The following is a 72,089-nucleotide window of genomic DNA, read 5'->3' as shown; positions in this document are numbered from 1 at the left end:
GTGCCATGATCTTAGATCTGAACATGTTATCAATTCATGATGATATTCATTGCTTTATGATCTTACCTGCAAGTTGTATACACGTATTGTTGTCCGGAACCCGAGGCCCCAAAGTGACAGAAATTGGGACAACCGAAGGGGAAGGCGATGATATGAGGATCACATGTGTTCACGGAGTGTTAATGCTTTGCTCCGGTGCTCTATTAAAAGGAGTGCCTTAATTTCCAGTAGATTCCCTAGAGGCCCGGCTGCCACCGGCTGGTAGGACAAAAGATGTTGTGCAAGTTTCTCATTGCGAGCACGTACGACTAAATATGGAACACATGCCTATGGATTGTTTAGTACTTGGATACTGTTTTATTATTATCTGCAAATGCCCTACCTTGATTGTTACATGAGTTTCTCTCATCCATGCAACGCCCGTTCATCCATCCCTATGCCTACAGTATTTTAATCCTGCTGTTTACTATAATTACTACTGCTGTCTTTGTTACACTGCTGCTTATATTTCACTACTGCTACTGCTATAAAAGTGTTACTACTGATAAACTCTTGCGAGCAAGTCTGTTTCCAGGTGCAGCTGAATTGACAACTCCGCTGTTAAGGCTTACAAATATTCTTTGGCTCCCCTTGTGTCGAATCAATAAATTGGGTTTTACTTCCCTCGAAGACTGTTGCGATCCCCTATACTTGTGGGCCATCAGTGGCTCGACTTCTTCTTGTCATCTTTAGAATCGATATATGCGTGCAGGTAACTGGGAGCGTTCAACTGCTCGGCGAAAGATTGTTCTGGGTTCCTTGAGGGTCGTGATTTGTAGTTGCCACGGTTCCCGCGGTTGCTGTCCTATCGATCATCCCGCCTGTCATTGTATCGATCATCTCGGCGATCAGAGTATCTTGCGGCTACCATGTTGGTATCATCTTATCCGCGCTCTTTTCTTCTCTTACGGCAGTCTCTTCGACTACCTGAATCGTGCCTCGGTTGATCGTCGTCTTCGACGTCACTGCGCGGGCGAGGCTTTCGTACGTTATCCTCGCCATCAGCTCAACTATTGGCGATCTCCATTAACTTGGTTATGATCTTCGGCTATTTACGCCCAAGCTCCTCTATGTAAGATTCGCGTCGGATACCGTCGCTGAAAGCGTCGATTGCTCTGTCGACAGAGACATCTTCGGCAGTGTTCAGGAGTTTGGTGAACCTCCCGATGTACGTACGCATCGACTCCTTCGGCTTCTGCTGACAATGATGTAATTCATCGATTCCGACCGGCCTTTTATATGTTGCCTGGAAATTTTTGACGAAAGCGTCTACCAGATCGTCCCATGATTTGATGGACCCCTTCGGCAGGCCTCTCAACCAGGCTCGTGCCGAGTCCTTCAGGTAAAGCTGCAAGCATTGCATCGCCACTATTTGGTTTCCCTTGTGTAAGATTACAGTCTGTAGATAATCGTCTATCCAGGACCTCGGCTCCTGTTGCCCATCATATTTAGAGGCATCAGTAGGAGTGGGTTTGAACCTTTTGGGCGGCATTGTCTCGCCGATCTTGTAACTTAAACAATCGTCTCCCCTCATCTCGCCGTCTTACACCTGGCTTTCCTCGGAATCATCACTATCGTATTCTTCCCTTGCCGCTAGCCGTCGCCTGGCTCTGTCGATCCTACTCTGAGTAATTTCATCTGGAGCGTCTCTCGAACGATGCCTTGAACCTTTAGCTTGAAGCGTAGATTCCTCTTTCCGCGGAACTAGTTTATCTCCAAGGATTGCGAGGCTTTCTAGGGCACCCTGATGAGCTTGGGCCATAGGACCTTCAGGTTCTGGTCGCTGGTTGATTATATATGCCGCGAGGTTAGCGGTTGCTCCTTCAACGGTCTTTGGCCTCAACATGCCCGCAGTGTCTGTGGTCATGAAGGACTTGGATAGGTTTGACGTTATTTCTCTTGCATCATCTTCTGAGAGCCTAGATACCTTGAACAATGCCTCCCTACACCATGACTGCTTCGAGAGGCGCTTCGATGCGAGGCCCTCCGGCGCTCACTAGATTGATCTGCTACAAGTATGCGACGATTGAGATTGGCCTGCTCGTTCGATAACCGCACTCGATTCCTCTCCAAGATTCTCCGGTATGCATTAAGAGTTCCAACCGAAGTTCCAGCGGGAAGCAGCGTGTTGTTGGTTATAGTGTCTCGAGCTGATTCCCACTCTTCCTCCGCGATAGTGTAATCGCTGTCGTCGTTACTGGCGCTGTTCTCGGAGTTGCGTCGCCTGTTGGCGTGTGGTGTGCGATCTCCTTCTCCTCCTCCGTTCCCCGTGCTTCCTGCATTGAGGATAGCATAGATCTGATGGTGTGCCATCCTCCAAGTGGTTGTCTTGATGGCACTGTCGAACCTTTCCTCCCTTAATGAATATCTGGGGCTGCATACGAACGATGTGTCACTCGATCCTAATCTGTTCCTGGTATCACAGTTTAAGCAGTAGTTTGAAGTCACATCGGATGACATGGAATCATCGGATCCAATCGACATAGAGGACATTGATCGGGTGATCGATGGTGAAGAGAAATTCGTCGAGTCCGTCAAACCGGCTGATAGATCAACTGACGAGGACGCAACCAATCTTGCGACTGGCGGAGATGGTTTCTTGGCTGATCCGGAGATGAGCGGCTCAGGCAACCTAAGGATTCCTTCCGCGCTGACGTTGTAGTGAACGCTTCTGAACGTCATTGTAGCACCCTACCTTTTAATAAAGGCAAGATACCTGTGTATAGCGCTATTCCCGGGATCACTAGCACACACATTACAAAATATAGTAATCATTGCAATAGTATCAAATTACTACATCGTTGATCCAGAGGGTACAATAAAAACTTACAAATTGCATAGTCAAATGGACTAGCTCAGAATAAACACAGCGGAAAGTAAATCAGCAATGAGCCTTCATCATCTTCATGTGCCACAGGCAGTCATGTTGGAATGTAGACTCGAGATCCTACCACGTACTTCTCCTCAGAAAATCCTGCACGTTTGAATATGCAGCCCCACGAATGGAGGTCAGTACAATGATGTACTGGCAAATGACACTTATATGGTGGCAGTTTTGGGCATGACTATCTACATGATATTTGGCAAGTGGAGTTTAGGCAAATTTGCATAAAGCCAATTTTATCCTACATTTTATTTAAAAACAAAACATTTTTACAAAACTTGTAATGATGTCATAAACAGTACCATGGTTACATCTCCCATGTACTATCCGACAGTTGCTACTCAAATTTTAACTTATTCAGAAAAGGTGATGAGATTCTTCCGTACATTCCCTGCCTAGAAAGCTCAAATTGTCCATAACCGGGGACACGGCTAAGATCTTAGGTTTACTCTCGAGAGGTTGTGCACTTTCACCTTACGACCCACCCTTCCCAAGAGAAGAAATGAGACAAGATCTTTCAGAAGGAGGCTTCAACCATAACCAGCTAGACCCGTTCCCGTTTGGTTGCAAGCCACATCATCATGTCCAGCAACAAGTTTGACCTCACAACTTACTTAATCCCTACAGAGCCCATAATACCATAAGGCTGCACTGGAAGCTAACTAGAACATGGACGACATAGTAATCTCTTTAATCCTGGGTGGCCATCCACAAGTGAAACTCACAAGCTTAAAACCATTAAAGATAATAAACCCCCGCACGATCCCCTGGTGAAAACCAGAGGTGCAGTCTAGAGCAACCACTATTCAATCACAAGACTCTCGTGTACCCACCGCTTTGGTTTCTCCAGGGTCGGAGCCCTGAGCAGCCGCCCACCACACAACCAATCCACCCAGGTGATTCATTAAGGTTGTTAATTTTAATTCTCAATACTCACAATCCAGAATAATCAAAACAGCAGTGGCATTTTGTTATTGCTAGGCAACTAAGTATCCTAGCAAAGGTTCATGGTGGCTACACACTACTAGGATTGATAAGCATAGCATAACTTTCGAAAACAAAATCCTACCATGCATACTAGATTGAAAAACACTAATGCATAACAAAATAGGTAGGAATTGAGTGTCACTTGCCTTTTGGTAGTCGGCGCTGTTCACTTCTCTTAATCAAAATACGTGCATCTCCGTACAACTATAACATAGAATATAGCACAACATAAACACACCATTCAATTACAACATCATAATCAAACAAGACAACAATCGGAAGTCGCTCTATGGTACTAAGGTGTGGCATGAGGTTTGGCTTGCAAGATATCGCTATGAGAGTTTGGACGGAAGGTCACATGATTAGAAAGTAATGTACTATCCAAGATATAATTGAAGAATCTTTATGCTTTACAAGAGCATGAAAAGAATTTGGAACAACTCATGTGAATTGAATCATATAAGTGACAAATAGTGCAACACAAATACTATTGAATAAGTGTGACAACAATTACTCAAAATAGTATGAATTACACATAGGCTTGGGTATGGAGTTGTGACATATTGAACTACTCAATTACTCATTTGTAAATTGAATAGATCAATATAAACCAATAAGATTAAGTGGACCTAAGATGGAATATGTATAAATGGTAATTAGGATGATGATGGATGTTTGGACTCAAGATATGTGTGATATGAGGTGGAGTGTATCAAACACAAGTATCCAAGGCATACCTAATTGAGATACATTATCAATTAGTGAAATAACTCAAGTGAAATGTGAATCTATGTGAACTAGGTGGAGAGGTTTAATGTAGTAAGGATATTTGTTCAAGGTAAAGTGTCTAGTGGTATTATTGTGTGGATGTGATCATGAGTTTCACCTTCACAAAAGAATCATGTTGAGAAAGGCTTATAGAAATCGATAATGAATATATACTCAATTTCTCATATTTGAATTTGAATATTTGCAAAGTGATTCAAATATTTTGGACGGTGGTGCTATTGGATGAAGTACTGTAAAGCAACGCTTATGCAATTGACATAGTGTGACAACACTTATCAGAGTAGCACAAGGTCACACATAGCATTGGATATTAACTAATGATATGGTGAACTATTCAAATAACTCATTTGAAATTCGAATAGTTCGAACTAAGTGGAAGGGTTGAATGGCATGATGGTGTATAGGCATGAATGATATCGGGATTTGGTTCGCGGTGCCTAATGGATAACAAAGATTCATCACATGTGATATGAGGTAGAGTATCTCCACCCTACTAAAGCAAGGTAAAATCTAAACTAGAACATGTCACACTTTACTCAAATAACTCAATTGTTATTGAATAATATGAACTAGACAACCAGGGCTAAGTTATGCATTATCTGTGAACATGATAAAGAATTATAACTGGTGCTAGAAGATGGGTATGATCATAAGGATCATTTTTCCTAAAGGAACTATTTCAAAACCAGTTATAGGACTACACTTTTCGCGAAAAATTATTAGAAGTTCTCCGGATGAAAGAACTTTCTACACGGAAGTTGTAGAGAATTCCATTATAAGCGTATCGCCAAAAGAATCTCTCGAAAAAAGTTGGTAGGATTTATTTTATAGACGATGTTGCGGATCAAAGTGATACCACGGAAATAAAGTGGGCGAAACTGCCACGCAATAAGTCTAAGATGATCTACGTGATTTGCTGATTCCAACGGTATAGGGTTTGTCGAAATCCGACGTGTAGAACTTAAGATATCGATTTTACAAAACTAGACATAAGTGGTCACAGTCCTAATGGTGTATGAAAAGTTATCCGAACAAGTTGCTCGGATGGAAAAACTTTCTACATAAAAGTTGTAGAGAATCTAATTAGAAACTTAATGGAAGAACCACTACTCTAAACGGAGGTGTAGATATAAAGAAATAAAATTACGAAGTTGCGTACAACAGTCTACGAAAAAGAGCGGGAAAAGAATTATTACCGGACAAGCGTTGCGTTGAGACCGCGGCGTTTCCCAAAATAGCGTTGCGGATGTTGGGTCGCGAGTGTGCGCCACGAACAGCAGCGTCGCGCAGCGGGAGCAGCTTTTGCGTCGGGTGTGCTGCGCCGAAAAGAAAGAGAGGGGACGCTGGGCGCTTGTGTGTTGGGGCTGCCTAGGGTGTCTCTTTTATAGGCGTAAGCTGGAGGAGAATTAATGAAAGGAGTCGATGTGGGACTAAAAACAAAGAAAAAGGCGGCGGGGGCAGGCGCTGGCGCTGGCGAGATCGCGCGGGGCGCGCTGGGCCGCGATGCTGGGCATGGCCGGGTGGGCCGGGGACTGGATCGTGCGGAGCTCGGCCGGTGTGGCCGGGTGGGCTGTGGCGCGCGGAGCCTGGGCGAGCTGCACCGCGGCAGGCGACGCCGTGCTGCCTGCCGCGCGCGGGCGAGCTGGGCCGGGCCAGCTGCGCGGGCTGGGCCGTTCAGCCTGGCCGCGTTTTTTTTTTCTTCTTTTCAGATAATGAAAATATATTTTTGGAGGCTCAAAAATAATCCGAAAAATGCAAATAAGGTATCGTTGGATTCATTATGAAAAATACTTTAATATGAGACTAAATTTGGGACAAAAATACAAAGTTTATAAAACCAAAATTTGACATATATGTCTATGTGGCTATAGTGCCTTTTTAGGGTTTAAGGTTTTCTCAAATAAAATATTTTATAAGTTTTAAAACCATCGAACAAAATAGAGCTGTTGGCAAATCTTTCAAAAACAAAAATTTATGAAAAAAATTCTAGGGTACTATTTTCTAAAATAAAAATCCATTAAGGATTTGAAAACCTTAAAAACCAAGATATGTTTAGTTTTGAAAATACTTTGAAACCAAAAGTCCTTACAAACCTTATTTTGGAAAATACTTTTAAATAACTTCAAAAAGTTTTAATTCCTTGTGAATTTTCAATCAAGTTCAAACAATCAAGCATTAAATTCATTTTTATTTGACATTCCAAAATTTAGAAAATTTCGGGATGTGACAGACTACCACCCTTAAAAGAAATCTCGTCCTCGAGATTTGAGAAAGGCTAGAAAGAAAAGGTTTTTGGGCTTAGGTCTTCTAGAATGTTCGTATTGATTATTGCTTCTTGTTCGAATTTCTCCGAGGAGATTTTTGAAGTCAACCTTGGGCTTTGAAAACGTTACACTAAACCATATACAGTCATACCATCAACTGTATCCATTCTTACGATAGTACTCCTCCCATGGGTTCTATTTCGTACATGGGTATACTCATGGAAACTCCTTGTGATACCTTCTCCAAATACCAACTCATGCGGCATCTTCGTGTAAATCCATAATTCAGGGGTATGGCTTCTACCACCCTTAAAAGCAAGTTCTGTTAGGTAGTCTTAGGTTTTGGGTTTAGGCTAAGATCATCTTGGATATGATTTGGCACTGGGTCATGGTTTGAAACACCTATGGCTTATGGCTTCTGAGTTAAAATCGAATAGGCGAATGTTTATTCACATATAGTGAACACATATCTCTTCAAGGTGAGTCAAATAGGTTTCCTTCATAGTAAGGCTTCTAATCCAAATGGTTGGTTGAACTAATTTTTGATACTGATGGGTCACTCTTTGAGTCAATCAGGAGACCATGATGTGTAAACTTCATGACTTTCCTCATCTTTGTTTATTAGTGTTTTCGAAACCTTTCACCACTCTTTATCTAGTGGCTAGATCTTCAAACTAAAGGTAGTCCTACCCTTGGCAACACTTGCTTACTATAAGGGTATAATATTTCTCCACCCTAAGGTTTATGCTCATTCGCCGACATCTCACTTGTAGGTATGTCTCTCTAGATCCGCAAAGTCAATATTACGAAAGCGAATAATAAGAGTAGTAGGAATGGTGATCAATCCATCCTGCACCCAGATCATTACTCCGTAATTGATTTATTGAATCTCGCATTCTAACACTTGGTCAACCTCACAAGTTTGAAAAAAAATCCATGGAGAATTGAATCAATGTTTCAATCCCCATTATTAAATTGTTTTGAAAACATTTCTATCGATCCCTAGCTACGGTTTTGCGTATCTCACAAAGTATACTTCTTCATCTTGATCGGAACATCAAGGTTGGTTTCACTAAAGTTGTCTTCATGGCAGGTTGCCGAGAAAACATTCTCTGGGTTGGGTATAGATGAGAATAGATAGAAAGTTCTAAAGAAGATTTCCTACCCAAACACATCAGATCAAGGCAAAACATCTTACAAACAACATCTAACAAGCATCAAACAACATTTTTCAAACACAAAATAACTAGTATGGTCATACCTCAATTTGGTAAGATCAATACTTTGTTACTTTATCGTTGGTTCGCTAAAAGAGAACTAATGGTGGTCTAGTCTATTTCTATATTGGATGCATCAAGTTTCTATTCTACTCCTTCGGTATATCTTCGTGTGTTGTGCCGTTTGCATCGAAGTCCTTCTTCAAGTTCTTCATTGGTCTTCCATAAAACATTTCTTGCGGAGTCGAAGGATATCACACGAATCATCACTCTTCATGCTTCAGGGACATGGTCATCATCAGTCCTTGTTGATAGTTTTGATAAGATGGTCATCTAAGGCAAGAGGAAATAATTTTGAAGATAGAATAGAGGAGAATACTAGAAGTTCACAAAGCAAACATCCTTTTGATTAAAATATGATTAGAATTTTTTTTTTTCATCCTAGGGTCTTCCTATTTCTAATCCAAACCTAGGGTCTCGATCCTACAGGCAACACTATGCTCTGATACCATTCTGTAGCACCCTACCTTTTAATAAAGGCAAGATACCTGTGTATAGCGCTATTCCCGGGATCACTGATAGCACACACATTACAAAATATAGTAATCATTGCAATAGTATCAAATTACTACATCGTTGATCCAGAGGGTACAATAAAAACTTACAAATTGCATAGTCAAATGGACTAGCTCAGAATAAACACAGCGGAAAGTAAATCAGCAATGAGCCTTCATCATCTTCATGTGCCACAGGCAGTCATGTTGGAATGTAGACTCGAGATCCTACCACGTACTTCTCCTCAGAAAATCCTGCACGTTTGAATATGCAGCCCCACGAATGGAGGTCAGTACAATGATGTACTGGCAAATGACACTTATATGGTGGCAGTTTTGGGCATGACTATCTACATGATATTTGGCAAGTGGAGTTTAGGCAAATTTGCATAAAGCCAATTTTATCCTACATTTTATTTAAAAACAAAACATTTTTACAAAACTTGTAATGATGTCATAAACAGTACCATGGTTACATCTCCCATGTACTATCCGACAGTTGCTACTCAAATTTTAACTTATTCAGAAAAGGTGATGAGATTCTTCCGTACATTCCCTGCCTAGAAAGCTCAAATTGTCCATAACCGGGGACACGGCTAAGATCTTAGGTTTACTCTCGAGAGGTTGTGCACTTTCACCTTACGACCCACCCTTCCCAAGAGAAGAAATGAGACAAGATCTTTCAGAAGGAGGCTTCAACCATAACCAGCTAGACCCGTTCCCGTTTGGTTGCAAGCCACATCATCATGTCCAGCAACAAGTTTGACCTCACAACTTACTTAATCCCGGCAGAGCCCATAATACCATAAGGCTACACTGGAAGCTAACTAGAACATGGACGACATAGTAATCTCTTTAATCCTGGGTGGCCATCCACAAGTGAAACTCACAAGCTTAAAACCATTAAAGATAATAAACCCCCGCACGATCCCCTGGTGAAAACCAGAGGTGCAGTCTAGAGCAACCACTATTCAATCACAGCACTCTCGTGTACCCACCGCCATCGGGTTTCTCCAGTGGTCGGAGCTCGAGCAGCCGCCCACCACACAACCAATCCACCCAGGTGATTCATTAAGGTTGTTAATTTTAATTCTCAATACTCACAATCCAGAATAATCAAAACAGGAGTGGCATTTTGTTATTGCTAGGCAACTAAGTATCCTAGCAAAGGTTCATGGTGGCTACACACTACTAGGATTGATAAGCATAGCATAACTTTCGAAAACAAAATCCTACCATGCATACTAGATTGAAAAACACTAATGCATAACAAAATAGGTAGGAATTGAGTGTCACTTGCCTTTTGGTAGTCGAAGCGCGTTCACTTCTCTTAATCAAAATACGTGCATCTCCGTACAACTATAACATAGAATATAGCACAACATAAACACACCATTCAATTACAACATCATAATCAAACAAGACAACAATCGGAAGTCGCTCTATGGTACTAAGGTGTGGCATGAGGTTTGGCTTGCAAGATATCGCTATGAGAGTTTGGACTAAGGTCACATGATTAGAAAGTAATGTACTATCCAAGATATAATTGAAGAATCTTTATGCTTTACAAGAGCATGAAAAGAATTTGGAACAACTCATGTGAATTGAATCATATAAGTGACAAATAGTGCAACACAAATACTATTGAATAAGTGTGACAACAATTACTCAAAATAGTATGAATTACACATAGGCTTGGGTATGGAGTTGTGACATATTGAACTACTCAATTACTCATTTGTAAATTGAATAGATCAATATAAACCAATAAGATTAAGTGGACCTAAGATGGAATATGTATAAATGGTAATTAGGATGATGATGGATGTTTGGACTCAAGATATGTGTGATATGAGGTGGAGTGTATCAAACACAAGTATCCAAGGCATACCTAATTGAGATACATTATCAATTAGTGAAATAACTCAAGTGAAATGTGAATCTATGTGAACTAGGTGGAGAGGTTTAATGTAGTAAGGATATTTGTTCAAGGTAAAGTGTCTAGTGGTATTATTGTGTGGATGTGATCATGAGTTTCACCTTCACAAAAGAATCATGTTGAGAAAGGCTTATAGAAATCGATAATGAATATATACTCAATTTCTCATATTTGAATTTGAATATTTGCAAAGTGATTCAAATATTTTGGACGGTGGTGCTATTGGATGAAGTAATCAGTAAAGCAACGCTTATGCAATTGACATAGTGTGACAACACTTATCGAGTAGCACAAGGTCACACATAGCATTGGATATTAACTAATGATATGGTGAACTATTCAAATAACTCATTTGAAATTCAATAGTTCGAACTAAGTGGAAGGGTTGAATGGCATGATGGTGTATAGGCATGAATGATATCGGGATTTGGTTCGCGGTGCCTAATGGATAACAAAGATTCATCACATGTGATATGAGGTAGAGTATCTCCACCCTACTAAAGCAAGGTAAAATCTAAACTAGAACATGTCACACTTTACTCAAATAACTCAATTGTTATTGAATAATATGAACTAGACAACCAGGGCTAAGTTATGCATTATCTGTGAACATGATAAAGAATTATAACTGGTGCTAGAAGATGGGTATGATCATAAGGATCATTTTGCCTAAAGGAACTATTTCAAAACCAGTTATAGGACTACACTTTTCGCGAAAAATTATTAGAAGTTCTCCGGATGAAAGAACTTTCTACACGGAAGTTGTAGAGAATTCCATTATAAGCGTATCGCCAAAAGAATCTCTCGAAAAAAGTTGGTAGGATTTATTTTATAGACGATGTTGCGGATCAAAGTGATACCACGGAAATAAAGTGGGCGAAACTGCCACGCAATAAGTCTAAGATGATCTACGTGATTTGCTGATTCCAACGGTATAGGGTTTGTCGAAATCCGACGTGTAGAACTTAAGATATCGATTTTACAAAACTAGACATAAGTGGTCACAGTCCTAATGGTGTATGAAAAGTTATCCGAACAAGTTGCTCGGATGGAAAAACTTTCTACATAAAAGTTGTAGAGAATCTAATTAGAAACTTAATGGAAGAACCACTACTCTAAACGGAGGTGTAGATATAAAGAAATAAAATTACTGAAGTTATGTACAACAAGTCACATTTAAAAGAGCGGGAAAAGAATTATTACCGGACAAGCGTTGCGTTGAGACCGCGGCGTTTCCCAAAATAGCGTTGCGGATGTTGGGTCGCGAGTGTGCGCCACGAACAGCAGCGTCGCGCAAGAGAGAGCAGCAGGAGCAGCTTTTGCGTCGGGTGTGCTGCGCCGAAAAGAAAGAGAGGGGACGCTGGGCGCTTGTGTGTTGGGGCTGCCTAGGGTGTCTCTTTTATAGGCGTAAGCTGGAGGAGAATTAATGAAAGGAGTCGATGTGGGACTAAAAACAAAGAAAAAGGCGGCGGGGGCAGGCGCTGGCGCTGGCGAGATCGCGCGGGGCGCGCTGGGCCGCGATGCTGGGCATGGCCGGGTGGGCCGGGGACTGGATCGTGCGGAGCTCGGCCGGTGTGGCCGGGTGGGCTGTGGCGCGCGGAGCCTGGGCGAGCTGCACCGCGGCAGGCGACGCCGTGCTGCCTGCCGCGCGCGGGCGAGCTGGGCCGGGCCAGCTGCGCGGGCTGGGCCGTTCAGCCTGGCCGCGTTTTTTTTTTCTTCTTTTCAGATAATGAAAATATATTTTTGGAGGCTCAAAAATAATCCGAAAAATGCAAATAAGGTATCGTTGGATTCATTATGAAAAATACTTTAATATGAGACTAAATTTGGGACAAAAATACAAAGTTTATAAAACCAAAATTTGACATATATGTCTATGTGGCTATAGTGCCTTTTTAGGGTTTAAGGTTTTCTCAAATAAAATATTTTATAAGTTTTAAAACCATCGAACAAAATAGAGCTGTTGGCAAATCTTTCAAAAACAAAAATTTATGAAAAAAATTCTAGGGTACTATTTTCTAAAATAAAAATCCATTAAGGATTTGAAAACCTTAAAAACCAAGATATGTTTAGTTTTGAAAATACTTTGAAACCAAAAGTCCTTACAAACCTTATTTTGGAAAATACTTTTAAATAACTTCAAAAAGTTTTAATTCCTTGTGAATTTTCAATCAAGTTCAAACAATCAAGCATTAAATTCATTTTTATTTGACATTCCAAAATTTAGAAAATTTCGGGATGTGACAGACTACCACCCTTAAAAGAAATCTCGTCCTCGAGATTTGAGAAAGGCTAGAAAGAAAAGGTTTTTGGGCTTAGGTCTTCTAGAATGTTCGTATTGATTATTGCTTCTCGTTCGAATTTCTCCGAGGAGATTTTTGAAGTCAACCTTGGGCTTTGAAAACGTTACACTAAACCATATACAGTCATACCATCAACTGTATCCATTCTTACGATAGTACTCCTCCCATGGGTTCTATTTCGTACATGGGTATACACATGGAAACTCCTTGTGATACCTTCTCCAAATACCAACTCATGCGGCATCTTCGTGTAAATCCATAATTCAGGGGTATGACTTCTACCACCCTTAAAAGCAACTTCTGTTAGGTAGTCTTAGGTTTTGGGTTTAGGCTAAGATCATCTTGGATATGATTTGGCACTGGGTCATGGTTTGAAACACCTATGGCTTATGGCTTCTGAGTTAAAATCGAATAGGCGAATGTTTATTCACATATAGTGAACACATATCTCTTCAAGGTGAGTCAAATAGGTTTCCTTCATAGTAAGGCTTCTAATCCAAATGGTTGGTTGAACTAATTTTTGATACTGATGGGTCACTCTTTGAGTCAATCAGGAGACCATGATGTGTAAACTTCATGACTTTCCTCATCTTTGTTTATTAGTGTTTTCGAAACCTTTCACCACTCTTTATCTAGTGGCTAGATCTTCAAACTAAAGGTAGTCCTACCCTTGGCAACACTTGCCTACTATAAGGGTATAATATTTCTCCACCCTAAGGTTTATGCTCATTCGCCGACATCTCACTTGTAGGTATGTCTCTCTAGATCCGCAAAGTCAATATTACGAAAGCGAATAATAAGAGTAGTAGGAATGGTGATCAATCCATCCTGCACCCAGATCATTACTCCGTAATTGATTTATTGAATCTCGCATTCTAACACTTGGTCAACCTCACAAGTTTGAAAAAAAATCCATGGAGAATTGAATCAATGTTTCAATCCCCATTATTAAATTGTTTTGAAAACATTTCTATCGATCCCTAGCTACGGTTTTGCGTATCTCACAAAGTATACTTCTTCATCTTGATCGGAACATCAAGGTTGGTTTCACTAAAGTTGTCTTCATGGCGGGTTGCCGAGAAAACATTCTCTGGGTTGGGTATAGATGAGAATAGATAGAAAGTTCTAAAGAAGATTTCCTACCCAAACACATCAGATCAAGGCAAAACATCTTACAAACAACATCTAACAAGCATCAAACAACATTTTTCAAACACAAAATAACTAGTATGGTCATACCTCAATTTGGTAAGATCAATACTTTGTTACTTTATCGTTGGTTCGCTAAAAGAGAACTAATGGTGGTCTAGTCTATTTCTATATTGGATGCATCAAGTTTCTATTCTACTCCTTCGGTATATCTTCGTGTGTTGTGCCGTTTGCATCGAAGTCCTTCTTCAAGTTCTTCATTGGTCTTCCATAAAACATTTCTTGCGGAGTCGAAGGATATCACACGAATCATCACTCTTCATGCTTCAGGGACATGATCATCATCAATCCTTGTTGATAGTTTTGATAAGATGGTCATCTAAGGCAAGAGGAAATAATTTTGAAGATAGAATAGAGGAGAATACTAGAAGTTCACAAAGCAAACATCCTTTTGATTAAAATAGGATTAGAATTTTTTTTTCATCCTAGGGTCTTCCTATTTCTAATCCAAACCTAGGGTCTCGATCCTACAGGCAACACTATGCTCTGATACCATTCTGTAGCACCCTACCTTTTAATAAAGGCAAGATACCTGTGTATAGCGCTATTCCCGGGATCACTGATAGCACACACATTACAAAATATAGTAATCATTGCAATAGTATCAAATTACTACATCGTTGATCCGTAGGGTACAATAAAAACTTACAAATTGCATAGTCAAATGGACTAGCTCAGAATAAACACAATGAAAGTAAATCAAGCAATGAGCCTTCATCATCTTCATGTGCCACAGGCAGTCATGTTGGAATGTAGACTCGAGATCCTACCACGTACTTCTCCTCAGAAAATCCTGCACGTTTGAATATGCAGCCCCACGAATGGAGGTCAGTACAATGATGTACTGGCAAATGACACTTATATGGTGGCAGTTTTGGGCATGACTATCTACATGATATTTGGCAAGTGGAGTTTAGGCAAATTTGCATAAAGCCAATTTTATCCTACATTTTATTTAAAAACAAAACATTTTTACAAAACTTGTAATGATGTCATAAACAGTACCATGGTTACATGTCCCATGTACTATCCGACAGTTGCTACTCAAATTTTAACTTATTCAGAAAAGGTGATGAGATTCTTCCGTACATTCCCTGCCTAGAAAGCTCAAATTGTCCATAACCGGGGACACGGCTAAGATCTTAGGTTTACTCTCGAGAGGTTGTGCACTTTCACCTTACGACCCACCCTTCCCAAGAGAAGAAATGAGACAAGATCTTTCAGAAGGAGGCTTCAACCATAACCAGCTAGACCCGTTCCCGTTTGGTTGCAAGCCACATCATCATGTCCAAAGAACAAGTTTGACCTCACAACTTACTTAATCCCGGCAGAGCCCATAATACCATAAGGGTGCACTGGAAGCTAACTAGAACATGGACGACATAGTAATCTCTTTAATCCTGGGTGGCCATCCACAAGTGAAACTCACAAGCTTAAAACCATTAAAGATAATAAACCCCCGCACGATCCCCTGGTGAAAACCAGAGGTGCAGTCTAGAGCAACCACTATTCAATCACACTCTCGTGTACCCACCGCCACTGGTTTCTCCAGGGTCGAGCCCCGAGCAGCGCCCACCACACAACCAATCCACCCAGGTGATTCATTAAGGTTGTTAATTTTAATTCTCAATACTCACAATCCGTAATAATCAAAACAGCAGTGGCATTTTGTTATTGCTAGGCAACTAAGTATCCTAGCAAAGGTTCATGGTGGCTACACACTACTAGGATTGATAAGCATAGCATAACTTTCGAAAACAAAATCCTACCATGCATACTAGATTGAAAAACACTAATGCATAACAAAATAGGTAGGAATTGAGTGTCACTTGCCTTTTGGTAGTCGAAGCGCGTTCACTTCTCTTAATCAAAATACGTGCATCTCCGTACAACTATAACATAGAATATAGCACAACATAAACACACCATTCAATTACAACATCATAATCAAACAAGACAACAATCGGAAGTCGCTCTATGGTACTAAGGTGTGGCATGAGGTTTGGCTTGCAAGATATCGCTATGAGAGTTTGGACGGAAGGTCACATGATTAGAAAGTAATGTACTATCCAAGATATAATTGAAGAATCTTTATGCTTTACAAGAGCATGAAAAGAATTTGGAACAACTCATGTGAATTGAATCATATAAGTGACAAATAGTGCAACACAAATACTATTGAATAAGTGTGACAACAATTACTCAAAATAGTATGAATTACACATAGGCTTGGGTATGGAGTTGTGACATATTGAACTACTCAATTACTCATTTGTAAATTGAATAGATCAATATAAACCAATAAGATTAAGTGGACCTAAGATGGAATATGTATAAATGGTAATTAGGATGATGATGGATGTTTGGACTCAAGATATGTGTGATATGAGGTGGAGTGTATCAAACACAAGTATCCAAGGCATACCTAATTGAGATACATTATCAATTAGTGAAATAACTCAAGTGAAATGTGAATCTATGTGAACTAGGTGGAGAGGTTTAATGTAGTAAGGATATTTGTTCAAGGTAAAGTGTCTAGTGGTATTATTGTGTGGATGTGATCATGAGTTTCACCTTCACAAAAGAATCATGTTGAGAAAGGCTTATAGAAATCGATAATGAATATATACTCAATCTCTCATATTTGAATTTGAATATTTGCAAAGTGATTCAAATATTTTGGACGGTGGTGCTATTGGATGAAGTACTGTAAAGCAACGCTTATGCAATTGACATAGTGTGACAACACTTATCAGAGTAGCACAAGGTCACACATAGCATTGGATATTAACTAATGATATGGTGAACTATTCAAATAACTCATTTGAAATTCGAATAGTTCGAACTAAGTGGAAGGGTTGAATGGCATGATGGTGTATAGGCATGAATGATATCGGGATTTGGTTCGCGGTGCCTAATGGATAACAAAGATTCATCACATGTGATATGAGGTAGAGTATCTCCACCCTACTAAAGCAAGGTAAAATCTAAACTAGAACATGTCACACTTTACTCAAATAACTCAATTGTTATTGAATAATATGAACTAGACAACCAGGGCTAAGTTATGCATTATCTGTGAACAAGATAAAGAATTATAACTGGTGCTAGAAGATGGGTATGATCATAAGGATCATTTTGCACTATTTCAAAACCAGTTATAGGACTACACTTTTCGCGAAAAATTATTAGAAGAAGTTCTCCGGATGAAAGAACTTTCTACACGGAAGTTGTAGAGAATTCCATTATAAGCGTATCGCCAAAAGAATCTCTCGAAAAAATTTGGTAGGATTTATTTTATAGACGATGTTGCGGATCAAAGTGATACCACGGAAATAAAGTGGGCGAAACTGCCACGCAATAAGTCTAAGATGATCTACGTGATTTGCTGATTCCAACGGTATAGAGTTTGTCGAAATCCGACGTGTAGAACTTAAGATATCGATTTTACCAAACTAGACATAAGTGGTCACAGTCCTAATGGTGTATGAAAAGTTATCCGAACAAGTTGCTCGGATGGAAAAACTTTCTACATAAAAGTTGTAGAGAATCTAATTAGAAACTTAATGGAAGAACCACTACTCTAAACGGAGGTGTAGATATAAAGAAATAAAATTACGAAGTTGCATACAACAGTCTACGTAAAAAGAGCGGGAAAAGAATTATTACCGGGCAAGGGTTACGTTGAGACGCGGCGTTTCCCAAAATAGCGTTGCGGATGTTGGGTCGCGAGTGTGCGCCACGAACAGCAGCGTCGCGCAGCAGGAGCAGCTTTTGCGTCGGGTGTGCTGCGCCGAAAAGAAAGAGAGGGGACGCTGGGCGCTTGTGTGTTGGGGCTGCCTAGGGTGTCTCTTTTATAGGCGTAAGCTGGAGGAGAATTAATGAAAGGAGTCGATGTGGGACTAAAAACAAAGAAAAAGGCGGCGGGGGCAGGCGCTGGCGCTGGCGAGATCGCGCGGGGCGCGCTGGGCCGCGATGCTGGGCATGGCCGGGTGGGCCGGGGACTGGATCGTGCGGAGCTCGGCCGGTGTGGCCGGGTGGGCTGTGGCGCGCGGAGCCTGGGCGAGCTGCACCGCGGCAGGCGACGCCGTGCTGCCTGCCGCGCGCGGGCGAGCTGGGCCGGGCCAGCTGCGCGGGCTGGGCCGTTCAGCCTGGCCGCGTTTTTTTTTTCTTCTTTTCAGATAATGAAAATATATTTTTGGAGGCTCAAAAATAATCCGAAAAATGCAAATAAGGTATCGTTGGATTCATTATGAAAAATACTTTAATATGAGACTAAATTTGGGACAAAAATACAAAGTTTATAAAACCAAAATTTGACATATATGTCTATGTGGCTATAGTGCCTTTTTAGGGTTTAAGGTTTTCTCAAATAAAATATTTTATAAGTTTTAAAACCATCGAACAAAATAGAGCTGTTGGCAAATCTTTCAAAAACAAAAATTTATGAAAAAAATTCTAGGGTACTATTTTCTAAAATAAAAATCCATTAAGGATTTGAAAACCTTAAAAACCAAGATATGTTTAGTTTTGAAAATACTTTGAAACCAAAAGTCCTTACAAACCTTATTTTGGAAAATACTTTTAAATAACTTCAAAAAGTTTTAATTCCTTGTGAATTTTCAATCAAGTTCAAACAATCAAGCATTAAATTCATTTTTATTTGACATTCCAAAATTTAGAAAATTTCGGGATGTGACAGTCATGCCCAAACCTCCTTGCAGATCTGAAAAGGTCGAGCGATATGAGCCACTGTGCGGGGTGAACTCGAAGGAACCGAATCGAATCGAAATCCCTGAGTTTGGCGATGAAGGGCCCGGTGATGACGCCGACGGTGTAGATGAAGCTGCCGATGACATGGCCGAATCTGCCGATGAAGGGTCTTGTGCCAACAGGGTTCCCACAGACGGCGCCAATTGTCGAGGGTACTCCTCGGCAATGCCCTCCGTATGGGGCTTAGGGTAGATGGAATCCTGTAGGCTGACATGAGACATCGGTTATCAAACAAGCGGGGAGAGCGATTTACCCAGGTTCGGGGCCCTCGATGAGGTAAAACCCTTACGTCCTGCCTGTCTGATCTTGACTATGAAACTATCGAATTACAATGGGGTGGCGAAGGTTTCGGCTATGATCTCATCGAGAGACTAAGTTCTGTAATGACCTAGCTCTAGACTTGCGGTGGCTATGATTACTATGATTGCGTGTGTCCCTCGTCAGCCCCTCTCCTGGCCCTTATATCGGGAGCCAGGTCTCGAGAGATATGTCCGGGTACGACTAGGTTACAAAGAGCCCTAGATCTAAACTTTCCTTGTATTCTTCGTGTTCTTGCCTTGTGCTTCAACAATCCTTCTTCGGAACCAACGCTATGATACGTCCAATTTGCATCACTATTTTATATCATAATGTGCTGTTATTCATTGATATATTTCATATTGGGACACAATACTTATGTTATTTCATCTATTTTGCATGTTTCATCATTATTGGAGGATCGAGCACCGGAGCCAGGATTCTGCCGGAAAAAGCACCGTCAAAACGCAATATTTCGGAAGATCAACTGTGGAAGGAAATTATACCAAAAATCCTATTTTTCAAGATGACGAAGGAAGCCAGAAGGAGGAGCTGAGAAGGCCCAAGGTGGGGCCAGACCACAGGCCGGCGCGGCCCATGGCCTGGCCGCGCCACCATGTGGTGTGGGGGCCCCACAGCCCCTTTCGCCTCCTTTTCTTCGCGAAACCCTTCGTCCCGAAAACCTAAGCTCCAGAGGGTACCTCACGAAGAGTTACAGCCGCCTCTGCGGGGCGGAGAACACCAGAGAGAAAAGAGCTCTCCGGCGGGCAGGAATCCGCCGGGGAAATTCCCTCCCGGAGGGGGAAATCGACGCCATCGTCACCGCCATCGAGCTGGACATCATCTCCATCGCCATCACCATCATCTTCATCATCTTCACCGCCGTCTCCACCGCAGCACCTCATCACCGCCGTAGCAATTTGGGTTTGATCTTGATTGTTTGATAGGGGAAACTCTCCCGGTATCTATTTCTACTTGTTGTTGATGCTATTGAGTGAAACCATTGAACCAAGGTTTATGTTCAGATTGTTATTCATCATCATATCACCTCTGATCATGTTCCATATGATGTCTCGTGAGTAGTTCGTTTAGTTCTTGAGGACATGGGTGAAGTCTAAATGTTAGTAGTGAACTATGGTTGAGTAATATTCAATGTTATGATATTTAAGTTGTGGTGTTATTCTTCTAGTGGTGTCATGTGAACGTCGACTACATGACACTTCACCTTCATGGGCCTAGGGGAATGCATCTTGTATTCGTTTGCCAATTGCGGGGTTGCCGGAGTGACAGAAACCTAAACCCCCGTTGGTATATCGATGCAGGAGGGATCGCAGGATCTCGAAATTTAAAGTTTGTGGTTAGATTTATCTTAATTACTTTCTTGTAGTTGCGGATGCTTGCAAGGGGTATAATCACAAGTATGTATTAGTCCTAGGAAGGGCGGTACATTAGCATAGGTTCACCCACACAACACTTATCATAACAATGAAGATTATTTAGCCGTATGTAGCGAAAGCACTAGACTAAAATCCCGTGTGTCCTCGAGAACGTTTGGTCATTATAAGTAAACAAACCAGCTTGTCCTTTGTGCTAAAAAGGATTGGGCCACTCGCTGCAATTGTTACTCTCGCACTTTACTTACTCGTACTTTATTCAACTATTACATCAAAACCCCCTGAATACTTGTTTGTGAGCATTTACAGGGAATCCTTCATCGAAACTGCTTGTCAACACCTTCTGCTCCTCGTTGGGATCGACATTCTTACTTATCGAAAATACTACGATACACCCCCTATACTTGTGGGTCATCAAGACTATTTTAAGCGCCGTTGCCGGGGAGTGAAGCGCTATTTGTAAGTGGAATTGGTAAGGAAAACCTTTCTTGTTTGTGCTGATTTTATTTCTCGCCGTTGCTATAAGTCATTATGGAGAGATCTTCTCTTCAATTTCTATTTGGGAAATCTACTACAACTGCAACGGTAGTGGATGAGGCGCCAGGTGAGGAAGTGATACCATATAAAATACCTATGAAAATTATTGAACGTGTTATGGATAATCGCTATGAAGGGGATGGAACTGTCCATCCCGGTGATCATTTACTGTTTTTGCATGAATTATGCGGGTTATTCAAATGTGCAGGTATTGCTATGAATGAAGTTAGAAAGAAACTATTCTCTATATCGCTGTCTGGTAAAGCGGCGCATTGGTATAAATTACTGGATAATGGGGATTCTCTTGAATGGAATGATATTGTGCCCCGGTTTTATTCTAAGTTCTATCCTCCAAGTGAAATTCACAAGGATCGGAACCGCATATATAATTTCTGGCCTCATGATGGAGAAAGTATTGCCCAAGCTTGGGGGAGATTGAAGTCTTTAATGCTCAAATGCCCCATTCATGAGCTTCCTGGTAATGTTATTATTGATAATTTCTATGCAAGACTTTCTTTTCAAGACAAGACCTTGCTGGATACTTCTTGTTCTGGATCATTTACACGCAACAAAGAAGAGTTTAAAAGGGACCTTCTTGATCGGATCCAAGAAAATACTGAAGGTTGGGGGAACGACAAGGATAGAGAATCAGGTATAATTTATGATTATAAATGCATTGAAGCTTTTATGGATACTGATAAATTTCGTAATATGAGTGCCACATATGGTCTTGATTCTCAAGTTGCTGCAAATCTTTATAAAGCTTTTGCCTCTCATTATGAATTGCCTAAGAAGAATTTTGATAAGTATCATGAACCGTATAAAGATAAAACTGATTCATCTATTAATAAATGCGTTGTAGTTGAAACTGCTGATCATGTTATTCCTGAAGCTTATATTGAAAAAACTCCTTTCCCTGCTAAAATGAAGGAGTACTCTGTTATAAATAGTGCGGTTCATAAAAGTGAAAAGAAACCTGTAGAACCTGAAGAACAAATAAAAGTTGAACCTGCTATTGCAATAGTTAAAGATCTTGTGACTGAAAATGTGGAGGATGGTCATATTATTTTCTGTGAAGATGCTTCTAATATTGTTTCACATCCTAATAAACCCAAACAAGTTAGTGTTACTATGCTATCTGTTAGAATTGGTGATCATTGCTATTATGGTTTATGTGATATTGGTGCAAGTGTTAGTGCTATTCCTTATGAGCTTTACACGGAGATTATGCACAAAATTGACTCTTGTGAACTTGAAGATATTGATGTGGTTATTCAGCTGGCTAATAGAGAAACTATTTCTCCAATTGGTATTGTTCGAGATGTAGAAGTTCTATGTGGTAAGATTAAATATCCTGCTGACTTTTTGGTACTTGGTTCTGCTGCTAGTGATTATTGTCCTATCATTTTTGGTAGACCTTTTCTAAATACTTGTGGAGCTATTATAGATTGCAAGAAAGAGAAAATTTTGACTAAATTTGCTGGTGAATCTTATGAGTTTAACTTCTCTAAATTTACCAAAACTCCTTATAAAGCTGATTTGCCTACTGATGATTTTAAAATGGAGCAGTGTGCATCTATTGTTCTTGTTCCTAATAATCCTTTGCAGCAACATTTGGAGAATAGCGAGAGTGAAGTTTTTAGGAAAGAAAGAGAGGAGCTTGAGGAAATTTTTCTTCGCCAACCTATTCTCAAGCATGATTTACCGGTGGAAGATTTGGGTACAACACCGCCACCAAAGGAAGATCCTGTTTTTGATTTAAAGCCTTTACCTGATAATCTTAAATATGCTCATATTGATGATAAGAAAATATATCCTGTTATTATTAGTTCTAAGCTTTCAGAGATTGAGGAAGAAAGGTTATTGGAAATATTGAAGAAACACCGAGGAGCTATTGGCTACACTCTTGATGATTTGAAGGGGATTTCTCCTTCTATTTGCCAACATGCTATTAATATGGAAGATGATGCAAAGCCTGTTGTTGAACATCAGCGTCGTCTAATTCCGAAGATGAAGGAGGTGGTAAGGAATGAGGTATTAAAACTTCTTGAAGCTGGTATTATATATCCTATTGCTGATAGTAGATGGGTTAGTCCTGTGCATTGCGTTCCCAAGAAAGGAGGAATGACTGTTGTGCCTAATGATAATGATGAGCTCATCCCTCAAAGAGTAGTTGTAGGGTATAGAATGTGCATTGATTTTCGAAAAGTTAATAAAGTTACTAAGAAAGATCATTACCCTTTACCATTTATTGATCAAATGCTAGAAAGATTGTCTAAAAATACTCATTTTTGCTTTCTTGATGGTTATTCTGGGTTTTCACAAATTGCTGTTAAAACTAAAGATCAAGAGAAACCCACTTTTACTTATCCCTATGGAAATTATGCTTATAGGTGTATGCCTTTTGGTTTATGTAATGCTCCTGCTACTTTTCAAAGATGCATGTCTGCTATTTTTCATGGCTTTTGTGAGAGTATTGTGGAAGTATTCATGGATGATTTTTCCTTCTATGGGAATTCTTTTGATAGTTGCTTGCGAAACCTTGATAAAGTTTTGCAGAGATGTGAAGAAACTAACCTTGTTCTTAATTGGGAGAAATGCCACTTTATGGTTAATGAAGGAATTGTATTGGGACATAAAATTTCTGAGAGAGGTATTGAAGTTGATAGAGCTAAAGTTGAAGCAATTGAGAAGATGCCCTATCCGAGGGATGTTAAAGGTATTCGTAGTGTTCTTGGTCATGCTGGGTTTTATAGGAGATTTATTAAAGATTTCTCCAAGATTTCAAAGCCTCTTACTAATCTTCTTCAAAAAGACGTACCTTTTGTTTTTGATGATGATTGTAAGGAAGCTTTTGAAACTCTAAAGAAAGCCTTAACAACTGCTCCTGTGGTTGAACCTCCTGATTGGAATTTGCCTTTTGAAATTATGTGTGATGCTAGTGATTTTGCTGTAGGCGCTGTTCTTGGACAGCGAGTAGATAAAAAACTGAATGTTATTCATTATGCTAGTAAAACTCTTGATGCTGCTCAAAAAAATTATGCTACAACTGAAAAAGAATTATTAGCTGTAGTCTTTGCTTGTGATAAATTTAGATCTTATATTGTTGATTCAAAAGTTACGATTCATACTGATCATGCTGCAATTAGATACCTTATGACAAAGAAAGATGCTAAGCCGAGGCTTATTAGATGGGTACTTCTTTTGCAAGAATTTGATTTACATATTGTAGATAGGAAAGGTGCTGATAATCCTGTTGCTGATAATTTGTCTAGATTAGAAAATATTGCTTATGATCCTGTTCCTGTTAATGATAGTTTTCCAAATGAACAATTGGCTGTAATAAAGGTGAGCTCGCGAGACAGTCCTTGGTATGCTGATTATGCTAACTTTATTATTTCCAAGTACTTGCCTCCAACCTTTTCAGCTCAGCAAAGGAGGAAATTCTTTTATGACTTGAGGCATTATTTCTGGGATGACCCACACTTATATAAAGAAGGAGTGGATGGTATTCTGCGAAGGTGTGTTCCCGAATATGAACAACAAGAGATATTGAGTAAATGTCATGGTAGTGCTTATGGAGGACATCACGCCGGAGAAAGAACCGCGCAAAAGGTTCTACAATCAGGTTTTTATTGGCCAACTCTCTTCAAGGATGCGAGAAAATTTATTTTATCTTGTGATGAATGCCAAAGGGTTGGTAATATCTCCAGACGTAATGAAATGCCTATGAATTATACTCTTGTTATTGAACCATTTGATTGTTGGGGATTTTACTTCATGGGACCTTTTCCGTCTTCAGAAGGTAACACTCCTATACTTGTTGCTGTTGATTATGTTACTAAATGGGTGGAAGCCATACCTACAAAAAGTGCTGATGGTGAGACCTCTTTAAGAATGCTTTTAGACATTATTTTTCCTAGATTTGGAGTGCCTAGATATATTATGACTGATGGAGGTTCTCATTTTATTCATGGAGGTTTTAGAAAAACTCTTGCTAGGTATGGTATTAATCATAGAATTGCTTCCGCTTATCATCCTCAAACTAGTGGTCAAGTAGAATTATCAAATAGAGAGATTAAATCTATCTTGCAAAAGACTGTTAATAAAACTAGAAAGAATTGGGCTAGTAAATTGAAGGATGCACTTTGGGCTTATAGAACTGCTTATAAAAATCCCATGGGAATGTCACCTTATAAAATGGTTTATAGAAAAGCTTGTCATTTACCTTTAGAACTAGAGCACAAAGCTTATTGGGCAGTTAGAGAATTAAATAAAGATCCTAAACTTGCCGGTGATAAGAGGTTGTTGCAATTAAGTTCTCTAGATGAATGGAGAAGTGAAGCTTATGAAAATGCTAAACTCTTCAAAGAGAAAGTTAAAAAATGGCATGATAGAAGGATTATCAAAAGAGAATTTAATATTGGAGATAAAGTCCTATTGTATCGGTCTCGTCTCAGATTCTTTGCAGGGAAATTACTCTCGAAATGGGAAGGACCATATGTTGTTGAGGAGGTGTATCGTTCAGGAGCAATTAAAATTAGCTCTCTCCAAGGCAATGCTACGCAAGTGGTGAATGGACAAAGACTCAAGCATTATATCTCAGGTGATTCTTATAATGTTGATGTTGATATTATTCGAGTGGAAACGCCGGAGGCTTTCATCAAAGGACAAGCTGACAGTCCGCCAGAACTCGACTTTGAATAGGTAACAGTACTGGTAATGAAAAGTTCGCAATTTACTTTCCGAACAATATTTTTGCTGTTTTTGGAAAATATGAAAAATTACGAGATTGAAACGGAGTGGAAAAGACGCACGAGGGCGTGCCACCATAGGCCGGCGCGGCCTGGCCTGGGCCCGCGCCGCCCTATGGTCTGGCCTCCTCGTCGCCCCTTTCCGACTCTGGTTCGATCTGGTACTTTCCTTTTGTCGTGAAAATTTTTGCTATATAATCCCCCGGACCCCTGGAGGTCCGTATATCGTTTTCTCGACGTGTTTTGTTTCGAGCTGTTTCTGCCAGGATCTGTTTTCAGTTTAGAAGCACCATGGTCTCCAAGAACAAGGGCAAGGAGCTTCCGGATGAAGATAATCAAGATCGTGAGTGGAAAGAGGAGGACAAGAGCGTCAAGGAAGAGGATGAAGAAGAGGTGGAGGAAGACTCGCGCGCACACCCGCGTGCTACCATCGCAAGCATCAAGGTGGTGGATAACCCTTTTAGTGCAAACAAAAGCGCAAGAATTCGCACCGGAGGATGGGTTCCACGTCATTACCTAGCTCTGAAGACCCAGGCACTCATCATCCCTTCCGCAATCTAATTTTCAATAATCAAATTGAAAGGATTCCCAGGGCAGCATTGCCTAGCAATTGGGATATAGATCGTTCTAACACTGCAGGAAGGACGAAGCCTGAGGGTGAAGAGTGGGGAAATAACTCCAAGAATTGGGACTCGCCGTCGGACATACTTCTTAACCGCGTCGAGCACAATTCGGAGATAATTCGCAACCTCACGTACAAGATTGATGAGCTTCAGGAGCTTGTTGAGAAGCTTGTCAGGAATTTATCACCACCATCGCCGAAGGAGTAATTCATCATCGGTATTTGCATCCCCTTGGTTTGTTCCAAGCTTGGGGGAGTGCCGCGGTATCACATCATCACTATCTTTTACTTTTTATTGTCAAGTAGTGTCATATCATGAGTAGGGAAGTTATCATATAAGATGGGTTGCAGTTTGGAAGTATAAGATGGGTTGCAGTTTGGAAGTATATCTCCTTTAGTTGGTTATCTATGTATCCCTTGGTGTGAGTTATCATTATGGAATATTAATGAGAAGTCTTATCATTTACATATTGCACATTTTATTTTAGTTTGCAATCTCTATTATATGATTTACCTTGTTGTTAGTATTGGTATCACTTTGGGAGCATTGAATAAATCTATTTGGTTTTGGCAAACTTAGCATTGGTCAATAGCAACAACACTTTGAGGTTTAAGTAGAAAAGAGAAATACATGTAGATGTTTCATTGTCTTTCTTTCTTGTTAGCCCATAGCTTATTATTCTGAAGTTAAAATTGTTTGTGCTTACAAGGAAGATGCATGATTGTTTCTATCACATGTATATTTGTTTGTTTCCCTCGACTCTTATGCTTGCTAATTAACCTTGCTAGCCAAAGACCTGTACTGAGAGGGAATACTTCTCGTGCATCCAAACCTTAGCCTAAACCTATGTCATTTGTGTCCACCATACCTACCTACTACATGGTATTTTCTGCCATTCCAAGTAAATACTTCATGTGCTACCTTTAAACAATTCAAAACTTAGTATCTCTTATTTGTGTCAATGTTTTATAGCTCATGAGGAAGTATGTGGTGTTTTATCTTTCAATCTTGTTGGGCAACATTCACCAATGGACTAGTGGCTTCATCCGCTTATCCAATAATTTTGCAAAAAGAGCTGGCAATGGGATTCCCAGTCCCAAATTAATTAAACTAAATAGACACTCCTCCATGGTATGTGATTGATGGATGGCACCCGAAGGATTCGGTTAGCCATGGCTTGTGTAAGCAAAGGTTGGGGGGAGTGTCATCATCATAATAAAACTAAAATAAAAAGGCACTCCTTCATGGTATGAGATTGTTGGCAGGCACCCGAGGATTCGGTTAGCCATGGTTTGTGAAAGAAAGGTTGGAAGGAGTGCCACACAAAATAAAAATAAAATGGGAGCCGCTCTTTGAAGGTTGTCTGGCAAGGGGGTTAGAGTACCCGCTACCAGTCGTTGACAACAACAAACACCTCTCAAAATGTTACTTTTATTATCTCTATATGATTTCAAAACTGAAAAGCTCTAGCACATGATTTAATCCCTGCTTCCCTCTGCGAAGGGCCTGTCTTTTATTTTATGTTGAGTCAGTAAACCTATTTCCCTCCATCTCAAGCAAGCATTTGAGTAGTTGTGATCAAACCATTATATTGTGATTTGCTTTATCATGTCTTTTATTCTTCCTTGTTTAGTACAAGTTTTATCTGAATGAATATAGCTTTGCAAGTTATCAATGATCATGAGGAGACCATTATGATTGAGTATGCAAGTTGTGCCTTATAAACTTTAACATGAGAGCGCTGCTCAATGAGATAAGTATAATCTGTTAATTGTTCTCTGACCAAGAACGAAGTTTGCCATCACCAACTATGATTTCTTATGCACCTTTATTTGTGATTACTTTATACTTGTTTCAAGTTGAGTTATATGAGGAAGTTGTTTACTAGAATGTCTTGTGTGAATGAATATGATGCTTCTTGTCCGTATTTTATTTATCGACTCTTCACTCCATAAACATGTGGTCCTGTTTACCGAGTTCAGTTTCGCTTGGGGACAAGCGAAGTCTAAGCTTGGGGGGAGTTGATACGTCCAATTTGCATCACTATTTTATATCATAATGTGTTGTTATTCATTGATATATTTCATATTGGGACACAATACTTATGTTATTTCATCTATTTTGCATGTTTCATCATTATTGGAGGATCGAGCACCGGAGCCAGGATTCTGCCGGAAAAAGCACCGTCAGAATGCAATATTTCGGAAGATCAACTGTGGAAGGAAATTATACCAAAAATCCTATTTTTCAAGATGACGAAGGAAGCCAGAAGGAGGAGCTGAGAAGGCCCAAGGTGGGGCCAGACCACAGGCCGGCGCGGCCCATGGCCTGGCCGCGCCACCATGTGGTGTGGGGGCCCCACAGCCCCTTTCGCCTCCTTTTCTTCGCGAAACCCTTCGTCCCGAAAACCTAAGCTCCAGAGGGTACCTCACGAAGAGTTACATCCGCCTCTGCGGGGCGGAGAACACCAGAGAGAAAAGAGCTCTCCGGCGGGCAGGAATCCGCCGGGGAAATTCCCTCCCGGAGGGGGAAATCGACGCCATCGTCACCGCCATCGAGCTGGACATCATCTCCATCGCCATCACCATCATCTTCATCACCGCCGTCTCCACCGCAGCACCTCGTCACCGCCGTAGCAATTTGGGTTTGATCTTGATTGTTTGATAGGGGAAACTCTCCCGGTATCTATTTCTACTTGTTGTTGATGCTATTGAGTGAAACCATTGAACCAAGGTTTATGTTCAGATTGTTATTCATCATCATATCACCTCTGATCATGTTCCATATGATGTCTCGTGAGTAGTTCGTTTAGTTCTTGAGGACATGGGTGAAGTCTAAATGTTAGTAGTGAACTATGGTTGAGTAATATTCAATGTTATGATATTTAAGTTGTGGTGTTATTCTTCTAGTGGTGTCATGTGAACGTCGACTACATGACACTTCACCTTCATGGGCCTAGGGGAATGCATCTTGTATTCGTTTGCCAATTGCGGGGTTGCCGGAGTGACAGAAACCTAAACCCCCGTTGGTATATCGATGCAGGAGGGATCGCAGGATCTCAGAATTTAAGGCTGTGGTTAGATTTATCTTAATTACTTTCTTGTAGTTGCGGATGCTTGCAAGGGGTATAATCACAAGTATGTATTAGTCCTAGGAAGGTCGGTACATTAGCATAGGTTCACCCACACAACACTTATCATAACAATGAAGATTATTTAGCCGTATGTAGCGAAAGCACTAGACTAAAATCCCGTGTGTCCTCGAGAACGTTTGGTCATTATAAGTAAACAAACCGGCTTGTCCGTTGTGCTAAAAAGGATTGGGCCACTCGCTGCAATTGTTACTCTCGCACTTTACTTACTCGTACTTTATTCAACTGTTACATCAAAACCCCCTGAATACTTGTTTGTGAGCATTTACAGGGAATCCTTCATCGAAACTGCTTGTCAACACCTTCTGCTCCTCGTTGGGATCGACATTCTTACTTATCGAAAATACTACGATACACCCCCTATACTTGTGGGTCATCACGCTACGGCCCACCTAGTCGTCGAGTGTCTTCATGGGCCCCTAGCTGGGCTGCAGGAGGTAGTACAATAATAGTTATCCGAAGGGTAATGCCCACATCATCCGGGTCCCTTCCGGATTCTCATCGTCCGACATACTCTTAGAAAGTTAAGCCCTGATGGTGCTTATCGTAACGCCAACTTCACACTGTTGGGGAACCCCAAGAGGAAGGTATGATGATCATTGATACATTCCAAACGTATCTATAATTTTTGATTCTCCATGCTTGTTTTGTTACAATTCTTATATGTTTTATGTGCACTTTTCCACACTTTTTACTAACCTATTAACGCAGTGTCGCAGTGCCAGTTCCTATTTTCTGCTGTTTTTGTGTTTCAAAAAAGTTGTACATGAAAGTTTCTTGGAATTGGACAAAACAAAAGCCCAAAGTCTTATTTTTTCGGGACGAAGACGGAGCTAGAAGGACACGCGCAGGAGAGCTGCCACGTGCAGTACATAGGGCAGGTGCGGTCCCACCCTTGGCCGCGCCTAGCCCGTGTACTGGCGCCTCGTTGCCTCATTTTCTCCGCCCTTCCGCCTATTTATTCCTCGTATCGGGAAAACCCCAGGGACCCGAGCCTACATCCACGAAAAGTTTCAACGCCGCCCTCAACCGAAACCCTAGTTCGGGAGGGTTCTTCAGTCCATCCCGGCACCATTCCATATCTTCATCCGAGGTGATGTGTGAGTAGTCCTCCATGGGACCATGGGTCCATCGCAGTAGCTAGATGGCTGTCCTCTCCTTGTTGTGCTTCATGTATAAATCTTGTGAGCTGCCTAGCATGATCAAGATCATCTATTTGTAATTGCTACATGTTGGTTTGATGTGGATCCGATTTATAGAGAGATTGCTTTGGTTGATATTATGTATTATGTTATTATGATCTTGCATGCTCTTCGTTTCTAGTAGATGCTCTGGCCAAGTAGATGTTAGCGACTCCAAGAGGGAGTATTTATGCTCGATAGTTGGTTCATGCCTCTATTTAACCATGGGAAGTGACCTTGTTCTCTACGGTTGTAGATGTGCCGTTGCTACTAGGGAGAAAACAACGGTGTTCTATTCAAGGGTAGTTTCATCGTTTACTTTACACACATTGCTTAAAGCGATAGTCCGTTGATTGCAACTTAATACTGGAGGGTGTCGCGGATGCAATCCTGAAGGTGGATTATTAGTCATAGATGCAGTTGGATTACGGTCTATGTATATTGTTATAATGCCTGCATACTTTCATAGCATGTATTCTGCACCAACCATTAGCGTAGAATCTCTGTTTGTCAATTGCCCATCTGTAATTTGTTTACCGAGCATATTTATTTTATTGGGAAGGCGCCTCTAGTGAACTGTCGACCCCGGTCCTTCTTCTTTTAATTGCAATCTTCTACAACATTTTCCTGTTCTGTTCTCTGCAAACAATTCTTCTTCCACACGGTTCGTTTAATCCTTTGTTTTCAGCAAAACCAGTGAGCTTGAAAACCTCGCTGAAAGTTGGGGACAAAGTACTTGTTTGTTTGTGTGCAGGTCTCCACGTTGCCGCTGATGCCAGCAGTGCGCCCTGCCATGAGTTGGTTCGCAACACCTCGGGAGAGAACGTTTTTCTCCTACTGGTCGATAAACCTTGGTTTCTTACTGAGGGAAAACTTCCTGCTGTGCTCATCATACCTTCCTCTTGGGGTTCCACTCAACGTTGCGCATAAATTCTCCTTCATCAACTCCGCGCCCAGCAAGACTTTTTTTTGGCGCCGTTGCCGGGGAGAAAAGCATCTCTTCTGCGAGGGGAGTCTCTCACTCTCAACTCTTTTACTTTGTTATTGTTTTGCTTGCATATTTTATTTTTATCTTGTTTGCATTTTATATAAAAAATCAAAATGAATTTTTTAGTTTAGTTGTTATTTTTATTGCATTTAGTTTACCATGATTATTCCCGAGTTTGAGTTTAGGAACCTATCTATAGGTGATGGACCTATAGTAGGGATAAATAATATTGAAGAGTTCCTTAATCATATTAGTAAGTATGAGAAAATCTCAAAAAAATCTTTAACTAATCTTGCTCCTGATTATGAAACCGCTATGGATTGCCTAGTTAAAATGCTAGAGAGTAAATTTATTAGCCTTCACCCATCCTTGCAATACATGTTTCTTAAACTTCATGAAATTGAGGATGGTGAGAAAAAATAATTTATTCTTGAAACCTTTCTTAGAAAATTTAGGTATGAAGCTATAGAAGCAAGGAAAATATTTGATCATTATGGTATGCTAGGATCAAGCATAGATATTCTGAAATTATTTGGTAAGATAATTTTAGCAGTGCATGAAGCTCTTAAAATATACCAATACCTCTTAAAATTTTAGCAGTGCATGAAGCTTATGATATGGATTTTGATTGGATTGTTCCTGAGAATTTATTTGATGAAGAAAGTGCTGAGAGAAGAACTTCAAAAACCACTATAGATAGCATAGAATGTCTGGTTGAAACTACTTTCATTCCCGATCTTAATGATTTTTCTCTTGACGATACTTGATTTGCACCCTTTCCGCGCCTAGCTCAAAGGCGTTAAAGAAAATCGCTTATGGGAGACAACCCATGTTTTATTTTTGTTATTTTTGCTTTGTTGAGTCTTGGAAGTTATTGCTACTGTAATAACCTCTCCTTATCGTTTTTATTTCGTAATGTGCCAAGGGTAGCCTCTAATAGAAAGAAAGCAGTGTTTAGGGTATTTGCAATTCTGAAACAGATTCTGTGATGGTCACGAAAAACATTCTTAAAAATCGCCAGAACGTTATTTTGAGTTGCAAATTTTTGTGCGTATGCGCCATTATGTTAGCTAACTTTCGCTATTTTAGCATTTTTAGATTTGAGATACAGAACTATTTCATTAATTACGATCTCTGCCTGCTGGTCTGTTTTGACTGATTTCTTCCATGTTTTACATTTGCGTCTTATGCTTCGTCCTTTTGAGTTCTTTTGTGAAAAAGAGCTTTGGGAAGAAGTAGCTACAATAGCATATCGTCCGAACCGCTTCCAGTATTAAGTTGCAAGCAACAGATTATCGTATTAAGCAATGTGTGTAAAGTAAACAATAGAATTATCCTAGGATAAAACATTGTTGTTTTCTCCCTAGTAGCAACAGCACATCGACAATCTTAGAAATTATTGTCACTCTCCCAGAAAACTAGAGGCATGAACCTACTATAGAGCATAAATACCCCCTCTTGGAGTCACAAGCATCTACTTGTCCAGAGTATCTACTAGCAATGGAGAGCATGCAAGATCACAAATAACATATGACATGAATATATAATCGACCTCAACATAGTATACAATATTTATCGGATCCCGTCAAACACAACATGTAGCACTACATAAAGATGATCTTGATCATGTAGAGCAGCTCACAAGATCTAAACATGAGGCACAAATTGGAGAAGACAACCATCTAGCTACTTCTTCGGCCCATAGTCCAGGGATGAACTACTCACGCATCACTTCGGAGGCGAGCATGGCGATGTAGATGCCTCCGGCGATAATTTCCCCCTCCGGCAAGGTGCCGGGAAGAGCTTCAGAACCCCCGAGATGGGTTCTGCAATGGCGGCCGCGATAGAACTTTCGTGGTTGGAGGCTCGGGTATTCAGGGTTTTCCCAAGTTCGTGAATAAATAGGCGGAGGGGTGAAGTCGGTGGAGGCCAGGGTTGAATGGATCATAGAGAACAAGAGGGGGTGAATGGGCGCTACGCTATTTTTATGTCTTTTTTTCAATTTTAATGCAACACGGAAGTAAAGGTGATAGCTTTGATGTTTGAGGTGATCCTACTAAGATCCTAGGCTAGTGCAACAAGCAAAGGAACCGAGCATGATAGTAAAGATAAGGAGCGGCAACCGGAGGGCGCGGAGACGAGCCGAGGTTTGTTTCCCGCAGTTCCTCCCACAAAAGGGAGTACGTCTGCATTTAGGAGGTGCTAGCCTCACACAAGAGGCTAGGCGGCCACACCACGAAGGAAGGCCTCACCTTCTTCCTCGAGAGAGCTCCACAAAGGGGCTCCCCCTTCTCCACTAAGGCACCGGTCGAGGCGGTGGTTCCTTCACAAGGTTGGGGCGAGCTCCACAACACTACGAGGCTCCCAACACCCTATGGAGCTAGCACAACTCCAAGCTAGCATCCATAGGAGCACTTCCTCGAAGATCCCACAATAGGAACCCTAACAACAAGATCCACTAAGGACTAGATGGTATTGGTGAAATCTCTCTTGGTAGAACTATAGATCGGGGGCCTCCTCCACCACTCCACAAAGTTTGAGCAAGATTGATTGGGTAGGTGGGGAGATCCTCAAGAATTAAGCTCAACAACAATGGAGGAGAGAGAGAGAAGATATAAAATCGAGCTGGAGAAGAAGGGGCCTTTTTATAGGACCCCTCAAATCCAACCGATATGTGCAGTTCCCACACGACCGGTACTACCGCTTGGGTAAGCGGTAGTACCGTTCTGGGTTCGAATGCGCTCCACAGATTCGCCACGTGGACTCACAGCGGTAGTACAGCTGGCGGTACCGCTCGCGGTACCGTAACGACCTCTGTGAGTCCCGGACTCCTCGCGGCACCTTGGTGGTACCAACGCGGTAGTGTCGTAACTTGTGTTACGGAACCTAAGCGGTACCAGGGACGTACTACCGCTCATGGTACTGTAAAGGTACCGTAACGCACTTTGTGGGACAGTTCAGAGCAAATACCCAGAGCGGTACCTCAGGGCGGTACCAGTAGGGTAGCGGTCCGCTACTGGTACCGGTAGTACCGGTCAGGCAGAAACTGCTGATTTCCTCTTTCCCTCTCCAGCCATGTCACCTCGCGATAGACACACAAAACCAGAAAACCTATAAGCTACGCTTCAGTCCTCCAATCATGACGTGTTCAGCAAAGGGCACCGTGCACTTGCAAATCTATCCAAGACAATCTATGCACATGGTTAAATTCATTCAAGTGTTGTTATCAAACACACAAAACACGGAGTATATAATTTGCTCTTTCAAGGGTGGTCCACATCACCCCTAGACGCGGGCCAGGGCTAGGCCGCGCCTAGGGCTGGCGTGGCCTCCCTGCTGCCCCCTTCGACTCCCCACTGGACTGTCTCTGTTACGGTAAAATATTTACTTCGGCTTTTGTGTCGTCCAATTTCGAGAATATTTCCTGTACAACTTTTCTAAAATGCAAAATATTAGAAAACAAGGAACTGAGATTGTGGCATCTTATTAATAGGTTAGTGCCGGAAAATGTGTAAAAGTGCAACGAAGTATGAGCAAAACATATATAAGTTGGTGTAAAACAAGCATGGAGCATCAAAAATTATAGATGCATTTGAGACGTATCAAGCATCCCCAAGCTTAACTCATGCTCGTCCTCGAGTAGGTATGTGATAACAAAATAATTTTTAAGGTGACATGCAGCCAACACAATCTTGATCAAGCATTGTAAAGCATTGTGAGTTGGGATCAAAGTACTCTAAACATAGGCATCATAGATATAATTCAATAGTACTTAGCAACTATGTTATAGCATGAGAAGTAACTCAAACAAAGGATCATGAATAATTGTGCATTGATAGCAGTTGTTTGTTTATGAGCATAGATAAAACACAGCAAAGTGATACTCAGCATGTCCTTTATGAAGTAGCAAAACATAAAATGCTAGGACACTTCAAAGTTTAGAGGGTGACTAGATACAAGTAATTTAAGAACAAACAATAGTCATAATCATGAATCAATCAATAATAATTCTGGGACTATGCACATTGAACTAAGAATGATAGCTATGCTCTCTTAATCGGTGCATGAAGTAAAATATGAAGACTCAACATAATAGTAAAAGAGAGACTCTTTGTAGAGTAAGCAAAATAAACTAGTTTTATAAACCTTCCAAAAAGTATTGTACTCATTAGCTTTGAGCTCTTATTGCCCCTATCATAAGCATCTTGAATGGTTAAAGTTAATGTGAATCAAATATGAGCTATATGCTTGCAAATCACAAGATGAAAATCTCATGCTCCTTGAATACGAGTACCTAAACCTCATGCTACTCAAGTTAGATCCCATATAAGTTCTAGTCATTGTAAGTATACATGTATCATCGAGAACCGCCAACGGGGTACCTCTTGCCCGATGATATGGAAGTACTCTTGTAGGAGCAATCCCATGCCAAAATGACAAGACAAACAGACAATGAGCATCTCAGAATTTTTTTATTTACTATTGGTACAACTTTTTATTGAAAATGCTTCATAGAATGCTCACTATGGTTAGCTGTAAATTTCCACCATGAATGATGCCTGGCTTAGATTAGCGGCCCAGGCATTTCTCTAACTCATATACAAACTTCATGGACTTACAAGTTTCCATTTTATTTCGCACCGCTAGGCATTCATAAGCAAAAGAACATAACATCAACTAAATATGAATAAGTGCAATGTTGAAAGGTTCTCCATGAAAGCATGGTTATGCTATATCCCAACTTGCAATTTGCAAACATATAAACTTCATAAGATAGTCACAATGATCAAGTTTATTAAGTGCAAGAAAGTAAATGTGCCATCAAGTTCGTGAGAGCTTTACTGACTAATTTTCTCATCCAAAATTTAATTTGGAAGATAAATAAAAGCATGATGAATATAGTTGGAATAGAAATAATTCTAGTAGGTAGATATGGTGGACACTTTTGGCAAACTTTGGTTAATGGTGGTTGGATGCACAAGTAGAGTTCATACTCGATGCAGCGAAGGCTAGCAAAATACTGGAGCGACCAACTAAGAGAGCAATAATGGCCATAATCATGCATAATGACAAAGCATTATCAATCAAAGCATAAAGTGATATTATAAGTCAAAAACTAAATGATAAAAGAGGCTTTAGTTGACTGGTTATAGTCATAACATGGTATAAGCATGTGCCAAGTCAACCCAATAAAATATCAAAGGAGAATACCACAATATTATGCTTTTATGATGGAAATAACACATGATTCTTTCAATGACACATTATGCACTCTCAGCTATTTGAGACAAGTCATGCTTCAACAATAAATACTAAGAATATGACAAGAATAACATTCAACATGACATGCCAAAGTCTATGCCACAGTCTAGACAAGCTTCAACACCAATCAACTTATTTGAAATAGCTCTCAGAGATAAAATACATTATGAATCAGAGAGCTAATCGTACACAAATAAAGAATACTAATGAGGTTTGAACAAAATTCAAGTGAAAGAACAAGCGCTAAACGCTGTACTAGCAAACTAGAACACTCGCAAAACAATAACATCGAAAACTAGAGTGTTCTATGCAATTAAAGTGGAGCGGGTCTTTCTCCAAAATAAATATAACGGGATCCAACATATGCTACAGAAAAAAACTAAACTAAACTAAAAAAAAGACGCTCCAAGAACAACACATAGCGTATGAAGCAATAAAAATATAGCGCATAGAAAGATGACATGTTGCTTTGTTGATAAAGAGGGGATGCCTTGGGCGTCCCTAAGCTTTGACGCTTGTACCTCCTGAATATTTCATGGGGTGCAGGGGCATCCCCAAGATTGAGATTTTGTCCATTCTTCATCTCATCACATCATTCTTCTCTCCCTACACTTCCTTCATACAAAACTTCACACAATTCTCTATTAGCAGCATTAGTAATATCAGAATAAACAAATCCACTTCGGTTCAGTTCTAACACATAGAAAACATCTATTAAATCATTAGCTACTGTAGCAACTCTTCAAAAATCTTTTTGATCAAAAGAACTCAACAAGAAAGAGATTTAAGAGGCAAATACAAATAGTGCAAAAATCTGTTAAAACAAAACAACAGGTAAAGATCAATTTTTCCAAAAATCCTCTATTGCTCATTTTGAAAAGTGGTCAGCTAACGAAAATTAGATAATAACCTGAAACATATGCATAAAAAATGGCAACTCAAAATTCCACTATGGCTATTTATACGAATTTGTATGGTAACAACACATAATCTGTTTTCAGGACAGCAACTTCCCCAAATCTTAAATTTTTTCCTATTATAGGATAGTCTTAGAAAAAAAAGAGATAAAAATGATAAGGAGAGGTTATTCCAGAGGTAATAACTTCCAAGACTTAACAAAAGATAAATTACAGAAAATAAACGTGGGTTATCTCCCCAGAGTGTGTTTTCTAACGTCTTTCAGCTAGGCTCGGAAAAAGAGTGAGGATCAAGTATTATCAAGTGAAGAAGCATCAAGATCAATCACTTTATCTAAAACACAACTCGTCAAAATAGGAACTTTAGATACCCCTGGATATGATTCAAGATGTAAACCACTCTTAGTTGTACTAAAAGTTTTATCAATTTTAAACATATTATGGGGTTTTGGCTTGGGTGTCTTAGGAACATACATGAATTTTTGTTCTTTTCCCACAAAAGCTTTCTCCTTCTTAAATCCAAGAGAGGAAAAGGTTGAAATAAAAGTTCCATAGCCTCCTCTAGTTTACCAACCCTAAGGTTTATACTATCATGGATATTGCTAGCCTCTAAAACAGTGATTCTTTTATTGATACTTTATATTGAATCATTAATTTGGCTAGCATTATCAAGGAAATTTAGCAAGCTTTTCTCTAGAGAGCTTAGTCTTTCTATAACATCCTCCAAAGTGTCTCAGTTTTAACAATATTACTATGTGGGATTCCTACCAAGATTTCAATTAAATTGCAGGCTTCCAAAGCGGGAGTACCCAGAAAATTACCCCCGTAAGGGTATCCAAAACATATCTATTCCAGCTAGATAAACCAACATAAAAATTTCTAATGAGGATCATGGTAGAATATTTTTTAGTACATCTATGATGAGCATTTCTTATTTTGTACCAAGAATCTTTTCAACTTTCTCCCCCTTGTTGCTTAAAAGAATGAACCTCAACTTTAGGAATACTCATTTTAGCAAAATTAAAACTAAGCAACAGAAATAACAACTATAATAGAAACTATTTTTTTATGTTTTTGATATAAAGACGACTATAAAAGAAACTATTTTTGTGTTTTTTATATGATAAAGCAAACAAAACAAAGTAAAGTAAACTAAGAAAAACTATAACAAAGTAAAGAGGTTGGAGATGAGAGACTTCCCTTGCAGAAATCCTCTTTCTCCCCGGCAACGGCGCCAGAAAATCTTGATGGTGTTCCGGTGATGGCGCTAGACAATCTTGGTGGAGGTTGTTGTGGAAGCGGTTGGGAAACCCCAAGAGGAAGGTGTGATGAGCACATCAGCATGTTTTCCCTCAGTACGAAACCAAGGTTTAATCGACCAGTAGGAGAAAGGCGTGACTTCTGAAGGTGTTGCTAGCTGACTAGTGACAGGGCACACTACCGACGTCAGCAACAACGTGGAACCTACAAACAACACAACCAAACTACTTTGCCCCAACTTACAATGAGGTTATCAATCTCACCAGTTTGCTGAACACAAAGGATTAGACGTATCGAGTGAAAAGAGATGTTTGCAGTTTTTAAAGAGAACAGAGCTTTCCACTAAGTAACAGCGCATGATTGCAGTGGATGAATTTATCAGTGTAAAGGAAAGGACCGGGGTCCACAGTTCACAATTCACTAGAGATGTCTCTCCATAAAGATAAATAGCATGTTGGGTGAATAAATTACAGCTGGGCAATTGACAGAATATCGATCATACATGACAAGATGATTACTATGAGATTCGTTTAGGCATTACAACATAATACATAGACTGTAATCCAATTGCGTCTATGACTAATAATCCACCTTCTGGTTATCGTCTGAACTCCTTCTAGTATTAAGTTGCAAGCAATATATTATCGCATTAAGCAATGTGTGTAAAGTAAACAATAAAATTACCCTTGGATAAAACATTGTTGTTTTCTCCCTAGTAGCAACAACACATCTACAATCTTAGAGGTTATTGTCACTCTCCCAGAAAACTAGAGGCATGAACCTACTATCGACCATAAATACCTCCTCTTGGAGTCAGAAGTATTTACTTGGCCAGAGTATCTACTACCAACTGAGAGCATGCAAGATCACAAATAACATATGACATGAATATATAATCTACCTCAACATAGTATACAATATTCATCGGATCCCAACAAACACAACTTGTAGCATTACGTAAAGATGATCTTGATCATGTAGGGCAGCTCACAAGATCTAAACATGAGGCACAAATTAGAGAAGACAACCATACAACTACTACTATTGACCCATAGTCCAGGGATGAACTACTCACGCATCACCTCGGAGGCGGGCATGTCGATGTAGATGCCTCCGACGATGATTTTCCCCTCCGGCGGGGTGCCGGGAAAAGCTTCAGAACCCCCCGAGATGGGTTCTGCAATGGCGTCCGTGACGGAACTTTTCATGGATGGAGGCTCGGATATTCAGGTTTTTCCCGAGATCGTGAATAAATAGACGGAGGGGCGATGTCGGTGGAGGCCAGGGTGGCCCACACCACCCCTAGGCGCGGGCCAGGGCTAGGCCGCGCTTAGGGCTGGCATGGTTGCCCTACTGCCCCTTCGACTCCCCTCTGGACTTTGTCTTCGTTACGGTAAAATATTGACTTCGGCTTTTGTTTCATCCAATTCCGAGAATATATTTCCTGTACAAATTTTCTGAAATAAAAACAACAAAAAATAGGGAACTGGTACTGTGGCATCTTGTTAATAGGTTAGTGCCGGAAAATGTATAAAAGTGCAATGAAACATGAGCAAAACATATATAAATTGTTGTAAAATAAGCATGGAGCATCAGAAATTATAGATACGTTTGAGACGTATCAGTGCCCTATCGGCAACAAAGTTACCAAGGCTGCCTTGGCCGACGGTGCGTCGAACGAGAAGACGCAAGCGTCGATCACACAGTACCTCACTGAGGTCTCCTCGACCCTGCTCTTTCGCGACAAAAATACCAACGAAAGGTGGGGGGCGCTGCTCAAGAGGCAAGAGGAGAAGAAGGACCTCAAGAAACGCAGCAAGGACATGTCCCTACTGACCGCGTCGACAGCTGGAATGTCTCCCCGGACGCGGGCAGCGCACAACTTCTACAAAGGCATGATCCTCGACGACATCGAAGCCAAAATGGCGGCGGCTGAGGCAGCAGCAGCATCCCCATCCGGACCGGAGCAAGAGTCAACACCAACAGATGCGTCTACGACATCGTATGCTAGTACACCTGCGTCAACGGCATCAGCATCTGCATCGGCGTCTGTCTCGGCGTCGGCGACAGAGAAGGCACACCGGGCAGTGCACGACGAGGTCGTCGTCATCGACGGGCCTACGTCTACTCAGGATGCGGTGTCAGCGTCGCCGAACCACTTCTTATAATTTATGTTTAGATTGCACCTCCAGCCTGTAATATGATTGCGTGTCTAGTACTTTGATTGCGGCTACTTCGATCGTGATGACTTCGGCGGAAACGATCTTTTTGAATGTGAACTATTTGAATTTCTGTTTGGGGGCGGCGATTGGGGAACACGGCCGGGGAACGACGTCCCCCAAATGCGACACGAAGAAAACACGTGGACGCTTTGGGGAACTTAGCCAATAATTTGGATACGATTTTAAAAATTACACTGCACAAACTTGTTGGACAACTTTTTTTTGAAAACCTGAGCTTTATTGATCAAATAATCATAATGTCATTACAAATATCCTCATGGATACACTCCAGAGAAGAACCACGCCACACGGCATCTACTGAAAACTCACACCTTCTAGCTAAAATGTGTGCAACCACATTAATCACATGGTAAACATGTTTGAAAGAGCAAGAAACAAAAGATTTTGCAAGATGCTTTACATCCTCAATCACCGGTCCATAGGAAGACCGATCCATCATCTCAGCATTGACGCGGTTGATCACCGACTGGCAATCTGAAGCAAAGATGACCCTGGAGTAACCTTCATCGCATGCAAAGGCAACAACACGCTTCAAAAGGCAAAGCTTCTGCCAGCTCCGCATTGGTCACCTCGTCTAGGTGCTCACCACAAGTAGCGAGGAAAGTCCCCTGGTGATCACAAACAACGACGCTAATACCCATCTGTCTCGTGGAAGCAAAAGTCGATGCATCCACATTAACAAGCACTATACATGCAGAAGGCGGAACCCATTTTGGTGTTGATGAAGAAGGTTCACGCCTTCACCCTCACGGTAGCATTGAGACAAAGGTGTGGGGTTTTGTACCTTTGCGATACAAATGATTCAACATTTTCTTTATCTCCCCGCACGAGTCATTTCCATTAAGCACCCAAATTATAAAGTCACTGATTGATCTCCTCACCACATAAGTACCGGTGGTGTTGGAAGAAGTGAGATAGGTATCCATTAGACCCCTGTGTTTTGGCCGAAAACATTTTAAATAATACATCCTCTAACTTTATCAAGTATATCTACTACTCCCTCCATTTATAAATAGATGCCTGAGATTTAGTCAAATTTAAATATATCTAGACACTACATAATATCTAGATAAATTTAATACGTCTATTTATATACATATGTAGTATTTTTTTAGGGGAGATGACTACTACTTCCTCCATTTAAATTTAGTTAACCTTAATTGAAAGCATCGACGGTTCATTTTGTTCTCCCCGCCACGTTCGTTAAAACCGAATTACTCCACGGAGGGAGTGCTTATTTAAAAGCCACGGGCCAACCACACTTCTATTTTGTTGCAGACCGAGGCTTCCTCCGCTTCTCCGAGGATGCATTTGGGCCGGCTAAGGGCATCTCCAGCTGGGCGACCAAAACGGCAACCCAAATAGTTTGATTCTGTCCATTTGGGTCGCGTCACAGATAAAAATTGGGCCACTGTACAGCCTGCCAGGCCAGTGTCCCCAGCGGCGTGACCCATCCGGTCAGTTCTAGCCATTTTGAGAGGGTCCGGGGTGGCCAAGTGGAGGATGCGCTGGCCACTGGAGGGAGGGTCCGGGAAGACGCAGGAGGACGCGCGCGCTGTCCGGCCCGACGCATCCATTGCCCAAATTTAGTGAACGGATGAATCGGGTTGCGCAAATTGGTCCGTTTAAGTCGCGCGCTGGAGCATGCGCGACCTGTCGACAAGTCCGCGCGAACTGTTTTGGACTGCCCATATGGGCTGCCCTGCCGGATATGCACTAATGCAAAAGAAACCAGCTAGTCCCCACCCCGACGGAGGCCCAAAACCCCAAGTGAATGGCTCAGGATGCAGGTGGACAAGTCGACCGAAGAGCCTGCTTTTTCCGCTTGAGCCGCTAGTGCAAAATGCAGGACAAGCAGGTGCCTACGGACACACATCAGGTGCATGTTTTGCAGGTTCCTGTGTCCGCGTGTGTTAGCTGCTACGGGGACAGCGCTGGACATGTCAATGGCCTCCAGCGCCGCCAGCTCCTCCTCTTGCCCAACGCATTCTCCGAGTTCGCGCGAGCTCGGATCCATGCCCATGGCGTTCCTCTCCGCCACCTCGACTGCGAAGATGAACCTCTTCTGCCACGAGGAGCACCCGGCGCAAGTGGTGTTGGAAGAAGTGAGATAGGTATCCATTAGACCCCTGCATTTTGGCCGAAAACATTTTAAATAATACATCCTCTAACTTTATCAAGCCACATATGATATCCATTACTCCCTCCGTTCTGAGATTTGGCAAAATTTAAATATATCTAGACACTACATAATATCTAAATAAATTTAATACGTCTGTATACAGAGGTAGTATTTTTTTTAGGGAAGATGACTACTACTTCCTCCGTTTAAATTTAATTGACCTTAGTTGAAAGCATCGACGGTTTATTTTGTTCTTCCCGCCACGTTCATTAAAACTGAATTACTCCATGGAGGGAGTGCTTATTTAAAAGTCACGGGCCAACCACACTTATATTTTGTTGCAGACCGAGGCTTCCTCCGATTCTGCGGGGATACATTTGGGCCGGCTAAGGGCATCTCTAGGGCGACCAAAATGGTAACCAAAAGAGTCCGATTCTGTCCATTTGGGTCGCGTCGCAGATAAAAATTGGGCCACTGTACGGGCTGCCAGGTCAGTCTCCCCAGCGGCGTGACCCATCCGGTCAGTTCTAGCCATTTTGAGAGGGTCCGAGGTGGCCAAGTGGAGGATGCGGGGAAGACGCAGGAGGACACGCCCGCTGTCCGGCCCGACGTATCCGTTATCCAAATTTAGTGAACAGATGAATCGGGTTGCACAAATTGGTCTATTTAAGTCGCGCGCTGGAGTGTGCGTGACCTATCGACAAGTCCGCGTGAACTGTTTCGGACTGCCCATATGGGTTGCCCTGCCGGATATGCACTAATGCAAAAGAAACCAGCTAGTCCCCACCCGCAACCAACGGAGCCCCAAAACCCCAAGTGAATGGCTCAGGATGCAGGTGGACATGTCGACGGAAGAGCCCGCTTTTACCGCGTGAGGTGCTAGTGCAAAATGCAGGACAAGCAGGTGCCTGGGGACGCACATACACAGACAAGTGCATGTTTCGCAGGTTCCTGTGTCCGCGTGTGTTAGCTGCTACGGGGACAGTGCCGGACATGTCAATGGCCTCCAGCGCCGCCAGCTCCTCCACTTGCCCAACGCATTCTCCGAGTTCGCACGAGCTCGGGTCCATGCCCATGGTGTTCCTCTCCGCCACCTCGGCTGCGAAGATGCACCTCTTCTGCCACGAGGAGCACCCGACGTCGCACCAGACTGGCCTACACCTTGCGGCCATGTAGCTGTAGCAGGCGCGCGGCGTGAGGATGGTGACCGCGAACACGGCGACCGCCGCGGAGACAGCGCCGGCGCCGTCAGGGACGAGCGGTAGGAAGCCACGTGTGCTGGTGGCGGGCGGTGGCATCGGCGGGATGGTGTTCGCGCTGGCGGCGTTAGAGCGGGACATTAGCGCGGTGCGCGGGGAGCGGGACATCGACATGTCCGTGGCCGAGGAGGTGATGCGCGAGGGCTGCGTGACCGACAACCGCATCAATGGCCTCCAAGTAGCGGGTGCATCCGAGGGAGGGAACGTGGGGAGAGAAGGACGGCGGCGCTCACCATGCCGGTGGAGAGGAGGAACGCACGACGGTGGCCGGCCAGGTCAGGTGCGCGCGGCGTAGGCGAGCGTCCAGAGCAAGGTGGCGCAGTGCCGAGGATGAGGATGGAGAGGAGGTGATATGGCGGCGCTCATGCCGGCAAAGAGTGGAGGGGAGGACAACCGATGATGGGTCGCCGGAGCCGGCCGTCGGTGAGCCCGCTCTGGCTGAGCAGCAGTTCGGTGGGCGGCGGCGCTCGCGATCTGCCTTGCCTGTGTGCGGCACGGCCTACCCTCGCCAGAGTACGACGGTAGTGGCACCCTGCCTTGGCGAAGTATGGGTTGGAGTGCGCGAGGGCATCTGGCGGAGCGCGGGGAGAGGCGCCGATTTTTCTCTCCATTTTTATCTCTTTTCTATGGATACTTTCCTTTTTTATGTGATGAGATAAGTAGGTCCTAGTATATTTTTAGCAAATTAGCATTGACAGGTGGAGAATGCGCTGTGGGTGGCGGGCCGAGAGATGGACACAAAGCCTGCTTTGGAGTAGGTTGGTGTTTTTTTCGCGGCGTGGCTTAGCGGGCCTGCAGAAACCTACGGCCACCCTCATCCGGTTGAATGGCCCAAATACCTTAGAGCATCCCCACTCGTCTCCCCGACGAGGCTCCCAGGACCGCGTTTTCTCATCCGGACGGCAAAATTCGGCTCAGTCGCGCCTCCGGTTCCTCGTTTTCGTCCGGATTTGGTCCTAAATTCATCCGGCGAGCCCACGCCATCCCCGGTCCCCCGGGGAGCGCTCGGGGAGTCCAGACGAAGCAAAAGCGCGGGAAACACCAAGGAAACTTCCCGCGCGTCTGGTGGCCCCAACTTGTCGGCGAGAAACACCGATCGTCCTCATCGCATCGTCTTCCGCGCGCTGTAAAAGCCTACCGCCGGTCAGCATTCGCCGGCCACGTAGCTTCCACGCGGCGAGTTAATGCCGTCGCCTCGGTTTCACGCGCGCCTACCACTATTTATCGCTGAACTACCCCGGCTGCCCCGCATTCACCTCGCTCGCCTTCCCCCAAACCTTCCCTGAAATCGAACGAACCAGCAATGGCGAACGACGGTGCGGCCAACAACTGCTTCGGCCGCCGCTCTCTCCACCAATGGGAGGGGCGACTCCTAGGTGCTTTTGCGGAGAGTCTTATAAATTACCCATTAGTGTGCACAAAATAAGGGCTGATCATCTAAAGTCATTGCAGGAAGATGACTATAGTCAGGGAACTAATTTCAGATGTATGCAGATGAAACTAGCCAGGAAGGAAAACTCTAGGTGTCTACGGATGCCAGTAGCAAGTGTCCCGTGCTTGAACTACCATCCGCAATTTAGGTAGCAAAGATCACATTGCTGCTATGCTAAGTATGTACACTATTCCTAGCTGGTCCTATATTGTGGCATGGTCGATGGTCTCCTTTATGTAATTTTTTTTGTAGATGTAATGAGTGTGCTGGAAGCTATCCTTTATTTCAACCGGTCTTTGTGTCACTTCTGACCATTATAACCAAACAATTTAATGAAAGGTTATATTTCCTGTGTGTTTACTGTTTAGTCAATACTTTTACATTTTTAGTTTTAGCTTATTTGTACAAAGAGAGTAATTACTTTTTTTACTAAGCAAGCGGAAAGTAAAATTAAGGACAACATATTTACTTCCTTTAGCTCAGTAAAAAGGTTCAGAGCTGGTCGACACAACTGGCAGATATATGTAAATGAAGTTCACCTTTATCAGTTCAATAAAGAAGAACATACCTACTGGCAGTGTGTCGGCTCAATTCACCTCCAATGCCATACGGTGGCCACTTACAACCGACCAGTTGTTTCAGGTCATGTGCGAAAGAATGAAGCTTCAGTTTGCTTGCAGAACTAAATATATGACTCAAATTGACGCAAACGTTCCTTATTTAACTGACAAAGAAGAATTCAGATATCAGTACTAAAAATTAGACTCAAATTGATGCGATGTTCTTCTTTGATTGATAAAAAGGAATTCAGAATTGGCTAGCCAATCCAGATAACACATATGAAATAATTTAACTGCCAGTGAGATAGACTCAAGAGAACGAATCATGCCGATTAATCACACCCACCTCTGCCCGCTCCTTTCTTTCATCTTCTTCCTTCCCCAAATCGCCAGGGCCCACTTCTCCCTTCCCGTCCCTTGCTGCACGAGCGGGTGCTAGCGGCTTCCTATAGGTAGAACATGTCTACCTAGGGTAGGGTGGCCAGCTCTCCCCCAGGCTAGCTTTTCTGTAGCCAGGAGCCAAGCTACGGCGTTGCTACGGCATCGCCGGTCGCCTCGTCGTCGAGGCCCTACTGCTTTGTCGAAGCAGCTCCTCGCCGGGACAACGGCCCTTAACACCGTCGGCTGGTCTGCTGTGCAGGCGCTCCACGACCAGCCGTTTGGCCGCTTGCTCAGGATGTAGGAGTGTGGCCTGTGAGCCGCCTCACCACCACCAAGAGGATGACCATAAAGTTCGCGATGTGCTGCATCCCGAAAAACGACCAAACTCTGACGCCATGCCACACGAACAGAGCATAGCTCCTTTTTTTTCCGTTTCTGTGGACATTTGCTACTAATCTTTCTCATTGACTTTTCTTTCCTTCTTCTCTTCATTTTCAATCTTTTCTACTACCTCCCTTCAAAAAATAAGTATACTAATTTTTTTAGAGTGGATTTTATACTTACACACATTTATTTCTCGATATTCGTGCTCACCTAGTAGATGAAAAGATTTCTTTTTTTCTTCTCTTTTTATCCGAATCTCAAAGCACAACGGATGGTGATGAAAACATCTACACCTATGTGTGTAACTACAAAATTATTTCCCCTAATGTTTTTACAAAAACAAATTTATCAAAAATTCAATTCGGCTCTGGAAAAGTATATATTTCAAAGTGTCAAACTTTTTTCACAAAAAAATCTGCATGTATGTAAAAAAAGAATTTATCTTCTGGAAAGAGAAAATTTAAATTCTGAGTGGTGTTTTGTCTTTTTTACACACGTCATATGACAAGCTAATTCTTCATGAAACAAGTTTGTGGGGGTGTAGCACGTGAAAATGTAGATGCGAATTTTTTGTTTCAAGTTTTTGGACTTTTCAAAATGTATCTAAGAGCATTTTTAAATAAAGGGGTATATGCTTCCATGAGGCAAAACATCACTCCCCGAATGTATATACCCTCACCGTCCTATGAAACATATCTGAGATTTTTTAATTTTCAGTGTTCAGTACAATAAAATAATGGTCTATCGGTATCTGTACTCACTACTTATAAGCTAGAATTGTGACTCTTCTGCTGTGAACTTTCAGGTGGTGTAAAGTTTAGTTGTTTTGGATCTTCTGAAGAGGAAAAGTGGCAAAGGAAAACACCAAAGTGGTGGAGCTGGCAAAATGGCAAAGAAGAACACCAACAAGTTGTTATTCGTGACCGTCGGTCCGTCGCCTCAAGGGCGACCAACGACCTCACTAACTATTGCATAATTGATATTCCTCGCCTTGCCTCACAAGTCTCTCGCCGGTAGGGAACACAAAGATATCACCAGCAATAGATGCAAAATCTGCATCACTCCTAAAGAAAAAAGTGAGGATTGGACACATGTGTTTACAGAAGAAAAACATATGATTATATGCATAAAAAAATTACTAAATCCAACTCATAACAGACCAGCCAGTATGCTTATCTTTTGTCCTTCTTCACCAACAAGAAAACTGTCCAACTGAAACTATGCAACCGAGAAGCAAATAATTAAGTCTTATATTCAGGAGATCCAAAAGAAATATCCAGCTGACATGATAAGAATAAAATTTATTGCTTCCAGTAACTAAGAGTAAAAGATTCAAGAGTTATGGAGATTTTATCTTAATTGCTTCAAGTAAAACTTAAGAAATGTATTATAATATTATAATTTTTATCACTATGATACAACAGAATATTGACATGAACTTTACGGGGTCGTGCGCCAAGGCGCATATCTAAATCTAGTATGGGTATGGTGGCTAGATAAAGAAAGAAGTTAGTTTCCACCTGCGCAGATTTGAAGCAGCCTAGTTGACACGTTCTATTTCAGCCTGTTTGGCAATTTCGGAGTATCTCCGGTCGCGTCCCCCCTAACAAAACCGTGCTGGATTGAGCGTTTGGGAGTTTCGTTCGTGCCGCTTTTGGGGGACGTTGCTCCACAGCCGCGTCCCCCAAACGCCGCCCCTAAACATTTAAATACTTTTTTTTATTTTTTTGTATTTTTTTTTTCAATAAAGAGAAGTAATATCCACAAACTAATACATAATTGGGAACGTGGTTTACACGAAGACATAATTTGGAACATGATTTTCCAAAAAATAATACATAATTTGAACCACGGTGGACACAAATATAAAATATTGCCAAAAAACTAAACCTAACTAGGCCGTGAATCGAAGGTTTCCTGTGTTCGCTGCTAAGAAAGAACACTCGAGGGCACACCCAGTCACCCAAACTGGAAAATCCAGCGGGAGATGGTGCCCTTGTTGGAGGACGAACAGACGGAAACCTCTGTGCACGTATTCGATGCGAAGAAACAACACTCTTCATCAGTCGTCCTCCTCGTCGGTGATGTCGCTGTGGTAGTCCCGGCGGCAGCGCGTCTCGTCGAAGACCTTGACGCTCATTTCCCTATCGCCAAAGTAGGAGAACAGGAGGATGAAGCCGGCTTCGAGGCTGTGGTGGCGCGCGAACTTCTCCCAGCCGATGTGGAGGTACATCTTGCCGCGCGCGTCGTAGATCACGTCGACGATCCACCGATAGTAGCCGCACGAAGCCTCCCACAGATGCATCATGCCCGGGCGGTCGTCGCCGGTGACGTACTCGGCGAAGGAGTCCGGCAGCCTCTGGATGCCACGTGGGTCGCCCTTGAGGACGAGGACGAACTCGAACAGCACGCCCGCCTCCACGTCCATCTCCGACGATGAAGACGACGGCGTGGCAGGCGACGGCGAGCGCGCAGCTCTGCCGCGGCCACGACCACGACCGCGAGATCGGTCTCCGCCTCTCCCAGCCATGGCGTCGACTCTTGTTGAGATGGTGGCGGCTAGAGTTGGGGAGAGAGGCGATAGGGTTTGTGTTTGAGAGGGACGATGAGATGCGGTCCTTTTTATAGGCCGGAGGGAGGCGGGGGAGCGGTGACGCTCATTAACGCCGGCACGCAGAGCTAGGCGCGACGATACGCGTCACTGCGCCTCTGCGGGAACTGCACCGTCGCTGCCCGCCAATAACTTCCGTCGCGAGGTAGGCGACGGTTAGGTTAAAATTTATTGTGCCGCTGACGGGTCAGGCCCGCGTCGCTTCGCCTCGCTTTTCGTTGTGTCTGGCGTCCCCGGTGCGTCCACTGTGGGGTGGGGACGGGCTCGGGGCGGCGGACACCGTAGCGGGGCGCGCCGGACAAAAAACGGGTTTGGGGGACGCGACTGAAACCGTTTTTTTGTCCGGCGCGCCCCAAATAGCTTTGGGGGACATTTTGGGGGACGCGAGTGGAGATGCTAAATGGGAATAGGAATTGAGAAGTGGGAGTTCGTTAGAGGATTAGGCTTGTGAAGTTGACTATTAGTCTCACTAGTTGAATGCGGTCCCTTAATTATTTTGTATCAACACACTAATACTATAAACAAAAATAAATTAAACCATTTTTTGTGCATAATTCAACAACATTATTCATGGAACAAGTTTGGCTTTACTAGGCAACAAATATTTGAGTCTTTTGACCCCTGGACGGGAATATTTGGCACTCGAATTTCATCCACTCTATATGTACCAAAAATATCTATTCTAAATAAAGTAAAAATTAGAATCTTTTTGGGAATCAAAGATGACCAAGTATTGTACTCATATATAAATGTTTGGTCAAGAAATGATTCCCATTGACATTAATGTAAAAAAACAAATTTATGACAAATATAGCTGAATAGTACTTAGGACGACGGGTTCCATGGAGCCCCTTCTTAAATTTTGTTGAAAATCGAAAATTTGAAGTTTCAAAAGACTCTGGAAAAAAAATCTTAGATGTTGACAATGACTGTATTCTTTGGTCCTGCAAAATCTTAAAGCAAACTCTTTGAATGGTTTTAAGGTGCACGCAATTCATGGGATGGATGTACTATCAATCTATCATTTAACTATGTTACCTCGGATGAAAAGAAATAAATGGGATGATCAACTCCAGCTCCACTTCAAAGAGGTGCATGACCACACTAAGGCTAGTCATAGTGCATTGCATCATATAGAGGTATTCTGCAGTACACAAACCTGCACTGAGGGAGCAAATAGGTACAAGAGCAATCACAAGGTGACATGCGGCATTTTATTTTTTGCAAAAGGATCCTTGTATGTTTTATTTTAAACTTTGTAATCATGGAGCTACCTTACATGCTAGTCCCACCTGCCAGTCACGTGTACAAATAATTAAAACTATATATATGGAGTGGGGATACGAACTCGTGAAGTCGTGATCAACCAATACAACCCACACGTGATTGCTAGTACAACACACATCAATTTTCTGAACTAGATGGACATTATCTTTTATCTTTAGTCTGTGAATACTTGTGTGACCACAACCCGTCGTGGATGACGTAGCTAGGCCTGTGCAACGTCCCGGCCTCCGACAATGATCACACTCGCATTTGAAACAGAGAAGGGTGAGGTTCAGTCATATGATGAGCAGGAGTGGGCAGGCGGCCCTCACTCGGCGGCGCACGAGAAGGATGAGTATGGCAGCGACGAGCTGGCAAGAGAGGAAGCTGATAATAGCGGGTGGTCGTAGCGGCGGCCACGGCTATGCGAGATGTTCGTATGCAACCTGCCACACAAGTGCAACGTATATGAATTGCTCGAGCTCTTTAGGCCCTACGGCACCATCCTCTCATACTTTGCTCTCGATTTTGAAGTTAGTGTTACAAGCTGAACTGCATTATTTCGACATTTTGAATCTGTGGAAGTTTTGTGTTTATGCTTCCATATTATCATATTGGTAGCTATTGATGAATAATGTATATTTTTTTTGCAAAAAAAGGAGGTTACTCCTTCACGTCACTCGTATAATAAGATGATGTCCAGCAAACGTCTATGAAGTGTGGCTAGGTATAATGGTAATTGTGAGTAGATCACATTGATTGATTGCAACTTCGAATCCCCACTCGGCACATCTAGTTTTAATTTTTTATGTAAGCCACTGTCTATGGTTACAAATTCAAAAGAAAAACACATAGGGGTCTTTTTGCAAAAAATACAATGCCGCATGTCACTTTCTGATTGCTTTGTACCTATTTGCTCCCTCAGTAGAAGTTTGTGTACTCCCGAATTCACTTTACAAGTTGTTGTATGAATTTGCTCCGACTTGACAAGTTGATGTACCTAGGTGCTAATATCTCTATCATATAGTAGTATCATGCATATGATACTTGTTTATGATACTATCTTTATAGTGGGTGGTATTATAGAATAATCTTATAATCTTCTAAATTTTTTGTTCTGTGCAATTCTAATACAAATATGTGTACAAGATCTATTTGGTACTAACTTTCCTCGTAACATGCGGTATGATACAATATTTACTATGATACTCTAATCCTATCTCTTCTCCTTAATTTTATGCCACATCAGTATTTTTATGGACATAGGATGCATGATATTATCTAAGATACTATTATCTAAGATACTAGCACTATGGCCACCCTTTATTTGTGTGGTGGAGATTGCTCGTGCATTCAATGTGAGCTATCATATTTCATGCGGATTGTTGGACTTTCGTACAAGTAAGTTACACGTAATTTATAAAATTTGAAACTTACCAACTTTATCTATGTACATTTTGTCTTTTTTATGTTGTTCATCAGTATATACATTTAAGTTTTAATATTCGTACACACATAACAAAATGTATTTCCTAAGTCTAAATATTTTTTCCGATTATTTGTGAGTTCTAGAAATACATTTTTGACAATAATAATATACTATATTATAGTACGGGTCTCGCTGGCCCTTCCATGCAAACCAACCACAACCACATGTTTTAGGGAGCAACCTAGCTCAGGTGCAACTCGTTTCCGTTGAGCATAACCAACCATAAAACAATACTACTAAATAACCCATAAGAGCAAGTACAATAGTAGAGTCGATCGTTGGCTCTAGCACACTGCCATGTCACATATAGCTAATATTATATCCAATATGTACAATCTTATACCCAACATGTACAATAGGGATGTACAAAAAAGTACTACTTTAGTGATACATGGCCCAGCATTCACTCTCACAATATGTTTAGGAGCACGTGTTAGAGCTGGCTCTTACATGAGAGTCCACTCCACTTTTGTCTTCTCTCCTGTCTCATTCAACTCAGCGAAAATATAATATTTAATCACTTAGAGTCAGCTGACTAGGCTCTATTGTACATGCTCTAAGCAATAGAGAGCTATAACTTCATGTCTGTTGGTTCTCAAGAGTCGTACCCATTTTTCGAGATGAACCTTTCATCCTCATCATCGTCAGGAGCAAAGAACTGGTTGCTCCCATCCGGCTTGAAAATGTAGAACATTGTGGTGACCCTGCATAGAACTGCATGTTGTACTATGCCAGTCGTTGATATAACATTCGCGAAGTACCAATCCGCTAATATTACATCCCTCAGAGTAGTACAAGAGAACATAGCTGGTCCATAACTCATTCATACATTATTACAAACCAAATATATACATCATCTTGGAGCTCCTCCTGGGTTCGAGGTGAATCCAACTTAGTTTACAATATAAAAGTCTTAACAGGTTATACATTTATTCTCCTCGAGCAGCTAAGTACTAAAGTGTTCGTACTGCTCAATTACTACTACTATCAGAATAGCCTACGCTTGTTCTCCTTCGGAACCCTCCCCGGTTCCGTAGACGATGAGGTAATCCACTCCCTCTACACCTCCGGAGAGGTCTGGCTCTTCAGAGCAGATCCCATCTGCTCCATCTTGGCCGTCAGTGTCTTCCTCAAGACGATTCAGGCAATCTAAGCAGGGGATTATAAGAGGTATGAGTACAAGCGTACTCAACAAGTTCATTATAGGAAAGAGGTGTTTAATGCAATAGCTACGATATTAGACCAGAAAGTCTAATACCAATGCAGGTTTTGATAACCATTTCTTCAAAGGTTGCTTTTATTTAGAAGAACTATGTCCGTTAGCCTTCACCGGTTTACTAGAACTTCATGGAGTTCCTTTCCGGCAGCGTTCGCAGTTCCAAAACCCGGAACAGGGAGTGACATGTCACGATTCATTACACTCTGCAGAGGTGTGTTGCTTTACCCATAAGATATCTTAACCTTGGTGCCAATCGGGCAGCTTTCCCGTCCACAGTTCCTTTGGTGTGAGGCCCGGTATAAGGTCTAGCCAATCATACTCCTCCGGTACCTCGAACACCCACCCTTTGTTGCAATTCCGACCTTGGGTTCTCGCCAGTCAGCGTATCCATAAGATAATACCCGACCTCAACAATTACCAGGTCGCAACCATGGTGTGGTGACCTTGCATACCATTGCATGTTGTAGTATGCCAGTCGTTGATATAACATTCACGAAGTACCAATCCACAAATATTACATCCCTCGGAGTATTACAACAGAACATAGCTGGTCCATAACTCATTCTTTTATTATTACAAGCCATATGTACATATCATCACAGAGTTCCTCCTGGGTCCAGAGAGGAATACTCCTGGGTTCGGGGTGAACCCAACTTAACTTACAATATAATAGTCTCAGCAGGTCATACATCTTATTCTACTCGAGCAGCTAAGTACTAAGAGTTCGTACTGCTCGAATACTACTACTACAAGTTTCATCTAGGCTTGTTCTCCTCCGGAACCCTCCCGGGTTCCGTAGACGATGAGATAGTCTACTCCTTCTACCCCTCCAGAGAGGTCTGGCTCTTCATAGCAGATTTCTTCTGCTCCTTGGTTGTAGACGTCCTCCTCAAGATGATTCAGGCAATCTAAGCAGGGGATTTAAGAGTGGTATGAGTACGAGCGTACTCAACAAGTTCATATAAAAAAGGTGTTTAATGCACTAGCTACGATACTAGACCAGAAAGTCTAATACCAATGCAGGTTTTGATAAACCTTTCTTCAAAAGGTTGCTTCTATTTAGAAGAACTATGTCCGTCAGCCTTCACCGGTTTACTAGAACTTCATGGAGTTCCTTTCCGGCAGCGTTCGCAGTTCCAAACCCGGAACAGGGAGTGACAGGTCACGATTCATTACACTCTGCAGAGGTGTGTTGCTTTACCCATAAGAGATCTTAACCTTGGTGCCAACCGGGCAGCTTTCCCATCCACACTTCCTTTGGTGTGAGGCCCGGTATAAGATCTTAGCCAATCATATTCCGTCGCTACCTCGCACACCCACCCTTTGTTGCAATTCCGACCTTGGGTTCTCGCCGGTCAGCGTATCCATAGGATACCATCCGACCACAACAATTATCAGGCATCCTGGCCCGATCCTTTGCCGGTCGTTGCAACCCATCATAGACCGCATTACCGTGGGGACTTAGGGCTCCCCAACCACTCCGCTTGTCCCTCGGGATTCAAGTCACTACGGTAAGCGCATCCATTGATGTACAAGAGGTGGAAATACGATTGACTACTCCGTCCCATTCCAGATCTTATGGTTAACACGAGTTTTACGGCACAAGAATCACTGGACGACATTTGTTATTTAATCCTAGATGGATATAAACCCATTTCAATGGAACCTCCACCATGTCAACACATTCCATGGTTCCATTGCTAACCACATAGTCATATGTTGCTGAAAATAGCATCATTGTCCTCTGTTGCTGAAAATAGCATCATTGTCCGATAAGGGCAATGGTTAAAGAAGCAATGATGCATGATTCAGCTTTTAGGGTTTGTTCCCCCCTTCCCGATGTTTTATTATTTCATGTAAGAGGTAATTACTAAGAACAATTTAAGGATACTCTATTTAGGGTAAAATACTACCTTGAAATGTTGTCAAGGTGTTTTTAAAGTCCAAAAGTATTTATGGACTTATTTTTATCATTAAAAATACAAGGTTTGATTTTTAATGATTAATTCCTTGTATTTAAATATGACTTATTTTTAGTTGTCTCAGTATTTCCTATTCATATTTTATTATGATAGAGAATTTTATGCTGAGTGATTTTCATATTTTTATATATTTTTTAGAACTATATTTATTGTATAAAATTCAGTGCAAGATTCACTTAATTTGATATTTATGAAATGTCTAAATTGCCCCTCGGGCCCGCCTGTCAGGCTACCGAGCTGGTTAGGTTGGACCAGCCCACTGAGCTAGGTCCAACCGACCCAGTCATTCGTGTCGCCCCTCTCCTCTCCTAACTCTAACTCTCCGCAACTCTCTGGCGACTCGCGTCGCCGTCGCTGAATTTCTCCGGCCATCCCCGGCGACGAGATCAAGTGCGCTCGCTTCGCCTTTCGACGGCGCACCAGATCATCCGCGTCGATCTGGATTATGTGGCCCTCCTCGTTCGCCCCCAACCGCTGCTGCAAGCTAGGGTTGCGGTGTGGCGATTCGCCGCTCACCGGCGTCCCTGGCGCTATGGCGCCGCCGTGAGCCCCGCCTTGGTGTGCTGGTGCTGCGGCTCTGCCGTGGCCTGGCTTGGCTTGGCCTGGCGCCGCCGTTAACCCGGCGTGTGCCGCTGTGGCCGCCATGGCAGCGACTGCTGCCTTCCCGCCCAGGTGTGTGTTCCACCCTCTTTCTCTCATCTGTTCTTCCTCCTCTTCCACCACTGGATGCACTGGCATCTGTGGTACCGTGCTACTGTTGTGTGCTGTTGCTGCTACCTCCATGCCCTAGCCTATGATGTTGCTTCTGTGACCATGCCTGTTGATGAGGTCTAAGACCCCGTGTGTGGCCCGATCTCACGGATTGACTTCGAAACCAAGGGGAGAGATGGGAGAACGCGAGGAACACGAAGAACACGACGAACACGAGGAACTCCGAGACTCACGCACGCACACCAACCCGATACACCCGATGCTTACCTCCGTGGCTCGATGGACCACGCCAATAGAATCTCCGAGGAAGAGGCCGTGGCAGAATTCCCGGAGAGAGATTGGGGTTGGAGAGGAAGAGCTTGGTGAGGGAGAGAGAGTAACTTGTACTAGAATCTCACTCAACAAGATCAAAGTCAACAACCAAGGTGCCTTGATTACAGAGGGATGATACCCTAGGGAGACATAGCTCAAACCCTAATCTAAGCCAAATCTTGTCTAAAGAGGTAAGGGGGCGACCGGGGTGCTTATATAGGCATACAAGGCAGCTTGGGCCGAACGGGTACAAGTTGGTGGGGTCAAACCCGTGAAATCCGGTCCAGAGGCCGGTCGGACCGGGCCTGGGACCGGGCCATCCGGTCCAAACCGGATTCTGGGCCGGGCGGTGACCGGGCGGGGCTCTCGGGGCCCCGGGACATGCTTCCGGATGGCACAGGCGGAAAATCCGGTCGAAACCGGACCAGGCCGGTTGGGAGGCCGGTCAGACCGGGCCTGGGGCCGGCCTGGCCGGTCATAGGGCCGGTCAGACCGGGCCTGGGGCCGGCCTGGCCTGTCTCCCCTCTTGCCTCTTCTTCCTCTTCCTTCTTCTTCTTCTTCTTCTTCTTCTTCTTCTTCTTCTTCTTCTTCTTCTTCTTCTTCTTCTTCTTCTTCTTCTTCTTCTTCTTCTTCTTCTTCTTCCTTGCACCATGATGAATGGCTCCTCTTCCCTTCCTTCGCTTCCTTGCACCATGGGTGTTCCTCCTCTCCGGTCCTCGATGACTCTTGTACCTAATGACATATAACATGCTGACATGAGGTAGCATTCCATTCAAGGTATCTACGAGGTCGAGTATCGAGAGGAAGGAGTTCACCTTGTCGCATGTAGCGTGGGTTAGGGTTGAAGGTCCACTTGGGGGACTCCTTGGCCATGGTGTAGCGTCGACGATAGGCGGGGCTGCACTTGTTGGTCTTGAGGCGTAGGTGTCCAAAGGCCACCCCGCATCATCTCCCCCCCCCTTGGGGAAGAGTCGTCCTCGACTCTTGTTCCTTCTCACCGACGGTGTAGTCCAAGACGGTTCTCCCATGTTGTGGTGGAGGGAAAAAGTCGCGGTCGAAGAAGAACTTGGGGAAAAACAACTTGCAAATGGAAAGCTTGTGGATGCCAATTTTGTGATCGGCGAACGAGAGGCTCTCAATCAAATACGAAGCATCAAGTCGTTTCTCCAAGAGGCATTTGGCAAAAATGGGAAACAAAATTGTGTCGATGTATCCAAAATTTGGAAGGGCAAAATTTGTGCATTGAAGAGTTGTAAGGTGTCAAAAATGTGTGGTGTAGCATTGTCCCAAACAAATGGAACAAACAAAAGGCAAGTGTCGGCGGCAAAATTTTGGGCAAAATTGTTATGTGCAATGGCAAAGCTATGGAGACTTCTAGCTTGGGAAAGTGTGGTCGGCGTGAGCCAAGTATGGGTATCCTCAAGTGTCGAAGAATCCAATGCAAATGCCAAAGATGAAATGAAAAATCCAAAGAAGAGCAACTTTTTGTGTGACATGTGGCACAAGATGCATAAGGTGTCTCTCACATGTATGACATGGTCCTTGAGATTATGGGAGTGTATGATGAAAGCATCAAGACATACAACAATCATTGTGCCAACAAGATGTGTCAAGGTATGTTGCAAAAGAGGCAAAAGAGGTGATGAGGCAACGGACCAAACCGGAAACTCGACAATGCAAGCCGGAAACACACGAGGGCGAAGGCGTTTGGGAACATACCCTTTGGCGTGAATCCCATGGGTCGGGTCATGTATCTCGTCCTTGTTGGGGTAGCTCTCAATTGCGTGTTTCGTGAGCTCATGCTCCGTAGCGGTGGAAGTTGATGGTCGGGTACCTACACATGGAATGAGCAAAACAAAGAGCGTATGTGCATGGTAGAGGAACACATCATCCATCATGATGTTCCAAGACTTTTGCACATCACCATTAGTGTCAATCAAGATAGTATGAAATGCATGGCGATGGTGCATATGGCAAGAAGGTGCATTCATGGCATGTGGTAACTCATGATCATCAAAAAGTGAGAAGGCTATGGGGGCCATCTCATGGACAATGAAATAAGCATTCTTGCATACCAAGCATAAGAAAGAGCAATTGTTCACAATCTTGGATGCAAGGATCATGGAATGGTGCAAACATTTTGGGCAAAGCATGTTCAACATGTTATCATTGTTGTCGACAACCCTATGTAAAGAGCAAGTGTTCATCAAGGGTGGCATAACACAAGTATTATCATAATCATTATCATGGCAAACAAGCGGGGAAAACATGAAACTCTCGTAGCATGGCATGGTCATGGTATCACAAGCAAGCAATTTCACATGATCAACAATGTTATCAAGCAAAGCATCACATGGGAAAGTGAAAGTAGTATGTGACGTAGCCAATGTATCATCAAGATCATGCATGCACTCATAAGTCATCATGTCCACTAGTGGGATCATGGCATCATCAACACCTATGTTGTTACCTTTGTAGGCCGACTCATTTGAAGTAGGCGTTGTGGAAGTAGGAGGATCCATGTGGTCGACATGTCCATCTTGGAGCAAGCATGGTGAGATATCATCATCGTCATGCACCATGTACATCGTCTCCATGAGCGGGAACTCATCCTCCGTGGAACCTAGTGCAACATAAGAAGACACAAACGAGGGAGAGGTTAATGTGTTAGCAAAAGCGATGTCCTCCATGGACCTATCATCTACCTCTCTCAACTCACTTTGTGTATCACTCATGTCCTCCAAACGGAAGCACTCAAACTCACATGTGGGGTGGAAGTCACTCAACTCACTATCACTCTCACTCAAGTGGGCTAAGTGGCTCTCATGCTCACATGGGATTGGTACCAACTCATCAATGAAGCATAGAGGAGTAGGCTCGACTTTCTCATCTCCATGCGCCTCCTTGGTTGAAGGGAAATTCCCATGCTCAACCATCTCAACTCCATGCGCCTCCATAGGTGATGGGAGAATCCCATGGTCACCATGCTCAACTCCATCGCCTCCCAAGTCATCCTCAAGCGGTGGCACCATGGTGTTTATGAGAGCTAGGCTCGGCTCAACTTCGCCCTTGAGTTCACCTTGGTGATCTTCATCTTGAAGTGTTGGCGCAATAGGCATCTTGGGGACTTGTGCTTGTAGCTTGTCGAAGTAGAGCGTCTTGGCACTTGGCGTTGTGCATTGCCATGCCACGTGACCCTTGGCCTTGCACACCTCACATAGGAGATTGGGACATTCCCGTGGAGGGTGGCCTTGTTGCTTGCACTTGTAGCATCGGAGTCCATAGGCACGTGACGAGGTAGAGGCCATTGTGGTGGTGGCACAAGAGGTGGAAGTCGCCTTATGAGGAAGGTATGCTTGATGTGCACTTGCCATCCTTGGAGTGGTAGGCACCCTATCAAGGTGTTTGTCGCCTTCATGTCGAGGCTCTCGTCTTCGTGCATCATCACCATGGCTTGAGTGGTGTCGTCGAAGACTCGTGGAAGATGTTGGTCGATGGCGATCATGAAGTGGCTTGTGGCGGCGAAGCTCATGTGGTGACGTATGTCGATGACGGTCCTTGCAATGCCTAGATGATGGCTCATGCGACTTGGCATGTTGCTTGCCGCGCCTTGTGGAGCTTGGAGAAGAGTGTCGATGACGCTCATGATGGGGACGCTCTTGATGATCCATATGATGGTGCCATCGTGGAGGTCTTCTATCTTCATATGTAGCTCCATTGGCGACGTAGGTGTACTTGGGAGCATCGTCTTTGCTCATCGTGGAGCGTAGGTGAGGCTCCGCCATGGTGTCGATGTCGTAGGCGTGGCGTTGCTCCACCATGTCGTCGATGCTTGACGAGCCATTGTCGATGTAGAGCTCGTCGATGTCGTCCTCAAGGTGGTGCTCCACCATGTCGTCGATGCTTGACGAGCCATTGTCGATGTAGAGCTCGTCGATGTCGTCCTCAAGGTGGTGCTCCACCATGTCGTCCATGCTTGAGGAGCCATTGTCGATGTAGAGCTCCTCGATGTCGGTCATGTCGGTGATGCTCGCGGAGCCATAGTCGGTGTCGAGCTCCACATGTTCCTCCACATCCGTGGTGCTTGAAGAGGTATCCTCCTCGAAGTGCTCTGTGTACTCCTCCGTATATTCTTCGTCGCTATACATGTTAGCATGACAATATCTATATGGTGTATGTTAGTGGAAGGAGACTACCTCGCACTCTTACCAAGGTAAGATAGTATTGGGGCAATCAACCAAGCCAAAAGCAAGATCAAGTGTATCGGGGACACACGCAAAAGCACACGCAAAAGCTAGCAAATATGGTGTTAGGTGAGTATGGTGGAAAGCCAAAAGACGAAATCCAAGATCAAGTATGTTGTCAAGAGTGGGTGAAATCCAAAGATTCAAATGTCAAAGCGATGATCACTATAAACACGGAAAGGATATGGAACGCACACACGAGATGAACGGGGTTAGTGCGACCAAGGAATGAGCGGAAAATTGTAAGAATCCCTTAAGCAAGGGTGCTCGGTGTCACACCAACACAAGAAGAGATCAAAGCTTCGGTTGCAAAGGAAGAGACAACAAGATTCACACGCGGCCTCTCTTCTCTTATCTCTCTTTTGCTTAAAAGCTTTTTCTCTTTTGTATATGGTGGCATTTGCACTCTTTTGTATCTATGGTGGCACTTTGTACACTTTTGTATGTATGATGGCACTTGCACTCTTTTTGTGCTTTTCTTTCTTTTCCACGCTCTATGTTAGCGTTAGCTCACTTTTGCTATTTTGCCACACGAGTTTTGCTTAGAAGCTTGACTCCACACTACACACACACACCTCACAATCGGGGCCACGTGCAATGTCTCGCAACACTAGATAAGCAATGCTCGATAGGATAGATCGCAAAAGAAAAGGGGTTACAAGGTGGGGTGCAAGTTATACCTAGATGTTAGGCGGTGTCGGAACACACAACTTGCGATGAAGGCGGTGATGTCAAGAGTACGGTCGCAAGTCCGGGGTGCCGAGGATGTCGTCGCTTGCTTCGGAGCTGCGGGTTAGTTTCACACACAAGGCACTCAAACCGGAACAAGCAAACACAAGTTAGCGGAAGATGGGTCAAAGTAGCTTGGCGGTGGTGGCGGTGGTATGCCGGTGGTGGTGGTGTCGATGTTCTTGCGGATGCGGCGGTGTTTGTTGGGGCCGCTGTGGTGTTTGCCGGTGGTTGGGGATGATGGCGGTGCTTGCCGGTGGAGGAGAGGAGTGGCGGTGGTCGGCGGTGGAGGTGGAGGGGTGGCGCCCGGTCCAGGGGCCGGTTGGGCCGGACCTGGGGCCGGCCTGGCCGGTCACACGGCCGGTCGACCGGGTTCTGGGCTGGCCCAGCCGGTCTGCAGCCCGGTTGACCAGATTTCTCAACCGGGACGCAGTTTCTCTCTCCTGTTCTTCACGAAAATCGACCAAATTGACCAAAACAGAGGGGAAACGATGGAATTGGGGCTAAAAGTTGGGGAGATAGTAGATCAAGCACTCCAACACCGAATCCATGGACCAAAACCACTCAAAACGCAACCAAATCACAGATCGGTCCAAAGGCAAATTTGGGCTATTTTTGGGGATTTTTTGGAAAAAATTTAGAGGGCAAATCCGGTGGATGGAGGGTCAAATCCGCGGAAACCAAAGGCTGCTGATACCATATGATGAGGTCTAAGACCCCGTGTGTGGCCCGATCTCGCGGATTGACTTCGAAACCAAGGGGAGAGATGGGAGAACGCGAGGAACACGAAGAACACGACGAACACGAGGAACTCCGAGACTCACGCACGCACACCAACCCGATACACCCGATGCTTACCTCCGTGGCTCGATGGACCACGCCAATAGAATCTCCGAGGAAGAGGCCGTGGCAGAATTCCCGGAGAGAGATTGGGGTTGGAGAGGAAGAGCTTGGTGAGGGAGAGAGAGTAACTTGTACTAGAATCTCACTCAACAAGATCAAAGTCAACAACCAAGGTGCCTTGATTATAGAGGGATGATACCCTAGGGAGACATAGCTCAAACCCTAATCTAAGACAAATCTTGTCTAAAGAGGTAAGGGGGCGACCGGGGTGCTTATATAGGCATACAAGGCAGCTTGGGCCGAACGGGTACAAGTTGGTGGGGTCAAACCCGTGAAATCCGGTCCAGAGGCCGGTCGGACCGGGCCTGGGACCGGGCCATCCGGTCCAAACCGGATTCTAGGCCGGGCGGTGACCGGGCGGGGCTCTCGGGGCCCCGGGACATGCTTCCGGATGGCACAGGCGGAAAATTCGGTCGAAACCGGACCAGGCCGGTTGGGAGGCCGGTCAGACCGGGCCTGGGGCCGGCCTGGCCGGTCATAGGGCCGGTCAGACCGGGCCTGGGGCCGGCCTGGCCTGTCTCCCCTCTTGCCTCTTCTTCCTCTTCCTTCTTCTTCTTCTTCTTCTTCTTCTTCTTCTTCTTCTTCTTCTTCTTCTTCTTCTTCTTCTTCTTCTTCTTCTTCTTCCTTGCACCATGATGAATGGCTCCTCTTCCCTTCCCTCGCTTCCTTGCACCATGGGTGTTCCTCCTCTCCGGTCCTCGATGACTCTTGTACCTAATGACATATAACATGCCGACATGAGGTAGCATTCCATTCAAGGTATCTACGAGGTCGAGTATCGAGAGGAAGGAGTTCACCTTGTCGCATGTAGCGTGGGTTAGGGTTGAAGGTCCACTTGGGGGACTCCTTGGCCATGGTGTAGCGTCGACGATAGGCGGGGCTGCACTTGTCGGTCTTGAGGCGTAGGTGTCCAAAGGCCACCCCGCATCACCTGTGCTGCTGTTGCTATGTGCTGCGCCAAGGTAACGGCGCCTGCCCCTGTGTGTGCCGCTGTTATGCTCTGCTTGCCATGGCCTAGCTCTATTGTTGTGCTTGTACTGGTGCTCTCCTCTCTCTATCTTATGCTTGTGTGCTTACCCTATGTGCTGTTGTGACTCATGAGCACTTGCTCATGAGCATTCTATGATGCTCATGGCCTGCTAGATTGTTCTTTCTACTGCAGCTGGTGCTAGTCTATCATGTATGATCATTTCTTGGCCCCTGGCTAGATTACAGTATGTAATCCTTGCTTTCTAGCAAGAACCAGTGCCCCTGTGATATATTCATTAAGTTGTAACTCGTGAGATTGCTCAATTGAGCATGATTGTTGGCCAGACAATTCCCTCTCTTGATGGTGTGCTTCTGGATACAATTGTAATGCATCACTTTAATTATCTGTTGTATCTTGGTTGATTAATTGTGGCTCTGGATGATCCTGTGGTCTCCAAGACCTCCTGTTGGTTCATGTATATGCATAAGTTCAATTCTTATGCAGCTGTTATTGCTATGCTTGGCTCTAGCATCCACTTGCAGGGACTGTCAACTCCTGGTGATCATGTGATCACCAGTTGCTTGGTGGTTGTCTGCTGTCCTATGTCTTGTGGCTCACTGATGCTTTTCCTTGAGTCTATGTGGTACTCAAGCTTGTTATGTTGCATGTTTATGCTTGCTCAAGCCTTTGTTGTTGCTTACAATGATACATTGGATCATATGCAAGGCTTGGTGCATGATTTACTTAACTGCTTCATTTATCTGTGTAGTCCTGATTTATTAAATAGATAAATGATGTGAACTGCTTAACAGTGATGATCTCATGGATGGATTTGAAGCATCTAGAGAGATTACAACCACTGGTTGGGTACCCTAGCTCATACTGAACCCTATTGGGTGATGATGTGGTGCTTTAGTGAACTTCTCTGTGTCGCTAGGTAGCTGTTGTGACCCTAACAGACATTATCTGCTAGAAATGGTTGCTCCTACCTCTATTGGATGCTTCTATGTAAGATCCTGGTAGTCTTCCATAGGCTGCTAGGTTATTTGATGTTGAAATCATACTAGACACTTAACAGTCCAATAGTCTGATAGTTTAGCAAGCTATAAGTGTGCTTTGTGAATCTGGCTGACTAGATAGGACAACTCCATGATGGATTTCTTTGGTTATGTCACTGTGTTGACAAAACCCAATATTCCCTTGGTGATTTCCTTCTAGCTAGGTCATTTGTTTGTTGGCACCAAATAGCTTTGTAGCCATATGATGATACAAACAGGGTTCTACCCTTTCTTTGCTTCTGTGATGCATGTGTATGCTTATTGATGAGCAAAACATGGGCTTGCTCATGATCATATGCTATACCTCACTCCAGCTCCAACATTAGTTGCTGATGTAGAGGTTTTGCTTCTGGTTGATGTGTGAGGCTTTCCCTGCTCCTCCTGGTGGACTTGACTTGGTTAATTTATGTTGGTTTTGAGAAAGGTTGAACAACTCTGACTGTTCTTCCTGTTCTTGTTGTTCCTCCTGTTCTAAGGCTTCGGATGTGCTTACCCTTTGTGCTGTTGTCGACGAACAATTAGGGTTTGCTTCTGAAAAGCTTTTATACCCCCTCTTCCTTGCTTCCTTGGTTGACAACAGTACCATGTCACTTTTGGGACTCCTCTGGTTATGTGTGTGCTGGTGTGCATGCACACATGCATTGTGAGGTGCCTGTGTGTGTGGCTTGGAAACTTGAGCTGTGAGTGGATCAGCTCGACTGGTTTGGTAATATCCACCCAAATTCTCCATTTTTTGACTAACCTGCCAAGTGGCATTGCCACTTGGCATAACTTTTGCTTTGTCTTTGTTGTTTGTTTTTGCAGGTTTTGGAAAATGATCAAGAAGATCAATCAAGTGGTGTTCAAGCAAATCATGAAGACTTTCTTGTCTAGTTTAGCAATTTTACTATTTACTTGTACTTTTCCTTTTCTATTTTCCATTTAATTCATGTAATGAGTTGTAATATTCATTATTCATAAGAATATTGTAAATGACAATGTATCTTGTGTGTTTATAAATAAATCTCAAGGTTTCTCTATTGAGCTTTACTTATAATTTCCATAGTTTCAATATCTTATTTATTTAATTGTTTATTGAATTATCCATAATTGAATTGTAATATTCTAATTTAATGTTTGAATTTTGAAATTCAAACACATAATATTGTAATTCAATCATGCAACTTAAATTGAGATGATATAAGTTCCCCTCTCTTCTCTAAAACCCTAATTGAGTTAATCGAGGTCCAAGTTTATCGCACTCTCGAAACCCTTACCATGTAAGGCGTTGATACGTCTCTGACGTATCGATAATTTCTTATCTTCCATGCTTGTTTTATGACATTACCTACATGTTTTGTTCACACTTTATATCGTTTTTATGCGTTTTCCGGAACTAACCTATTGACGAGATGCCGAAGTGCCCGTTCTTGTTTTCTGCTGTTTTGGTTTTAGAAATCCTAGTAAGGAAATATTCTCGGAATTGGACGAAATCAACGCCCAAGATCTTAAAATTCCACGAAGCTTCCAGAACACCCTAGAGCCACCAGAGGGGGGCCACAGGGCCACCAGATGATAGGGCGGCGCGGCCGAGGGGGGCGCGCCCCCCTATGGTGTCACCGCCTCGTCAGCCCTCCGACTCCGCCTCTTCGCCTATTTAAAGGTCCCTGACATAAATCTTCAATACGAAAAAAGCCACGGTACGAGAAACCTTCCAGAGCCGCCGCCATCGCGAAGCCAAGATCTAGGGGACGGGACTCTCTGTTCCGGCACGCAGCCGGGACGGGGAAGTGCCCCCGGAAGGCATCTCCATCGACACCACCGCCATCTTCATCACCGTTGCTGTCTCCCATGAGGAGGGAGTAGTTCTCCATCGAGGCTAAGGGGCTGTACCGGTAGCTATGTGGTTAATCTCTCTCCTATGTACTTCAATACAATGATCTCATGAGCTTCCTTACATGATTGAGATTCATATAAGTTTTGTATCACTATTCATCTATGTGTTACTCTAGTGATGTTATTAAAGTACTCTATTCCTCCTCCACGGTGTAATGGTGACAGTGTGTGCATCGTGTAGTACTTGGCGTAGGTTATGATTGTAATCTCTTGTAGATTATGAAGTTAATTATTGCTATGATAGTATTGATGTGATCTATGCCTCCTTCATAGTGTGATGGTGACAGTGTGCATGCTATGTTAGTACTTGGTGTATTTGCAATGATCTATCATGCACTCTAAGGTTATTTAAATATGAACATCGAATGTTGTGGAGCTTGTTAACTCCGGCATTGAGGTGCTCTCGTAGCCCTACACAATTAGTGGTGTTCATCATCCAACAATAGAGTGTAGAGTGGTTTTATTATGTGATCAATGTTGAGAGTGTCCACTAGTGAAAGTATTATCCCTAGGCCTTGTTTCCAAGTACTGCAATCATCGCTTGTTTACTGTTTTACTGCATATGTACTGCCTGCAATATTACCACCATTGACTGCACGCTAGTTGTAGCATCAAGCTATTTTCTGGTGCCGTTACTACTTCTCATATATATTCATACCACCTGTATTTCACTATCTCTTCGCCGAACTAGTGCACATATACATTTGACAAGTGTATTAGGTGTGTTGGAGACATAAGAGACTTCTTGCTTTGTGGTTGCAGGGTTGCATGAGAGGGATATCTTTGACCTCTTCCTCCCTGAGTTCGATAAACCTTGGGTGATCCACTTAAGGGAAAACTTGTTGTTGTTCTACAAACCTCTGCTCTTGGAGGCCCAACACTGTGTACAGGAAAAGAAGTGTGCGTATCAAGCTATTTTCTGGCGCCGTTGCCGGGGAGGAAAGGTAAAAGGTACTCACACTCCGGATCTCGGTTACTAAGCTATTTTCCGGCGCCGTCGTAAGTACTCGAAGCTATTTCCTTTAGATCCTGCAATTGCATCTTTTTGTTTCTTGTTTATCACTAGTTTGGCATAATGGAAAGCAACAGTGAGCTTTTGAAATTATTTCCTGAGTTAAGACATGGATGGTTTGATGCGAAAATTAAAAAACCCATGGAACATATTAGTATGAACACTTTGAACACCATTGTTGCTAATGATATGGAAAATTCTAAGCTTGGGGAAGCTGGTTTTGATGAGCATGATCTTTTTAGTCCCCCAAGCATTGAGGAGAAAATTTTCTTTGATGATACTTTGCCTCCTATTTATGATGATTATAATGATAGTGGTCTTTTGGTGCCGCCTGTTATGGAGGATAAATTTGATTATGATTACAATATACCTCCTATATTTGACGATGAGAATAATAATGATAGCTACTTTGTTGAATTTGCTCCCACTATTACTAATAAAATTGATTATGCTTATGTGGAGAGTAATAATTTTATGCATGAGACTCATGATAAGAATGTTTCATTTGATAGTTATATTGTTGAGTTTGCTCATGATGCTACTGAAAGTTATTATGAGACAGGAAAATATGGTTGTAGAAATTTTCTTGTTACTAAAACACCTCTCTATATGCTTAAAATCTTGAAGCTGCACTTGTTTTATCTTTCTATGCTTGTTGCATTATGCTTCATGAATTTGTTTATTTACAAGATTCCTTTTCATAGAAAGCATGTTAGGCTTAAAGTTGTTTTGAATTTGCCTCTTGATGCTCTCTTTTGCTTCAAATACTATTTCTTGAGAGTGCATCATTAAAACTGCTGAGCCCATCTTAATGGCTATAAAGAAAGAACTTCTTGGGAGATAAACCGTGTGTTTATTTTACTACAGTATTTTTGTTTTATATTTGTGTCTTGGAAGTTGTTACTACTGTAGCAACCTCTCCTTATCTTTTTTTATTGCATTGTTGTGCCAAGTAAAGTCTTTGATAGCAAGGTTGATACTAGATTTGGATTACTGCGCAGAAACAGATTTCTGTCTGTCACGAATTTGGGCAGAATTCTCTGTAGGTAACTCAGAAAAATCTGCAAATTTACGTGAGTGATCCTCAGATATGTACGCAACTTTCATTCGATTTGAGCATTTTCATTTGAGCAATTCTGGTGCCTCTACAAAATTCTTCTTTACGGACTGTTCTGTTTTGACAGATTCTGCCTTTTATTTCGCATTGCCTCTTTTGATGTGTTTGATGGATTTCTTTGTTCCATTAATTTTCAGTAGCTTTGTGCAATGTCCAGAAGTGTTAAGAATGATTATGTCACCTCTGAACATGTGAATTTTGATTATGCACGAACCCTCTAATGAGTTGTTTTGAGTTTGGTGTGGAGGAAGTTTTCAAGGGTCAAGAGAGGAGGATGATACAATATGATCAAGGAGAGTGAAAGCCCTAAGCTTGGAGAAGCCCCGGTGGTTCATCCCTGCATATTTCAAGAAGATTCAAGCATCTAAGCTTGGGAATGCCCAAGGCATCCCCTTCTTCATCGACAAATTATCAGGTTCCTTCTCTTGAAACTATATTTTTATTCGGTCACATCTTATGTACTTTACTTGGAGCGTCTGTTTGTTTTTGTTTTTTTTTGAATAAATTTTTGTGTGGGAGAGAGACACGCTCCGCTGGTTCATATGAACACATGTGTTCTTAGCTTTTAATTTTCATGGCGAAGGTTAAAACTGCTTCGTTAATTGTTGTATGGTTGGAAACGGGAAATGCTACATGTAGTAATTGGTATGATGTCTTGAATAATCTGATACTTGGCAATTGTTGTGCTCATGTTTAAGCTCTTGCATCATATACTTTGCACCTATTAGTGAAGAAATACATAGATCTTGCTAAAATTTGGTTTGCATGATTGGTCTCTCTAAAGTCTAGATATTTTCTAGTAAGGGTTTGAACAACAAGGAAGACAATGTATAGTCTTATAATGCTCGCAATATGTTCTTATGTGAGTTTTGCTGTACCAGTTCATACTTGTGTTTGTTTCAAATAGCCTTGCTAGCCTAAGCCTTGTACTGAGAGGGAATACTTCTCGTGCATCCAAATCCTTGAGCCAAACACTATGCCATTACCTACCTACTACATGGTATTTCTCCGCCATTCCAAAGTAAATTGCTTGAGTGCTACCTTTAAATATCCATTCTTTGTCTTTGCAATATATAGCTCATGGGACAAATAGCCTAAAAACTATTGTGGTATTGAATATGTACTTATGCACTTTATCTCTTATTAAGTTGCTTGTTGAGCGATAACCATGTTTCTGGGGACGCCATCAACACTTTGTTGAATATCATGTGAGTTGCTATGCATGTCCGTCTTGTCTGAAGTAAGGGCGATTTACCACTAGTTGAATGGTTAGAGCATGCATACTGTTAGAGAAGAACATTGGGCCGCTAACTAAAGCCATGAATCATGGTGGAAGTTTCAGTTTTGGACAAATATCCTCAATCTCATATGAGAACATTATATGTTGCTAAATGCTTATGCATTAAAGAGGAGTCCATTATCTGTTGTCTATGTTGTCCTGGTATGGATGTCTAAGTTGAGATTAATCAAAAGCGAGAAATCCAATGCGAGCTTTCTCCTTAGACATTTGTACAGGCGGCATAGAGGTACCCCTTTGTGACACTTGGTTAAAACATATGTATTGCGATGATAATCCAGGTAATCCGAGCTAATTAGGACAAGGTGCGGGCACTATTAGTATACTATGCATGAGGCTTGCAACTTGTAGGATATAATTTACATGATGCATATGCTTTATTACTACCGTTGACAAAATTGTTTCTTGTTTTCAAAACCAAAGCTCTAGCACAAATATAGCAATCAATGCTTCCCTCTGCGAAGGGTCTTTCTTCTACTTTTATGTTGAGTCAGTTTACCCATTTCTCTCTATCTTAGAAGCAAACACTTGTGTTAAACTGTGCATTGATTCTTACATGCTTGCTTATTGCACTTGTTACATTGCTTTGCATTGACACTATCCATGAGATATACATGTTACAAGTTGAAAGCAACCGCTGAAACTTAATCTTCCTTTGTGTTGCTTCAATGCCTTTACTATGAATTTATTGCTTTATGAGTTAACTCTTATGCAAGACTTATTGATGCTTGTCTTGAAAGTACTATTCATGAAAAGTCTTTGCTATATGATTCAGTTGTTTACACATTATCTTCACCATTGCTTTGAATCACTTCATTCATCTCATATGCTTTACAATAGTATGATTAAGATCATGTTGGTAGCATGTCACTTCAGAAATTATCTTTGTTATCGTTTACCTACTCGAGGACGAGTAGGAACTAAGCTTGGGGATGCTGATACGTCTCCGACGTATCGATAATTTCTTATGTTCCATGCTTGTTTTATGACATTACCTACATGTTTTGTTCACACTTTATATCGTTTTTATGCGTTTTCCGGAACTAACCTATTGACGAGATGCCGAAGTGCCAGTTCCTGTTTTCTGATGTTTTTGGTTTCAGAAATCCTAGTAAGGAAATATTCTCGGAATTGGACGAAATCAACGCCCAAGATCTTAAAATTCCACGAAGCTTCCAGAACACCCGAGAGCCACCAGAGGGGGGCCACAGGGCCACCAGATGACAGGGCGGCGCGGCCCAGGGGGGGCGCCCCCCTATGGTGTCACCGCCTCGTCAGCCCTCCGACTCCGCCTCTTCGCCTATTTAAAGGTCCCTGACCTAAATCTTCGATACGAAAAAAGCCACGGTACGAGAAACCTTCCAGAGCCGCCGCCATCGCGAAGCCAAGATCTGGGGGACAGGACTCTCTGTTCCGGCACGCCGCCGGGACGGGGAAGTGCCCCCGGAAGGCATCTCCATCGACACCACCGCCATCTTCATCACCGCTGTTGTCTCCCATGAGGAGGGAGTAGTTCTCCATCGAGGCTAAGGGGCTGTACCGGTAGCTATGTGGTTAATCTCTCTCCTATGTACTTCAATACAATGATCTC

At 42.8% G+C, this 72,089-nt stretch overlaps 3 long non-coding RNA genes across 3 annotated transcripts; 1 reads left to right on the top strand and 2 right to left on the bottom strand.

Annotated features, from left to right (window-relative positions):
- Positions 1-8,766: 8,766 nt before the first annotated feature.
- LOC139837574 (uncharacterized) lies at positions 8,767-10,094 on the bottom strand. Its single transcript, XR_011754101.1, has 2 exons — positions 10,035-10,094; positions 8,767-8,989 (listed from the first exon to the last, which is right to left on the bottom strand). It is a non-coding gene; the product is annotated as an uncharacterized lncRNA (long non-coding RNA).
- A 33,268-nt stretch (positions 10,095-43,362) lies between these two features.
- On the bottom strand, positions 43,363-47,642 carry LOC127338383 (uncharacterized). Its single transcript, XR_007874338.1, has 3 exons — positions 47,285-47,642; positions 46,947-47,102; positions 43,363-43,694 (listed from the first exon to the last, which is right to left on the bottom strand). It is a non-coding gene; the product is annotated as an uncharacterized lncRNA (long non-coding RNA).
- On the top strand, positions 46,328-48,719 carry LOC127338382 (uncharacterized). Its single transcript, XR_007874337.2, has 3 exons — positions 46,328-46,526; positions 46,631-46,717; positions 48,509-48,719. It is a non-coding gene; the product is annotated as an uncharacterized lncRNA (long non-coding RNA).
- The last annotated feature ends 23,370 nt before the right edge of the window (positions 48,720-72,089 follow it).

The sequence above is a fragment of the Lolium perenne genome, chromosome 3 (assembly GCF_019359855.2).
Source record: "Lolium perenne isolate Kyuss_39 chromosome 3, Kyuss_2.0, whole genome shotgun sequence".
Classification (NCBI taxonomy): Eukaryota; Viridiplantae; Streptophyta; class Magnoliopsida; order Poales; family Poaceae; genus Lolium; species Lolium perenne.
The sequence above is the reverse complement of the archived record's forward strand: the minus strand, read 5'-3'. Positions and strand labels throughout refer to the sequence as shown.